The sequence below is a fragment of the Argopecten irradians genome, chromosome 16, assembly GCF_041381155.1.
Source record: "Argopecten irradians isolate NY chromosome 16, Ai_NY, whole genome shotgun sequence".
In the NCBI taxonomy this organism is placed as follows: Eukaryota; Metazoa; Mollusca; class Bivalvia; order Pectinida; family Pectinidae; genus Argopecten; species Argopecten irradians.
Window position 1 is genome coordinate 16,570,046 of NC_091149.1, and position 72,089 is coordinate 16,642,134.

The 72,089-nt window shown below is 35.3% G+C and overlaps 3 protein-coding genes across 3 annotated transcripts; 2 read left to right on the forward strand and 1 right to left on the reverse strand.

Moving 5' to 3' along the window:
• Window positions 1–16,178: 16,178 nt before the first annotated feature.
• LOC138310040 (uncharacterized) lies at window positions 16,179–19,742 on the reverse strand. Its single transcript, XM_069251190.1, has 4 exons — window positions 19,565–19,742; window positions 18,412–18,569; window positions 17,546–17,674; window positions 16,179–16,331 (listed from the first exon to the last, which is right to left on the reverse strand). Exons 1-4 carry the CDS (start codon window positions 19,740–19,742, stop codon window positions 16,179–16,181), a joined length of 618 nt encoding a protein of 205 aa, XP_069107291.1.
• Window positions 19,743–24,522: 4,780 nt separating this feature from the next.
• Window positions 24,523–52,181, forward strand: LOC138310041 (CAP-Gly domain-containing linker protein 1-like). Its single transcript, XM_069251191.1, has 8 exons — window positions 24,523–24,727; window positions 26,426–26,542; window positions 32,301–32,358; window positions 32,583–32,666; window positions 33,323–33,390; window positions 37,722–37,810; window positions 51,218–51,383; window positions 51,741–52,181. Exons 1-8 carry the CDS (start codon window positions 24,548–24,550, stop codon window positions 52,179–52,181), a joined length of 1,203 nt encoding a protein of 400 aa, XP_069107292.1. The 5' UTR covers window positions 24,523–24,547.
• Window positions 52,182–60,730: 8,549 nt separating this feature from the next.
• On the forward strand, window positions 60,731–65,606 carry LOC138310970 (beta-1,3-galactosyltransferase brn-like). Its single transcript, XM_069252346.1, has 2 exons — window positions 60,731–60,784; window positions 64,463–65,606. The coding sequence occupies exons 1-2, from the start codon at window positions 60,771–60,773 to the stop codon at window positions 65,604–65,606; spliced, it is 1,158 nt and encodes a 385-aa protein (XP_069108447.1). The 5' UTR covers window positions 60,731–60,770.
• The last annotated feature ends 6,483 nt before the right edge of the window (window positions 65,607–72,089 follow it).

Genomic DNA, 72,089 nt, shown 5'->3' on the forward strand with positions numbered 1-72,089 from the left:
CAGGGAGACGTGACTGGAATCTGCAACCCATCCCCAAACTGACCTTCCGCCAGCTCCACCGGAGGGGATTCTGCAGTTATGTCGGTGCAAGTACAAAAGTGCAACGAACAGATGCAGAACTAATGCTGATTTGAATAGCCCCAACAATAGGAACTCGCGTCAAGCTGTATGTAAGTGTCACAATTGTATGATAAATAGGAGTACTTTGCGTGAAATCACGATCTTAATACAAGGTAGGATATCTAATTAACACTTGGGCTAAATATCGGTCTGCAACACCATGCGCAATGTATTTAAACTCTTCAAGTTGGAACCTACCTGCTCGGTACTCGTATATCGAAGCGATACCGGAAACGGATCAAAACATCGTTGCCGTACTAGTTGCACTACAGTGATGATGGTGGGCTAAAAATATGAAAGATAATTATTTGTATCCCGAAAAAATAATCCGTGGCATTATATCCTATTTGGAATGAAGAACTGATTGCGAATGCACCAAAGGCGAAACAATTGATTTTATATTATTTTTTGTATAAATTATACATATGCTCGATTAAACACAATTAATTGTTCAAATGATGAATATCATTTATGCTGTGTCGGCGGTCAACTGTGGAGCATCTTTAAGTGAGGCATTAAAAATATAAGCAAGTCTTCAAATGGCTTGTTTTGAGCCATCGCTATCCTGCTACATGTACCTATCGTATAATTATGTCCCTTGAGATTGAATTTTAGGACATACTGCTCCAGGATTGGAAAATAAACTGACCATGTCACCTACCGCAAACTGTGATAAAGAACATTGTCTGTGTCTGTGCTTTCATAAGTAGTTTAGCTTTATATACTGTTCCTGTCTGCATATGTTAAGAACTGAATCTGCAACTTGTCAGGGGACATAACTCGAGCCTTGTTCACTCTGGCAAAGTATGGAAATATGGTCAGATAATCAATTAAGTAATGTCTTAGTTGGTTGTGTGTTGTTGGTAATCATCCAACACAAGTTCTGAGATATTTTATTTCTTCATGGATATTAGAAATAAAACAATATGATCAAATGTATTTCTATTCTATGATCTGTATTGACAATACATTTTTATTAATATGAAATTTTAGGTCACCTGACCATAAGTCATGGTGACCTATTGCGATAGTCTTTTGTTCATCGTCATCCGTCGTGCGACGTCCGTTAACATTTCCTAGTGAATGCAATAATTTGAGTAAATATTCATCGAGCTTAATTTTAATGAAACTTTCAATGTAGACTATATATAACATTAGAAAGATCTTGGACAATTGGAAAATCGGTTGATAAGATGATAATATGAGAAAATGTTCAAATTTTGTTAAAAATGCCAATCTCTTTAAAGTGAATAGTCGGGCAAAGAAAACCAGTCTAAATGCGTTCATTAGCCTTCCAAAAGTTCTCACATATTAATACGACGGCCAAGTTCTGCTTATGTTTCCCAGTTCTGACCATTAAAGTAAAAGAAAGTTGAAAGCATTGAAAGCGAGGCTGCGTGTAAATGTAACCACGGACATAGTCAGCCGGGAGGACGTTTTAGGATTCCTATACTTTAAATTGATTTCTTCGTACGCAGACAGATTTTGGCGAGAGATTTTATTTTTCTATTTCATAAGAAATTATACTGGATACATTCACACCATTTTTACCGACTTTAGCCATCCTTGCCCGACTATTCACTTTAAGATAGTTGAAAATACGATTATGTCTCACGGCATCTTATCCTGATCTATATAGAGTCCTTGTTTATATCCTAATACTAATACTTGCCTTGTAGTCTGGCCCTAAATGACCTTAGTTGTCGATGGGCCGTAAAACTTAAACATACAAACAAATGAGTCAACAGTAATTTATGGAGTAATTGATGTCCTTTGCACTAATAATTATTATCGGACCTTGTGAACGCGATAAGTTTTAGTAAATATAAATCGAGCCTAACAAAACTTTGTATTTAGACTAACACTGAAAAGATCTCTGACGAGTTCGAAAATCAGCTTGATTCCAAAGTCATTTAAAGAGTTAATGCCCTTTCCACTAAAAATTATTATTGGACCTTGTGAACACGATAAGTAAAAAAAAATATATGTATTTTTCAGATACCCCTACCGACCCTAGTTTTTACCTCCGACCCTACCTATTTTACGACACTTTTTCAAAACAAAAATGTAGTGTATGAAGTTTTCAGCTTAGATTTTTACATTTGCTTAACGGTATATTCAGATATAGTTTAAATTACAGCATTGAAAAATAAAAGACTTCTAGCCAGCCTTAAGCTTGAAAGACAAATTACTTCATGATATAGTAATAAAACAACTGAACCCCTCCTTAAAAAAAAAATAAAATAAAATAAAAAAAGTCCCGACCGACCTACCCTATTTTTCAGTCATGTAACCTGAAACACGCATATAATTTTTTTGGCCTAACTAAGTAAATATAAACCGAGCTTAATGAAACTTTGGGTGTAGGCTAAAATTGGAACGATCTTGGACAAGTTCGAAAATCAGCATGATTCAACGGTAATTTACGGAGTTATTGCTCTTTGCACTAGTATTTACTATTGGACCTTGTGAACGCAAAAACTTAAATAAATATGAACCAAGCTTCACAAAACTTTGTATTTTGACTAAAATTGGAATGATCTCTGATGAGTGAGAAAATCAGATTAATTCGATAGTAATTCACAGAGTTATTGCCCTTTGCACGAATAATTATTGCACCTGGTGAACGTGATAACTTTAGTAAATATAATCCGAGCTTAATAAAACTTTGTGTGTAGGCTAACATTGGAACGATCTTGGACAAGTTCGAATATCAGCATAATTCAATTTTAATTTATGGAGTTTTTTCCCTTTGCACTAATAATTACTATTGGACCTTGTGAACTCGATAACTTGAGTAAATATAAATCGAGCTTGATGAAACTTTGGGTGTAGACCAACACTGGAACGATCTCGGACGAAATGTGACCTGATTAGATCGTACCTTACAAAGTTATTGCCCTTTGCAATTATAATTATTGAATCTTGAGACATGATAACTTGTAAAGAGTAAATATACAAAGAGCTTAATGAAACTTTTTATGTAGACTAACATTGGAAAGATCTTTGGACAAGTTCCAAAATTGACCTAATTAGATCGTAACTTACGGAGTTATTGCCCTTTGCAATTATAATTATTGAATCTTGTGAACATGAGTAAATATGCACCATGCTTAATGAAACTTTGTATGTAGACCTATTATATGTACATGTATGTTCCTATTTCGTGAACAAAATACATCAGTTGGCTAGTAAATTACATAATTAATTTGTATCCATAAGAGCCCATTGGCCTCTTGTAAATTCTGAATCTTTCCTTTTTCAGATCTTTTTCTGATTTTTTTGTCATAATTTCATGATATGTCTTATTTGTATTTATGCCAATGTTAACTTTTCAATGAGCAGAACTCCTATCTTATACATGCTCAAGTTCTGTTCTTTCTTTAATTTTTTTAATAAACCAAATATTACAGGAATTGATGTTATTTATCATCATTTAGGTATACAAATTTTAATATAAATGAATTTTTATATAGGATAACTTTTTTAAATGATGCTGCATTAGAGACTGGATGCCAATTTGCTATTGTGCTTTGTCTGTTGCCATCAAAGAGTTCCGTTACATTTCCATATATAACATTTTCTCTTTGTTAGTTTTTCCTAATCTTCGAATGGAATTCAATTGACGGATCGCCAGCTGACAATCAAACCGCACGTGACTTTGTATTTTGTACTGTGTGTGCTACGATGTTTGCTCCGATATTGAATAGAAACACGTGCGTTTGTGAGCACGAGGCGTGGCTATATTACACCTGGCGAACGGTCAATTCAAACTTACATACATGTATGGGAAATATTCATTAACAATATTTGTTATTTATTACTAGCTTCTATTATATATATTTCTATGCGGAATTCTTATGGTATTTAAGTTGTATTTAGTTTAAATTTCTTTTAACAGCCAGGGGTTTGTTTGTTTGTTTGATTAATTAACGTCCTATTGACAGCTATGGTCATGTAAGGACCGCCTCCCACGTACGCGGTGTGTTGTGGGTATGTTGTGCGAGGTGCGTGTTTTGGGAGACTGCGGTATGTTCGTGTTGTGTCTTCTTGTATAGTGGAACTTTTGCCCTTTTTATAGTGCTATATCACTGAAGCATGCCGCCGAAGGCACCAAGCAACACACCCCACCCGATCACTGTATTTTGGTTCTTTGATGTACAACAAAAGAATTGAACGTTATACTGTGGTTGACTGTGTTGCTTTGGAGTTGAGATTTGCTGTCTCTGTAACCTTTTAATGAATTCTCTGCATGCCTGTCAGTATTTTTCTCCTGAAATGCCTTCAATTTTGCTATGAAATATTCAATGGATGAATGTAACGATAGTGAAAATAAACCCTGGAGTAAGCCAGATAGATGTTTGTTGTATTAAATAATATGGGGTTTTCTTAACACATTTACTGATTTTTTGATAATTATCTTTTTATTCATGATTTTCATTCAGTACAATTAAATATATAAATAAACTCAATAGACTCTAAAACACATACACTCTTACTTAAAAACCATACACTCATTTAATTAACACATGCATATACATCCACATACATACAAATACGAAGCTTAAATTTCTAGTACATACGTAGAAAAAATGATACAAATTAGGAGTTTGGAGATGAGGGGAAAAATTATATTGTACTGAATATTAAGGAAAGGAATCAAAGACAGGATTAGAAGAAAACAAAAGAGTGATAGAGTTATAAAGAAAGAAAAGGGAAAATGAAAAAAAAGTTAAAAGAGTCAAGGTAGGATGGAGACGGAGGAACAATTATAACTGTATAAAAAAAAATCTTTAAAAAAAAATACAATTTCGGCTTTGTGCAGGGAAAGGGGAAGGGGTGAGGAATAAAATGAAATAAAATAAATAAATTTAATAAAGTAAATGTGTGACAAAGTGCAATTATAACTTTATGAGTTTTTCCCGTTTTCTCCATTCATCTACTGAATTAACCAGGTGAACAATAAAGCCTTTCGGGGTTCTTGTTTTAAAATCACAAGAGATCCAAGAGGGATCTTGTCGCTCATCCTTTAATTATCTATGTTGGCCAAAGGAAAGAGTGACATTTTCTTTACTTTTCTCCTGTTTCCCTAAACTGTCCCTTGTCGGCAATGTTGTCTTCAAAATCGATCATAAACAAGAGATCCAAGAAGGATCTTGGCGCCCACCAAAGAATGATCTATGTCGGACAATGGAAAGATGGATCTTTTCTCTACTTTTTAAAGTTTTTCGAACATATACTACACATAAAATTTGAGACAGATCGCTTCATTACTTTCTGAGAAATAGCAGTAACAAACTTCAACTATAAAAATCCAAGATGGCTCCTTGGCGGTCATCTTGTTGATCAATCGGTCCCAAATCGCAATATGCACATCTAGGGCCCTAGGGGAACCTACAATGTACATGTGAAATTTGAGAGTGATCCATTCAATACTCTCTGAGAAATAGCGATAACAAACTTTAAATATCAAAATCCAAGATGGCTGCCTGGTGGCCATCTTGTTGACCGATCGGTCCCAAAATGCAATATGCACAACCAGGTTTCTAGAGGAACGTACATGTGAAATTTGAGACAAATCCCCTAGTACTTTCTGAGCAATAGCGATAACAAACTTTAACTATCAAAATCCAAGATGGCTCCTTGGCGGTCATCTTGTTGATCAATCGGTCCCAAATCGCAATATGCACATCTAGGGCCCTAGGGGAACCTACAATGTACATGTGAAATTTGAGAGTGATCCATTCAATACTTTCTGAGAAATAGCGATAACAAACTTTAAATATCAAAATCCAAGATGGCCGTCTGGCGGCCATTTTGTTGACCGATCGGACTCAAAACGCAATATGCATAATAAGGTGCCTAGGGGAACTTACATATGATATTTGAGACATATCCCTTCAATACTTTCTGAGAAATAGCGATAAAAAATCTTTAACTATCAAAATCCAAGATGGCTGCCTGGAGGCCATCTTGTTGACTGATCGGTCCCAAAACGCAACATTCACAACCACGTTCCTAGAGGAACGTACATATGGAATTTGACGCATATCCCTTTAGTACTTTCTGAGAAATAGCGATAACAAACTTTAACTATCAAAATCCAAGATGGCTGCCTGGCGGCCATCTTGTTCACCGATCGGTCCGAAAATGCAATATGCACAACAAGGGCCCTAGAAAAACCTACATATAAAATTTGAGACATATCCCTTCAGTACTTTCTGAGAAACAGCGATAACAAACTTTAATTATCAAAATCCAAGATGGCTGCCTGGTGGCCATCTTGTTGACTGATCCGTCCCACGGACGACGGACCACGGACAAAAAGCGATTTGAATAGCCCACTATCTGATGATGGTGGGCTAAAATTGCAATTTATATAACAGGCAGCCAGACAGATCAGTCTCAAAATATAATATGCACAACTAGGATCCAAGGGGAACCTATATGTTATATTTTACAGGAAAGATCGGACGGACAGACCACGGAAGGAAGGTGATTTTATAGCCCACCATGAGATGATAGTGGGCTAAAATGTAATTTTCATTTCCCATCTCGGTACCCTTCACCATAATTGTTTTTACTTTGACCAGTGATCATGAAGAAGTTGTTATTTGATTGACAGATCAGACACTTTGGTTTCGAATATGCTCTCCTGAATTGGTCCTTTGGACCATGTGAGATATAAATGGTTATTTCTTTTTATTCATGAAATTATGAACCTGTTTTCAGGTTAATACAGTGATTTATTTACCCAAGTAAGCAATATGATTCAAGACAGAAGGTCTTGGGGGATTCACTTTTGAGGATTGATTAATTGCCATATGTGATCATCTAAAACAAGTTGATCACTGTTTTGTTTACTCTTCATTTTCTCTTCTTTTTATCGTACAATTCGCATGATATCCTGTGATTTCGCCCTTGTAATATTATTTTTTAAATGTCACTAGTATAATATGACATGGAGCGATTTTCATGTGATAAGGAAAAATGACGTGATGTCATGATTTCAAAGACGGCAGGACAAAATGGTGGCGTTCACTGTTGTTTTTTTTTTTTTTTTTTGCAAAAAAATTTTTTTTGCAATACATTTTAATGCGAGGTTCTTCAAAATGCAGCTTGTAATTACGTGATAAAAAGTATCTTAAATTTCAGTATTGGGGCGATTGTCTCATAAAATGGATATCTGTCGATCAAGTGGCATCTCCTATAGACATTAAAACATCAAGTAAACAAGCAAATACAAACACCATTTACACGTTATAATGCATAGTTTGTAAATTGTTGCTTTAGTCAACCAGGAACGAGGAAAAAAACCAATCGCAACTATATAATAACACCTGGTGTATCTATTTGTTTATTTTTTTATAGAGAAAGAGAACAAAAATCTCTGACAGTAAGAAGCTAATATTGGAAGAATACTATGCTAGTGGTATGACAAGCAAAGGGAGTACGGCTATGCAGATAATGGAGGATGTACCTGGAAGGACTGCACTTCCAATAAATGTTATCAAAGTATGTTGCTATTTACAAGTGAGGCATACATGCTGTTTGTTAAATATAGAGATTACATTACAAATTGTTGTTGGATACAAAATCTATTCAACACGAGTGAGGTATATTTTAAGACACTAGATTTAGCGAGGTTTTTTTTTGTTATATCAAAAATACGATTTGCCGACATATGCAAATAAGATGCAATAAAATATATTTTCATAAGCTAGCCCTGCAGGTAGGGCGTTAGAATTGTACCTGCTGCCCCTATTGCATGATCGTAAGAGGCGACTAAATTTAGGATCTTATCTTTTCTTTCTTCCTAAATTACTTTATTCTTCCTAACGTCTCCCTTGACACCACCTCACTTTTGGCCTTGAGTTGAGCGCTCGCCCCTGTGAGGAAGGCTCTGGGTTCTGTCCCCTGACCGAGACACACCAAAGTCTATAAAAGTGGTAGTTTCTTCTCCTGCTTAACGCTCAGCATAACGGGAGTGGGACGACTGGTTCGCCCGTTGTCAGTATAATGTGACCGGGTGGGGTGTGTTGCTTGGTGTCTTCGGTGGCATGCTTCAGTGATATAGCACTATAAAAAGGGCAACAGTTCCACTATACAAGAAGACACAACATGTATATACCGCAGTCTCCCAAAACATGCACCTCGCACAACATACACGCAAGCACTGCATACATGGGAGGCCGTCCTTACATGACCATAGCTGTTAATAGGACGTTAATTAATCAAACAAACATAAAAATACAAACAATTTTAAACATACACAACTCATTGAATCTAGAATTATATATTTACCTAAGCATTTTACGTCTTTCAGTTGGCATCCATAGCCAATATGAATGCCAACTGAACAGAGGCGAATTCCATGAAGCATGCGCGCTAGCGCGCTTCATGTTGAAAAAAAATTCCCACACCAAGCCAATTTATGCATTGGCACGAGATTGGAAAAACACAAATATCAATATTTATATAATGCTATAACCAACAAACTCGGACTTATACATTGGACAAAAATGATATAGCATAGCAACTGTGAATCTGAGCATTCTAAGATCGTCTAAGTAATCATAGGTTAAGCTTTTAGCCAAGCCACTGTGGTGTTTAGGATCTAATCATATCTTGTGTAAATACATGTTACGTGTGGAGGGAGGCCATTTCACCTTTCTACTTCTTTATCTGATAACTTTTCACGAGTGGATTGGAAACAGAAGGTGAGAACTCAAGAAGAAAGACGGGGATTCGATTAGATCGGTATACAAGAAAGGGGTTTTAGCGTTCAATACCTTCGTGCATGAGAACAAAGGTAGCAATCAGTTTAAAAATCCCTGCTGTGTTATTTTGAGAGACTTATACACGTGGAGGGGTATAAAATGATGAATTTGGAACCAAAATGAATGTGTTGGCATGTTTATAAAGGTTTATTATTTTTGAACCAATGTTTTTCTGAGCTCAATGAACTATTTGATTTTTGGTCAATCAAACAAATCATTATTACATATGAAAAGTGCAATGTGGACAAGGAAAATACAGCACATTTAAGCATTAAACTATTTCCTATGACATCTATATGGCCTAAATAGATGCCAGAGCTTTGAAGACAATCTTCATAATGCGCGCTAGTGCATTATGAGATGATTGTCTGCAAAGCTCTGGCATCTATATAGACCCCCACCCCCTCCCCAATTCCAAAACCACCACCAACCACTCCTGGGACAGGAGCGGCAGGGCCCAATAGGGGAAATTAAGATAAAGCATTAAACTCGCTACTAGACAAAGAGTTCTGCATGGACTGTAACCAATATGGACCAGAAATATCTTTTTGGGAAGGTGAACAGAGGTTGTAAAAAATGGCTCTGAGCTCTGAACCCCACCATCTGAGACAGGAGGAGCGGGGCCTAATAAGGAAAATAGAAAATAATCATTGGAATTATTGCTAGTTATAGAGTCTTCCATGGATTGTAACCAAATTTGGAATTAAAAAGGTAAAATGGGTTTGTTTGTGTAAATGTCGGCTCTAAGCCTCTAGAGCATGAGGCACTGAGCACAACATGGAAATTGGAGGTAAATCACTTATCACTTAAGTATGCCACAAAAGACACCAAGCAACAAACTCCACCAGGTCACATTATACTGACGACGAGCAAACCAGTTGCTGAGCACAAACCAGGAGCAGCAAATACCATTATTTTAGACTTTGGTGTGTCTAGCCCGGGGGAAAGAACCCAGATCCTTCCTCACAGGGACGAACGCTCAACTCAATGCCAAAAGTGAGGCGGTGCCAAGGGAGGCATTAGGAAACATAAAGTCAGTTAGGAGGAAGAGAAAAGATCCTAAATTTAGTCGCCTTTTTACGATCTTGCGGGGCAGCAGGTAAAATTTTTACGCCCTACCTGCAGTGCCATGAAAGGTGCCATAAGATGGGACCAGAACACCATTCAGACATGACTGGTGAATACGAAAACTTGAAAGGCAGTAATCGGTTTGATTTGCCTTGTGGGCGTAGCTTATGGAAATACAAGAATATTCCTCCTCAAAATGTAGGAATAAACCGAGAAACACAGCCAAGAAGGCCAGTCTCCCAGGCTATCATGGTGGGATAATTAATAACGATTTTGTTGTTTGTTTGATTAATTAACGTCCTATAAACAGCTATGGTCATGTTAGGACGGCCTCTCAAGTATGCGATGTGTTGCGTGTATGTTAGGCGAGGTGCGTGTTTTGGGAGACTGCGGTATATTCATGTTGTGTCTTCTTGTATAGTGGAACTGTTGCCCTTTTTATAGTACTATATCACTGAAGCATGCCATCGAAGACACCAAGCAACACACCCCACCCGATCACATTATACTGACAACGGGCGAACCAGTCGTCCCACTCCCTGTATGCTGAGCGCTAAGCAGGAGCAGAAACTACCACTTTTATAGACTTTGGTTTGTCTCGGCCCGGGGAGAGAACCCAGAGCCTTCCTCACAGGGGCGAACGTTCAACTCAAGCCAAACGTGAGGCGGTGCCAAGAGAATCATTAGGAAATATAAAGTCAGTTAGGAAGAAGAGAAAAGATAAGATCCTAAATTTAGTCGCCTTTTATGATCATGCAATAGGGGCAGCAGGTACAATTCTAACGCCCTACCTGCAGGAAATGTTGGCACATTCGTCTTGAAATCATGGGTGAAATTTAAGTGAAGTTAAAACCACTAATCATGACTTTATTTGTTTGAAATAGTGAGTTTGAGACACTTTATAATGTCTGCAAGATATAAAATGGTATTCTTTTAAATGTGATTATTAGTGGGGCGAAATTGAGCATGTGAAACAGCAGTCAGAATTGAAAGTTGATAAGCGCCTCAATATTTCATTTTGATAGATCTGTCTTACACTGAATTCTGATTTCTCTCAGCTAATTATAGTATCTTACAGTTGCTCGAGATAAAAAGTTGATGGAATCTTATTGTTACTTTATATTTTACAAACGATTTAACGAAATAATTCCTTCTTTTTCTCAATGTTTGGCACCAATGAAGCCTACAAGGCTGTGGCACATGAACTTATATTAGTTCGGTAGGCTTAAATACTTCGAACATGAGTGGTAAAATTGGGTTTTACCGTTTCGTCTAACAAAAGGAAGACAGATAAAACATCTCATCATGTAGATCCAGAAAACACTTCCTCTGTCAAAAAATGTCTATGACCAAACAAAAGAAAGAGGAAGTTCAACCCAAGCTGTACCAAAACATGGCCTGGGGTAAAATTTGATAAGGAGGCAAATTTCATGTCTTGTGTGTGGTGTCGTAAATATCCAGCAACTGCAGATGAAAACAGTTCGCTATACAAAGGCTTTTCAAATTTTAGAACAGATTCATTACAGTCTCACCAAAGTTCTACCGATCATCAACGGGGCATGGTCATACATCTAAGAGAAAAACAACAGACAGAGACTGTCGGATTAAGGCACTACAGTCTACTTATAAGATTTTAGAAAATGCACCCATTGCTAAAGCATTGGTGAAACTTACTGATGACCAAATGAGTCGCATGAAGCGGCTCTTCAACACAGCTTACGGTTTCATCAAGGCAGGTAAGCCATTGAGTGATTATGAATTAATTTGTACAATACAGATGAAGTATGGTGTAGGTTTAGGCTAGAACTACCTCAGTAGAAAGTCCTGTACAGAGTTTTTGTCAAAACTATACATCTATATATCTGTACATGAAGTCTGTACTGTCTTCTCTATTTATCAGTGTTATGTCTGATAGTAGCACTGATATATCTGTACATGTGCTAGAACAGGAATTGGTCTACATCAGGTATGTTGACCAACTTGTATCCCAGTAACCAGAATGCTCCAGATGGTGCCACTGGCTTCTGGTACATCAGAGTCAATATATAAAGCCATCATGGAGGCATTGTCAGGTATTTACCTAAACAGTGAAAAGCTGGATCCAGCAAGAGATTTTGAATGTCTCAAACTTGTTGGTTCCAGCTTTGATCACGCATCTGTCAATTTTGGATAAAAAGGGGGTACCAACAAATATCCAAAAAGAACTTCCAAACAGTGTTGCCATCCACTGCATAGCCCATAAATTAGAACTTGCAGTTCTTGACGCAACAAGAGTTTGAATCTGTCTCGTTGGAGTCCACAATTAAGGGAATATATAACTTCTACCATTCTTCCCCAAAGAGAAGACAGGAGTTGAAGGAAATTACTTCTCTTCTTAAAAACGATCTATGTCGTTTGAGTAGTGTAAAGCAGGTCCGATGGCTAGCAAGCAAATCAAGAGTCCTGCATGCTGTGGAAAAGAACTTATTTAGTATTGCTGCTCACTTGGAGCATAATGCCACGGTAGGAAATAGAGCAAATGATGCAATCAAGGCAAAGGAGTACCTTAACTAGATCAAATACCTCACATCCATTCGTTTACTATATTTCCTGCTGGACGACCTGTCTATAATATCTGAGCTGTAAAAGTCTTTTCAGAATGCAGACCTCTTGGTGGTAGAACTTTAATACCTCATCGAAAAGGCAGTTATAAAGTTGACAGCTCTGAAATCTTTGCCAGGAAAGAACATCAGGGTTTTTGAGCAACGGTACTAAAGCAGAACAGGAACCTTTTGCATACAAATATGTCGGGTGACTTTTCTCTCTTGGTTGACCACACAATCAAATACACCCAAAATCGATTTTTCTGATTTGAAAAAGTCACCAATCAGTCTCCTTCAAATCCTCAACTTTCACAAGTGGCCAATTGGCAATGATGAACTCTTTTGGAAATGAGGATATGAGGGAGCTGATGTACTCATCTAAGAAATCAGCTTTCTTTTCTGATGAGGAGAAAGAGTATATAGTAGATAATGACTGGAGTTCTCTTAAACTCCATGTCAGGCCCTTTCGTGCAAACAGCCTGCTGGATGTGTATTCCATGGTGATAATGGACTCAAATTTCAAAGATTCTTATATCACCAAGTTCTTGAAATATATGTTCACCATATCACCAAGTACAGCTGCTTGTGAGAAAGGCTTCTCCAAAATGAATATCATTAAGACAAGCCTAAGGAGCACTCTCACAAACGAGCACATGCGGCAACTGCTGTTTACTATGTCTGAAGGCCTTGACATAGACCAATTTACTCCTAGACCATCCATCTTGACCTGGTTGTCTTCTGGTCACACAAATCGTGTTGCTGGTGATAAAATCCAATCGAAAAAGACTGGAAGTGCATCAGGTCAAATGGAAATATCTGGCAAATAGTTTTATATCTACCGCTATTAAAGCCTGAATTTTGTTAGCTGAAAATGCAGGGGATCAACTATACTAGGCTTGCTGGATACTGTTTAAGCTGTGAATAGAAAAGAAGAAGAAAAAATCTGCATATAATGTAAATAATTAATATTGTATGTACTATAGTTTGGGTTTAACATCCTCTTATCAGCAATGATGATTTATTAAATGTTATGATGTATACATTATTTAGTATATCATTTGATTTTAACATCTAATCTTTGGCAATTAGTTTAATTGATTTTTGTGTGTAAGTATATGGTATGTATTGTATGAACCTTTTAATTTCTAACTATGGGTATTGACTTCTAAATGCGTGAAAGATCTAAACAGTTAAATTGGTGTTATTTTGTTAAATTTAGAGGCTAGTAAAATTTTGGTCAAGGCTAGTAGGAAAAACTGCCAACTAACCCCGTGACAGGAGCGAGCGCTCAGCAGAAGGCCAAAAGTGCTGCAGTGTCAAGGGAGAAGTTAGCTAGAATACAGTCAGTTAGGAAGAAGGAAAAAGATAATATCTTAAATTGCCTTTCCCGATCCTGCGACAGGGGCAGTAAGCACAATTCTTTCAGTTTCTCCCTTGACACCGCTCCAACTTTTGGCCTGATGATGAGCGCACATCCCCGTGAGGTAGGACCCGGTGTGTCTCGTCGTTCTATCCCATGGCCGATACAAACCAAAGTGAAAATAAATGAAAATCTGTTCTCCTGTCTCGGCATAATTGAGTAGGACGACTGGTTCGCCCGTTGGTAGTATAATGTGACTTTGAATTTATTTAACAAACAAACTGGACAGGGACGAACGCTCAAGAGAGACGTTAGGTTACGGGGATGGCATGTCCAGTTTTGTGCCCAGACTGCAGGCAGTGTTCTCCCTGAAGGATTTTTTCCTGCTGGTCCTAAGGACCGGCTGACCCAAAAAGTTACTGGTCCTGACTGAAAGTTACTGGTTCTTACAAAATTACCATTCCTCCTTGTAGTTCTTAATATTACTAGTTAACTTAGCTTAGTAACAGTTTTACTAACAAACGATTAACAAAGCAATACACATTAAATCACTTTATTCAGTAATTTGCCGCTTAGATCTCCATTTCGGAACCCAAATCAGAAAGTAATGATGGTATGTCCGAGTCCAACTCTGAAAACTCCGAATCGGAAGCATTTATGTCATCTTCCTCCTTCCCCTGTGGAAGTGGCAACTCTAATAAGGTGTCATCTGCTTCGGTTTGAGTCGAATGAGTAATATGGGAATCTGGCCTTCTAGCTCTAGAGCCATCAGCATTCCACTTATAGATGGCTGGACTTGAGGGAAATTGTTCAATTCCTGGGGATAACAGTTGGACTGCCATAAGATCTGAAAAACACATTTCATAACCTTAAAAATACATAACTCATACAGGTGTAAGGGATAATGATTTCTGGTTAACATACCAATTATACAAAACACACTTTAAACTTGGCTATGCCTTTCCATCATTCATTGGCACCGCCTCACTTTTGGCCTTGCGTTGAGCGTTCGCCCCTGTGGTGAAGGCTCTGGGTTCTGTCCCCTGGCCGAGACACACCAAAGTCTATAAAAGTGGTAGTTTCTGCTCCTGCTTAGCGCTCAGCAAACGGGGAGTGGGACGACTGGTTCGCCCGTTGTCAGTATAATGTGACCGGGTGGGGTGTGTTGCTAGGTGTCTTCGGCGGCATGCTTCAGTGATATAGCACTATTAAAAGGGCAATAGTTCCACTATACAAGAAGACATAACATGAATTTACCGCAGTCTCCCAAAACACTCACCTCGCACAACATACACGCAACACACCGCATACATGGGAGGCCGTCCTAACATGACCATAGCTGTTAATAGGACGTTAATTAATCAAACAAACAAATCCATCATTTACATAGATATACATGTAACAGAATTTCTAAATATATTTCAATATAATACATCGTTCTTGCAAAGTTATTTAGGATGTTATTTCTCTACAATAGTTGTATTATGTGGTATCCATGAAGTATTTGTTTGTTTGTTTGATTTATTAACGTCCTATTAACAGCTATGGTCATGTAAGGACGGCCTCCCATGTATGCGGTGTGTTGCGTGTATGTTGTGCGAGGTGAGTGTACTGGGAGACTGTGGTATGTTCGTGTTGTGTCTTCTTGTATAGTGGAACTGTTGCCCTTTTTATAGTGCTATATCACTGAAGCATGCCGCCGAAGACACCAAGCAACACATCCCACCCGGTCACATTATACTGACAACGGGCGAACCAGTCGTCCCACTCCCTGTATGCTGAACGCTAAGCAGGAGCAGAAACTACCATTTTTTATAGACTTTGGTGTGTCTCGGCCAGGGGACAGAACCCAGAGCCTTCCTCACAGGGGCGAACGCTCAACTCAAGGCCAAAAGTGAGGCGGTGCCAAGGGAGGCATTAGGAAAGATAAAGTCAGTTAGGAAGAAGAGAAAAGATAAGATCCTAAATTTAGTCGCCTTTTACGATCATGCAATACAAGGTGTTGGGTGTATATCTGGTTGTATCTGTTGTGGTTTAGTAAATGACAACAGATAGGACCAGAATACAAGGTGTAGAGTGTATATCTGGTTGTATCTGTTGTGGTTTAGTGATTGACAACAGATAGGACCAGAATACAAGGTGTTGGGTGTATATCTGGTTGTATCTGTTGTGGTTTAGTAAATGACAACAGATAGGACCAGAATACAAGGTGTTGGGTGTATATCTAGTTGTACAGTGTATCTGTTGTGGTTTAGTATGTGATACTTACTATTCCCAATATATGGTTCTGGTGATCCGTTTCTTGAGGCAGATCAATGTAAATGATCTTTCTCTTCTGAATTTCCTCATAGCAGGGAGAAAAAAATCGTTCCTCAGCTCTGCTGATTTTACTTCCTTCGAGTATGGTGTGTCACAAGGAATCTACCAATAGAAATACCAAATACTAAACTCATGATCCTACATGAAAAATCTGCAGAGATTGAAATGCAAATATAAATGAGTTTTGAACTACCTGTTGCAATAATAGGGATAGGTATTCTTTCAAGATATTTACACAAAATAAAATGTGTTTCAGGGATCAATCTAGCTCTGATTTATTACCATTTATTGGTAAATTTCCCCTCAATGAATGAATTCCCCTCTGGTCTAAAATTCCCCATTTAAAGCTAAAAAATGACCGTTTTTGTAACACAATTTCCCCTGTGACTTATTTTTCATTAATTTTTTAAGACTTTTGTTTGCAAATTTTCTTCATATTTATCATACAGCTACTGCATATTTAATGATAAATTCAAATTTTACATTATTGAGCTTAAAATCTTGCTTTACTAAATCTAAAAATAAATTGAGTTGTTTTACAATTCTTTTTTACGTCAAAATGAATATATAATTTTGAACCAAAATAAGAAGATTGACAAATTCCCCTATATTTCGCCAAACTTTTCCCCTATTTTGAAAAAGGGTAGTTTCCCCAAAAACCTAGATTGATCCCTGTGTTTATTAGATATGTACCATGAACCAACAATTTGAAAATTGGGAATGGTTGCTTATATGGTAACAAGTATCTCCTAGGTTCTAGATATCTTGTATTTTATGCATCAATGGTCCACCACTATTAAATTGGAAGCTTATCAATAATTACCAATATCATTTTTGATATCTACAATACAATTATTCTCTAAGTTTCTGAATTAAAGTTATTCAATAATCTGCATTTAAGTGTGAGATATAAGGATAAAAGATCCCAGACATCACGCCACCCTTATTTCTTACTACAGGACCATATCTCTTCACAGATTAATCAATCATTCATTCATCATTGGTATTCTTGTAAACATGTTGGAATGAGCACAATATTATTTCAGCAAAGATGACTGATAAGTGTTAAAATTAAAAGGTAAAAAAAATAACATAATATATATACAATTGTACATAAATAATGTATTGCTATAATTATTAAGTCCCTGCACAGTGCTCTTCATCCATGTGGAACTCACAAGGTGACTTGCATTTTTATAGTGTTTACTTTTATGAGTGTTACAATATTTAAAATTCACAGGTATTAATTTTAAAGAGATAGAATAATTGCTTGTAATTGATTGTGACAGTATTTCCATAAATGTCCTTTTCCTTACCATGTATTCATCAAAGTGTATGACTTCCCTCATTACAATTGCGGCGGGACAACCTTTTTTCTTCGTACCAGTCAGCCTTTTTCTACTGGACATCAGGCTATATCCGTGTTCTGTAGATTGACTGGTATCCTATATATATATATATACATAACACAATATCTGCATATATGTGTATTTCAATAATAAATTATCAAAAAATTTGATTTCAAATAAATGTACATCCAAAATAACTAAAATTAATCTACTCACATTATTCATTTTACAATTTTTTTGTGTGTGTGAATTTTTTTGCAATATATGTACAGTGTTTTTCCTGCCTATACATTTGGGGCCGAAATAAGGCCCCATTCCCAATTGTATTTCTTGTTATTTTTTCCCAAATCTATGTCTAAATTTCCCAAATCAGTGAGTTGACGCCTATTTTGTGTGACGAAACAAAAAAAAATCCGGAAATCCCAAGTCTGAACGTCGTATTTTAGTATCCATCCTTACACTTGATTCTTAAAGAAGAAGAATTGTTTATTTCTACCTTTTCCAAAATTTGCATAAACACCGTTAAAATTTTTCATTTCATACTTTTATCGCACAAAATTTCCCAACTTTTATCGCACAAAATTTCCCAATTTTCACCAGGTGGCAATTTCCCAAAATGCCCAGGAAAAACACTGATGTATTCACGCAATATATTAAGTTATATTGTTAAGTTATTATTAAGTTAAGTTAGATAATACATTTTATAGTTGATTATGATATATAGAAATACATGGTTAGTATCTCACAATACAAAATTATTTTGGTGCAAGACTTAGGAAAGTCAAGATGGCGAGGCAATTTATGTCAGTTGCAGAATAAATAGTGATTCCTACCTTTGATACTTTGGTCCTATGCTGGGGTCCTTGGTGACACTCCATGAGCTTCAGCCCAACAATCATGAACGGTGCACCATTTGAGGGAATGGTGCACCTATGCCCAACCTTCCCTTCATCCTTAAACCGGACGGAGTGTTCTCCAGCAAAACTTTGTTCTGGAAGTTAAAAAATCCTTTCAATATTTTTTTCTTAAAAGGACAATTCATAAAATCATTTCATGGAATTTGCTTCTGTCCAGTTTACATTCATATTGGCTATGAATGCCAACTGAATACTTTCAATGCTTAAGTACATACATTGATAATGTACCTGCTTTAAATTGTATTGATGTGGATTTCCAGTTTCAATTTGTCATTGAATTTTTCAAAATAATTTGTTATGTGCTTCATAAGGAATGTAGAACAACACATTTATGGCACATTCTAATTTCGTGGTTAGTCCCTTTAAATTTAAATAATTCTTAATAAGAACTTATAGGCCACAGTGATCATGATCATGAGCACTCGCAAATTACAGCTACTTTACTATGTGTACTGCACGACAGGTACATGAATTTGTGTATAGGCCTATGGCGCATCATTTCAACAATTGATAAAACTTTTAAGTAATTTTGTTGATAGTTATGTACCGATGATCATAATTTTCTGCAATCGTGGATACTAAGTGGGAAGTATATCTAGTATATATTGTTTGTCTGATTCTGAAAAATATATATGATCCGTGAAACGTAGAAATGGTAAATAGGCTAGCATTAACACACCTAACTTCAGGCATCTGCATTCTGGTTTGTAGTACTAGTAGAGATGCTGACCCTACCTTTTGTCGTGAAGGAACAGCTATTCGTGATTTTGGAAAAAAAATGTTAACATCTCATGAAGCACAGCTTTTCCACATGTGACATAAACAAAACAACACTAGTCCTATATAGGTCCTATATCACAAAGATAAGGAATATTGTAAGAATGGAGTTTCCAATCTCTACTGTGATATATGTGTTTCTGCTGCATGACGTACAGTAGATAAGCTGCTCAAATTGAAATACCGAATACACGATATTCGATAAAAATAAACTAGTTTAGTAAAACTATAGTACATATCACATGTATTCCGATCATAATTGTTGATATTTATCGCATTACTCTTTACTCACCAAGACTAAAGTGTCCAAAATTCTTGGTACACCTTGTAACGGTGTACGTTGTTGAGGTATGATAAGAGAATTCCCTCACAACATCATTAATATCATCAATATCGGAAACGATGCCTCTGTAGGGGTTGGTCTTGTCAACATCGTCAAAATACGACAGCCAAGGATGGTCGTCAGCCATTACGACATCTCCGTAGCGGGTAGTGAATGTTAAAAAAAGAGCGGGAACTCGGATTCACATTGTGCATGCTTATTATCTCGGTTTCCGGTTTCTGGTGCTATCTGTTTCTCCAACCCGATCATAATAAGCGTCCCAGTCTCCAAAACGTTTCAATAGGCTATACTAAAATGGGGCGGTTTATGTATCATATCCGGATTCGTGTCGCGCGCTCTCAACATAGTTTACTGGTAAGTCGATAACCAGAATATTACGAAAATTTGTTTCGTTCAGTTTGATTTTGAACCTTTCTACAATTCTACTGAGATATTTTTTTGTTTTGTATATATCTAACTGGACGAAAAATTGCCGGTCAAAGGACCAGATGCATGGAAAAAATTGTCTGCCCGACTATAAAATTGCCGGTCACGGGCAGACGGACAGGCGTTAATTTGGAACGCTGACTGCAAGGCAGGAATTTAAACAAAATTCAGTAATATACTGTACATTTTGAACAGAGTTCGGCGTGTAGGGGCCAGGGAGAGAGAGAAGGCGTGTACAGCACAGAAAAACGGTCGTAACGTCACAGACGATTAATCTTAGTATTACCGCAAAGTTCTTTCCAATTGATGGATTAATTAACGTCCTAGTGATAGCCAGGTCATGTTAGTTGCGATGACGTGGCCGTGGACGATGGACAGAAGATTTCTGACAGATGGTCGTCGTCAGAGCTACGATTCCATACGCGTCCCATGGACCGTAGGGTTGCAACACAACATGTTTGTTTAATTAATTAACGTCCTATTAACAGCTATGGTCATGTAAGGACGGCCTCCCGTGTATGCGATGTGTTGCGTGTATGTTGTGAGAGGTGTGTTTTGGGAGACTGCGGTATGTTCATGTTGTGTATTCTTGTATAGTGAACTGTTGCCCTTTTTTATTTCTAAAATCACTGAAATATGCCGCCAAAGACACCAAGCAACACACCATCCGGTCACTATATACTGACAACGGGCGAACCAGTCGTCCCACTGCCTGTATGCTGAGCGTTAAGCAGGATCAGAAACTACCACTTTTATAGACTTTGGTATGTCTCGGCCAGGGAATAGAACCCAGAGCCTTCCTCACAGCATCCTCGATACTCCAGGGTTTCCGATCACTTACGATCTCTACACCCCTGGACTATCTCATAGTAAAACTGGAGGCAACATAATAGAACAGGTAATTTAGTCATTTGATGTACATCAAAAGAGCCGTATAACGGTACACTGTGGTTGACTGTGTGGCTTTGATGTTTGGCGTCGCTCTCTCTGTAGTATTCAAAGGAAATCTTTGCTAGCCTGTGATTGGTCAAATGTTTTCAGCTGAGCTGCCTTCAATTTCACTTTGAGATAGTCCAGGGGTGTAGAGATCGTAAGTGATCGGAACCTCTGGAATATCGAGGATGTCCTCATAGGGGCGAACGCTCAACCCAAGCCAAAAGTGAGGCGGTGCCAAGGGAGGCATTAGGAAAGATAGTCAGCTAGGAAGAGAAAAGATAAGATCCTAAATTTAGTCGCCTTTTACGATCATGCAATAGGGGCAGCAGGTACATTTCTACCGTCCTACCTGCAGGGTGTACAAAATGTTTCAATTATCATTTGTCATGCAAATTTGTATTTCAATTCAACAAAATAAAAAAAATTAACACAACATTATTCATTTACCCACCTCCATGTCTAAATTATATTTGTAGGCACATTTCACTTGACCGCCAAGATGTTTCTCGTTAGAAAGTCTCGCGCTCCAAAATATGACAACTAGATATTATAGTACCATATATGGAATGACCTACACATTTTCACTACGAAAGAAATATGTCAAGATATTTTTAACTTTAATTTCAAAAATAGTTATTTTTGGTAAATTCCAAAAAGTACTTATATTAGCTACTGTTGTAGCGGCAAAGATATCACCTTCTGAATGTTTTTTTTTGCTACTGCAAGGTCCCTCTATAATGGTGTGGGAAACCAAATCAGGCACGATCGACCATCGATTACCTATGTCTTTTCAAAAATTATTCCGATCAAACACGGCTTCCTGTGAACTCATTTACATAGGCAGTGAGGCCCATTACTGAATGCAATTATATGAAAATAAAGAATAAGTATACATTATAAAATATAAACAACACTCTTTCAACATTCATTCTGTTCATATATTTCCAATAACACACACATTACACAATTTTCATCGTAATATAGTGGGAAAAAAATTAAGATGATATTGTATAACACCTTTAACTGAATATACCTATTATAATATAATACATGATTAACGATATTAATTAAACCTCAATCAAATCAATTTCAGTATATAAAGGTTGTAAAAAATCTCTTCCTCCTACCTACTCAATCTCTTGAAGAAGAGCTACAATCTTTATGTTAAAAATTAAAAAAAAATTAATTTCAAGATACTTTTAATACTGATTGAAGTGTGACTTTCAAATTCCTTTAAATGGAAATCCTTATTGCTAGTTCTCTCCAGCTTTTCTGGTGCATGCGCATTTGGAAAAACAAACAGCACAACACAGACACATAGAAAATTTGCATACAGACTTGCACCTCCCAGAACAAAAAATGTTTCTGTTCCATTCTGTCAATGCCTTTAGTGTCCATCCCATCGACAGATAATTGTCGGAAAATACGAACTTTTACACAATTTGACATATTGACAATGTCCTTCATACCCCGGTCTGTCCTTCTCATGTCAAGGCTTCTTCCATATGCATAGCACACGGCAAGAGCCTGTTTTCCATCCCTCCCTGTCCGGCCAACATCTTGCCAATAGAAGAGAACACTTTTCGGAGCACTCCAGTGGACGATAATTCTGATATCTGGGACTTGTATCCCCATCCCGAAAGCATTTGTGGTAATAAGGCATCTAAGATTGGAAGCTGGTTTGCTGAATTCCTCCATAATTCTACTGGAGCTGTCTTTGTCAATGTTCCTATGGAACATTACCACTATCCTTGTTTGAACAGACGTATCGATGTGTTGATTCTGCAGACGTTTCCATTAACTGGCAGGGCAGTTCTGAAACCACTGATATTCACCTGTTAAAATGAAACACTGTAATTAAACAGTGGCATATATATCAATTATGGACCCGTGTTGAGGTCTATATGGTGTTACATCGACAGAGTAATATTAAAATTCTACAATTCTACAAATAACACCATATGGGCCGAAACAAAGGTCCTTAATTTGTATATCAGATATATTGTTTATTCAACAAATGTTAAAAAAAACAAAAAAAACTGTAATTTACGCATATTGATAAAAAAGTGTTGGTTACAGAATGGCATCCAGAAGAATGCAGCCTTTGAGAAATAAAGTTCACAATGGAATATTGACTTGATGTTTCTAGAAATAAATATTAGAAAATCAGAGCATATATAATATATGGGAAATACTGAAAATCTAACTCAAAGTGAAAAAATACATAATGGTTTTCTTTTAATATAAATCCTCAAAACAAATATTAAGCTTTTCAGTAATAACATATTCTACCATATTAGATATGACAATTTTTACCTGCAGTACACTATTTTCTTAAGAGCGTCTGTTTTCTCATGAATAGGTACTTGATGAACTATTCAAGAAGTTCCAAATCATCTTTTGTCTTCCTTAAATCAATGGCAATGCTGGATCTGAAAGCAACATAAGAATTTTTAATCATAATATGTTACGGATTATATATCTAAATATACTAGTAGTGTTCAAAGGTTTAAAATTTCTGGAACTTCTGCAATTTTTTTAGACATCTTCCTTATAGATGGACATGATTCTGAAGATGTCTATCTGTATTTTTTCATTGCTAGTTGCAGTCAACATAAGAAATGGCACATCGAAAATGCTTCTGAGCATGGCCGCGATTTTATATGCAGGTCTGAAGTCTTCACCCCTGAAATTTATAAGAATAAAATGGTTGACAAAGAAGAATACCATGACATAGTTTAAAATTATGTATATAATTATAAAGCTATATATATATAAATGTAATACACACTGAAGAAAGAAGTAATTTAAATGATGTGAACAAAACGGATTATCCGTTAGTTTTTTAATACAAATACACCATAGAAATAAATAAAGAACAGTATTTATACATATATACACTATACATGTACATTGTATATATACCAATTACAGAATTACAAACTCTACCAAGTATCAACTATAACTTTAAACATGATGGACGGGTTAATTGTGAAAACTAAATCACGTCTTTTCCATTAAAAAAATATGCTTGGTATACATGTAAGAATTTGAACAAGTAATGGGACATACCATTCAGATATGCAGTGAGCTTCATCAAATCATAGCAGGCATAGCTTGTCCTGGGGGGTGACATCATTCACGTGATACCTGATAACATTTGTGGGGGGTGACTCATTCACGTGATACCTGATACCATTTGTGGGGGGTGACTCATTCACGTGATACCTGATAACATTTGTGGGGGGTGACTCATTCACGTGCTACCTGATAACATTTGTGGGGGGTGACTTATTCACGTGATACCTGATAACATTTGTGGGGGGTGACTCATTCACGTGATACCTGATAACATTTGTGGGGGGTGACTTATTCACGTGATACCTGATAACATTTGTGGGGGGTGACTCATTCACGTGATACCTGATAACATTTGTGGGGGACTATTGTTCCTATTGGTGATGAAATAACGTCAAAAGATCCTATTCGAGATATTAGTCCCTCAAAAACGTTATTGGGTATCATATGGTAACCTCCCATTAAGATGCTGCAGACTATTTAGTTTGCAGTATGTATTTCACCCTTTTTTCTTTCCAGGCCTTGCTGAAGGATAAAGCAGAAAGGCTGACAGAAACTGAGGATCAGAACATTGTCTTCCTGGACCAGATTGAGGAACTCACTCACAAATTATCACAAGCTGAGAACAAGGTTAAAGGCTTCGAGTCATCTCGATTAGAAGAAGGGGCGAAGGTAAAGATTGTATCTTTCAGTATTCCCGGTCATTTTTTTCGAATGGGGGTTTTTGTACCCCCATAGCTCACGAAATGGGGGTACAGTGCCATATTTAAGGGGTACACTATATTTGCGTATTATCCCCATGTGTATTCTTAGGTAGAAAATAAAGACAAAGTGTTACGTAAATTTGACCAAAGGAAAAAAAACCACAATTGAAAATAGCTTTAGATATATATCTGTTTGTTTGATTGATTTTAAACAACATTTTTGCTTCTTTAATTTGTCTGCAAGTTATTCAATCAGAATTAAGATATAAACAGACGTACGGTACATGTTTGTTGTGTTGTGTCAATTTCTTCACTCAAAAATCATGTTCTCAATATGCATAAAATTACAAATTCATTTTGAAAAGCAACTTTCAAAATATTTTGTATAGATCTCTTCAGATTTTTCACCCTCCCGATCCAGGAATGTGCCAATCCTAAAAGGGATGTAAAATGTATCGCTGTCTTATAGCCGATTTCTGTAATGATTGGTATCACAAACAATTTTCTTGCTCAGAGAACCATGTGGATTTGAAGATCGTTTTCATACTCTATGATAGTGCTGGACAGACACAACTCTTGTCTCTAGTTTTTTTCGTGCAATTAAAATCTGCATCGTAAATTGCTTCCAGTAACAAATGCTCTTTGAGCGATATAACGATAAGTCCCAAGACTACCGATGGTCATGGGTATGGTCTTGTATTTTATCATAGGACAATGCAGATAAGAAGTTAACACATCTGCCGCTTGTTGCGCTGCATTTAATGTTTACTGAAAGGAATACTTCCGGTATCGCAAAACACGTTTTGACACACTTATGATTTCTTCAATCAAAATCAGAGATAATAGAAACAATTATCACCAAATAATGGAAATTATTTAAGTGTGCATGCACGTACAGGTTGTCAAATTCATGTGTGCATGACACATTTTGTACGTAATTCACGCACGTTTCTGCATGATTGGGAACACTGAACTCAGTGTGTAAAATCTGTAAGCATATAGTATCCTGTATGCCTAGAATTTCAAAAGAATCAATAGAATTTTGTTAGGAAAAGTGAAATTAATGTTACAATATCTGTTGTTTTGGTAATAAATCAAAATAGGACCCTTTTGAAAATTACAGATCAATCAGTGCAGTACAATGTATATGAAGAAGACTTATGTGTCAATAATTAGTTAAACCATTATTCTTACGTTGCTTTTTGCAATTTATTACTGTTGCAAAAGTTTTAAAAAGTGTGAGGTACAAGAAACATGTTGTGATTTGGAAATAACACAAACCTATGATTTAAAGTTTTTACAATAATTATACCACAACAAATTTGGGGGGAGGTGGTATACTGGAATTGGGTTGTCCGTTGGTCTGTCTGTAGACACAACATGGTGGATCAACTCCTCCTAAACTACCAGACAGATTCTGATAACATTTGATACACAGAACCCTGACGTAAAGGGGAGTTGAGTAAGCTATTAAGGGTTCTGTAATGTCTCCTATTAATGGAGTTATTACTATATAGCTAAATTTGTGCCGCAGGGGGTAATAGCCGTCACTGGCGACAGTTCAAGTTATATGTAGAATAAAATGTCCTGCGTAGGGTAATGAAAGAATATTTTTATTTGGAAATAGAAAAGAATGAATGATTTAAGTTTGGAGTATTTCTTACAGACCAGTCAAGTTAGCATTGAATTAGAAGAAAAATCAACAAAAGTCAACGAGCTTGAAGACACACTATCGTTACGAAACCGAGAAGTTAAAGAACTGCAGAACAAGCTTAGTGAACTGGTGAGTTTTTGGCTATCTTTTGTTTACAGCTACATACAGAATATTGTGTGTTATATATATGATTACAGGTCGATTCAGTGCTGTTATACATTAGCTTTAACTGTTGTAATTTATTGTTTATGCTTGATATTACAGTTGTATAATAGAAACAGAGATATACAGTAGCAGTGATTAAAAATATTGAGTAAAGGGAACGTGGATCTATTCAAGAATATTTAATTTCCCTGATTTGCATGTATAAACATTATGCGAGATTGTTACTTTTGGTTGTTTTTTTTATTCTGTTTTTTTTTTTTTTTTTTTTTACAAAATAAAGACTTTCATTGAATATTATTAGCTCCTTTGAATAATTGATCCAAAATTGAAAAAAAAAAATGTTTGGTTGATTGCTTATAAAAGATTAGCTAATAAAAGTATGTCATTATTTATTTGTATTATTGATGTTTTATTTGATTGGTTGACTGAGTTTGACTCAAAGGTCAAGTTTTGACAGTATCAAGGTCAGGCTTGGTGTTTGTGTCTTGTTTTGTTATAAAGTTCTGCATTGCACATCCTGCTTATAATTTTGTTTTTCTATTCTTGAATGATATTCATGGTAAGGGATAAGATTTATAGGGTACAATATATAATAGGGTGATATTTCTTTACAAATTATGACCTGTTTTGCATGATGGACAAGTCTTATTTGGTTCAATTGCATTATTAGATAACTTTCTAGACCTACTTTTCAAATAAAATATTGCATATTAGTCTTAACTAGAAGCAAATTAAAACAACTGATTTAGTATCATTTATTGTTGATGTAAACTTTCTGACAGGTGTTTAAATATTTTCAGATGAAATATAAGTATTTCTCACAGGTATCTATGCTGGAGACCTAGCTAAATCACTTGTCCTAGGGTGTTCTCTTAGACACAATTGTGATAACATGTTTGTCAGGGTGTTTGTAAAAACAGTGAATCATCTCCCTTTGGAGTTGTCTGCCCTTCCTCTGCTGCTCTGCATTTCTTCCTCTCATTTCCTTGATGTTTGATTTTTCCCAAGCTCATCAAAAAGGATATATTTGCTTTGCTTTTGTAATGTACAGATTATGTCTAGGTATTGTTTATTGAATAATTATTAAATGTAGATTTTAACTTATAATTTTCTAGTTTAGTTTTGCCTAACTTTGTGTTGATTTTAGCTTTAGGATTTTCAGGATTCGTAGGAAAATGATTGTAAATTCATATGCGATGTTGCTTTGTAGTGTTCAATTTTTTGTTTCAAGCAATGATTTTAACTCAAATGCATGTTTAAAGTTTATTGTGATCCCATTAACATATTGATAGGTAAACTTATTATTATATAAGTAAATACAAAATTATAGTTGTTTATAGAATAATTTTATTTCTTCAAACCAAAGTTTTATAACCTTTTATCAGACATCCAAATCTGTTCAGTGTTGATTGTTTCTTATTTTAAATTCATTGGTCCAGATTGTGTATTAGTGTTCTGATGTATTGCTTGATGAAATGATTGTTATTCCATGTTCCTTAATTATGTAAAAAAACATTGGTCAATAACACTGTCATTGATATAAGAATCTTGAGAAAAAAAAAGAGTATTTTGTTAGGATATTTTTCTGGTCTTGTTGATGTGATAAATGAATATTAAATCAGCTAGAAATCATTATGAAATTTTAAATGTGTCAAACTATTTTATTATTGATACATTTCAAATTGTCAAAACTTGTCATTTTGGTAACAACTTTTAAGCAAAAAACATTCCAATGACATATGATGATGGCGGTTTTGAGCTGATTTATACGTAATTGTATTGGTTTGATGGGATCACCTTTTTATTTTGCCATCATTCCTTACACAACCTATTGTACATGTTTGTTATGATCTCTGTCAAATCAAAGCTTCTTCTTAAAGTGAAATGTTTTCCTTCAAATTATACCATAAATGGTCTCATTAAATGCAAAATTTAGTTCGATATTTACATTTTTGTGAAATATTTAAAAAAAAAATGAAAGAAATGTAACACGCACACAAAAAAAATATTGATCAGTTTAAAAAAAGAAGCACTTTGTGTCAAAAAAATTCTATGACAGATAATATGGTAAAATGACAATGAAATGACCAGCATGGTATAATGAAATGTCAACATTTTAATAAATCCACAAGAAAGAATAATACATTCATAATAAGTATTTTTTACTGTTCAAAATTCAATGTCGACTGATCATATCAATGCTTTTGAAAGAGGATGATCATAATTATATCTTGGTGTTTTTTTCCTGTCTCCATAGCGATATGGTCTGTGTCGACTGGAGGCTTTACTTGACTGGGATCATGTTAGCCCCTAAGTGTGTATATACTAATACTTTGTCAGCACAAAGGGAAGGTAAGGGAAAGAACACTACACTTTCCCTGCACGGCACAGCACTCAAACAGATCCCCTTCTGGCTTGGAGTAACTTCCCCTTACATTTAATTTTTGGTGGATGCTGATTTTATTTTAATATTAAGTTAATTTATGTATTTTCTTACAGCCAAACTTTTTTTTCTTCAGAAGACTGATAGATTTTAAAGATGAATAAGATTTCCAAATGATAATGTATCCATGTATTCATCACACATACTGAATCAAAAGTTAACAGACAAATTTTGAGTTATTTACTTCTGAATTTGAAGAAAACTCAAGAAAGAAGTTTGGTTGTGTTGTAATCTTGCTTTCTTCTGCCAATTAGTCAAGCAATGACAATATGTATGGCTTGCATAAATAATGACAAAGAATATGCTGTTCTAGGATCATAACTTATCAAAGGGACAATTATTCCCCAACCTTGGATTTTTTAGTTGATTTTAGAGCTTAGAGGTAGATTTAGTTATAGGAATAAAATAGAGTATTTATAGGTTTGATTGTTCAAATATTGTATTTGTTACATTAGTGGGGTGGTGGATATAGTAATGTTTAGGGCTATTTGAAAAATTCATATGACGGTAGCGATGGAAGTGTATAAGTTTAAATGACAGTAGAGGTGATAGTGTGAACAAGTAAAGTAAATTAAAGTTATTGAAAAGAATTTCTAGCAAAAGGTCAACAAAGTAACAGAAGAAGAATGCATTGTATTCCAGTTACATTATCTGGTATTCACTGCCATGTTTTTCAAATAATCCATTTTCAGCTGCTGTTGCTGTCATTGTACATTGCCTACTTGGCGGTTGATCGTTAAATTATATCTTTTGATTTACATTTATTTATTACTGTATTATTTGTAATTATATCTATACAATTTCAGGATTTAGTACACTTATCCTGAAATACCATGCATGTAATGCTATTCTAGAGCAGACTATGTACTGTTTTTAGTTGACCTTTGCTCTTGTCAAATTCAGATGTTTCCATTTTAATTTTAAATTTGAAAACCTCTTTGTTTAGTTAATGATCTCTGGACACAATAATTAAATGACTAACTTTAAAAAGCAAAAAAATAGTGTTTGTTCAAATTTTCTCAATTTTTCAATAATTTTTTCTTCATTTATATCAATCAGTTGAAAAGTTCTTAAAATGTTGTGAGCAAAGAATGCATATGTTTCATTAAAAGTTAGTTAATGTGTATTCCTATTTCTTGACCCATAAATCTTCAGCACACTTTGAACTTCAGTGTGAAAGAGTAACAGTACTTTCAGTACTTTGATGATTCATATATTTGGGGAAAAATCATCGAAAACTGAGTATGATTCATTTATTAAAGAAAATATCATTAAAAACTAAGTATTTATTTTTTGGTAATTCTAACAGAGTTTGAACAATTACTATGCACACTTGGTACAACGGGATTTTTCAGTATTTATTTATGAAAACATTTATGTATTTGAAGTTTGATATTCAATGCAAACAGTAAATAGCCTTGCACTAAAACATGTTATCTACTCATGAAAGCATTTTTTTTTAAATTGAATTGCAAAACTGAAAATTACAAAGCCTTTATTTTTTAAAGATTCTTAAATTCTTATATGGAATATTCAAATTCTACATCCATGCAGGTTGAATTAACTAAAAGAATGCTTGTCGATAATATTTATATTTGTTATTGAATTAATCCGAAGTAAATTGTTGTGTGTATCAAGATTTTCCTGTTTTATTGATTTCAGAAAAGTTAAAAACTATGATAGTTTGATAATTTATTAGTTTAGCACTAAAGATGTGATTACCGTATGTAATACCTAGGTGTATATAGTCACCTGCTTTTGCCTTTAATTAAGACAATCTCACTGCTGTAATTCTGTATTTGTATATTACAAAGTTATCTGCCCTTGTGGGTAGGTCTTCTTTGTGGCGTCATGTATTGCGAGCGTAACGTCATAGTTTTCGAAGAATTGCACTCACAAAATAATGACGTAACAAATGATACCTACCCGCATTAGGGAGCTAAGACGGAATATGTATTATTGGTGTCGGTGATCAGGCCAAGTTATACAAATCAATGTTTATAGTGTATCGCAGAGAATACAAAACCATTGTGATTGATATTTGAAGAAGAAAAAAAATCTAAATTTTTAACTGCAGTTCAAGTTTTTTTCCCTTCTTCATATCTATACACATTTGTGTGTGTTTTAATTTGGCCAACATGTCCAGAGACCAATAACGATATGAAGATGTGTGTTCAGATAAAACTTTTAAATTCAGACATTCATCATTAATGTATTGAGTTAGCTTGTAACCTGAGCTTTCAATTGATCCCTTTTATTCAGTTTTGGGTGGATTTTATGGTAAAAAACAAACAAACAAATACAATGTAAGGTAATGTATAGAAATCAGATTTAAATAGACAAAATAAAAGTACTTTTTGTTAAAAAAAAAATATATTATCAAGAAACAAGATACAAAAATGTCATGAATTCTGTAGAAATATGCCATTAACTTCATAAAGTGTATGAAATGAGCTCAGTTGTTTTAGCTGGTTTGTATCATTTACTGTCTATTGATATGACTTGGTTCAATCTTTATATATGGTGAATTACCTAACAACTGTAAATCAAGAGAGTTTTGCATGTAATTAAATTTCGCATTTGTGGACAATTAACTTTATTTGATCGCAGGTAACTTGTGTGAATTAAATATTTAATTAAATATATGGAATTCAATGTTTATTTATATTGAACTTTAAAGTTAAATAGGTTTTAATGTTCTAGCATATAAAAATATATTTAAACTTATCAGGATGTAAACAATGTTTATTAATTATAAATTCACATAAAATTCTCCATGTGCAATTGTACATGAATTTTGTGTGAATGAAGGCTGCATGGATAGAGGGTAGTGGAATTAACAGAAAGTAGAAACCTGACATTATTAAAATATTTTTGAATATTTAACTGAAAAACTACTATTAATTTCAATAAAGAATATGAATTAGTTATCAAATGGAGTTGGAATCCTGACATTATTAAAATATTTTTTAACAACATTAAAGAACAAACAAGAACTTCAACACTTATATGAGAAGAATATGAATAAGTAAATGGAGTCACGATCTGAATCTGAATTTGATTTGTTTTAAGAATAAATCTTATTATAGCTGAAAAAACCAATAAAGAGGCAATGTTAGATTTGTTGCATGTTACTATATCTTTTGTACAATGTATCTACTAAAATCAAAATGTTTGGTAACAAAACAATAAAAAGAGGAAAGACAATATATTGTTTGCATGTTATTAATCTTTTATGATGTTCATTCTTACTGTAATTAATATTTTTTTTGTCTGCAGAATGAAGAAGTTAAAACCAGCGCAATACGCAGACAAAAGTTGCAGGAAACTATTGACAGTAAGTAATGAATGGTTCACTAATTGTTATGTTTGTTCCATAAATTGGATGTCATATATCATATGGCTGTGGAATTGTATTCAGCAAACATCAATTGTTCTGTATTTAAATTGAATTGTTTTATTAATTTGACATTATTGATTTTCGGTCAAATTTGAGATTTTTTTATTCTGTGAAGTATTATACTAGTTAATTGTGTTACTTAATTATCGTTTCTGTTACAGATTTATCAGCACAACTAGCAAACAGTGGAGATGCATCCAACAGTCTTAACACAGAGATACAAAAACTCAAATCTCAAATCTCAGGTATGTAATTAAAAAAAATCTCAGGTACATTTACTTCATTTTAAAAAAAAAGTATCAGGTATGTAATTTTCAAAAATCTCAGGTATGTAATTTAAAACAATCTAATCTCAGATAATGTACGTTAAAAAATTCAATCTTATGTCTTAAAAATTTGTAATAGAAACTATAATTTCAGGTAGATAGAACAAAAAAATCTACCTTTGTTTATACAAAGTTTGTCAATTTGAATCTTGAGTACAAAATCAAAAAATCCAAATGTCAAGTACATCATTCAAAATCTTGAAGTGAAAAGTTTTAATCCAAAAACTTGAATTTCTGAAATAGGTCACAGTGACCTGTATTTGCCCTTCAAAGTGCATTGAAGAAAAACCTGGTTCAGACTGTGTTTTACTTCATTGGTTGTCCTTTATATAGGTCAAAGGTACCATATGTATGGCAAGATGGTGTGTTGTGTATGGATTAGGAATATTATAGGTCACTGTGAATACCATATATAGGTCACTACAACCTATATTTTGATCTTGAACTGTAATGAACATAAAGCTTGTCGTGATTTTTTATCCCCTTAAAATTTGACACATGTCTTAGTCTGAACACTTGTATGATTGTCATTATTAAGCGATTCTTGAGTTTTATGTGCAAAATACTTTTTGCAGATTTACAACGAAAACTTGACTCAAGTAAGGACAAAGAGCAACAGCTGACGGACGAGAAGAATCAGTTGGTAAGTACTTTTGATATCCTCCTGTGTATCTATATATGGCTAGGGTCATACTAAGTAGGGCTATGGTCAAGCATACCACCACATATATATAGGCCAGAGGTCGATCTAATGTGCACTTCTTTAATAAGACTCTATAGTACTCCGTATTATACTTGCACTTTTTCATTTTTATCCGAATCATTTTATCAAAAAAAAATATTTTCGATCATTCTATAGATTTATTTTTTTCGGTAATAATTTTTTTCTTCTATTCTTTAGGGACATATTTGATATTCTGTATATTTCATATAATCAGTAGATTTTCCTTCCCTCCTTGCTGTTCCTATATCATTATTGTAAGATGGGATGCTTACTTGTGTTCTTTGAATGTGTTTGGAGATCAATATTATTGACATTGTACAACAAATATGGGACAGATACATCATTCATCATAATGCTGTACATCCAATACTTCTAGAAGTCATATTATCATCAAAGCATTTCACTATTTTCATAGATTGGTTTGAGATCAAAACCCTCATATGTTAACTTCAAAATCATATCAATCATTTGTGAATTGACCATCAAGTAAAAATTATGTGATAATTCCATTATTATAATTGATTCATAGTAATTTGAAGAACTTGCCAGTAAAAGTATGAATTAAATTAGCTTTCAATTATCTCAATTTAACCTTTGTTATTGCTATGCACTGTACTAAGAAAATACCAATGATTTAATGTTTAAAAATGAAATTTAGAGAGCAGAAGAATAAAGTTTATACAACAAAACAAAAAGAAAAATAACCTGTTGCAAATCATCATCCATAGATCATTGTCTGTTTTGTCTGCGGAGTTATCTACCCTTATCAGCAAGTATTAATATATCAATTGTTCAATCTTTACTCTTTCATCCCTGAAATTTCATAATGAACTGAACCATGTTTTAAACAGAAGAGTTCAAATGTGTTTTTAGGAGTGAGTGAGATAAAGAATTTATGATTAGACATAAATGCTAATAAAACATGATGATAAAGGTAGATAACTCTACATAATGACAGACGTTTTTTCATCAGTGAAGTTACGATCAACCTACACCTTCTTTTGCCTGTGATGTTGTCAGCAGTGTTGTGGACAATGCAAACCTGTATTACTTTTGTTCTATTGTATGGCCTTTTTTTGTATGATGTGGTCATATATATGTATTCTTATTTGTGGAGTCTGCTAGAATGATTGCCAAATTGAATGTTTTTTTCTCTCTCAATTAAATTTTGGTTTCCCATTTGGGTTATTCATAAATTTTATTAATTTTTTTAAGCATTGGCATTATTTTTGTCATTCTTTTTAAAAGCATTGACAAATTTTTCATTAAAATTGATAATTTAATATTTTATTACCAAAAAAAACCACATTTCTACTTCTGTAATAGGTGTATGTTTATACAGTCTATATCAAAGCTTGAAATTTCCTGTTGTGTTTGGAAGAGCTAGATGCTTTTGTGGGTGTCTGAAATGTACAAAACTGTTTTCAAAGTCGATAACTGTTTGATTACAGAAGCAGAAATGTGTTTTCCCTGTGTTCTTTTCAGCATATTATCAACAGTTATATTGCAGATATTTTCTACACCAATCCTCTGTTCTTTAGTTATTAGCTCACCTGGCCCGAAGGGCCGGTGAGCTTATGTCATGGCGCGGCGTCCGTCGTCCGTCGTCCGTCGTCCGTCCGTCCGTCGTCCGTCCGTCCGTCCGTCTGTCCGTCAACATTTCCTTTAAATCGCTACTAGTCATAGAGTTCTGCATGGATTGTAACCAAATTTGGCCACAAACATCCTTGGGGGAGGGGGAACAGAACTTGTATAAATTTTGGCTCTGACACCCCGGGGGCAGGAGGGGCGGGGCCCAATAGGGGAAATATAGGTAAATCCTTTAAATCGCTACTTGTCATAGAGTTCTACATGGATTGTAACCAAATTTGGCCACAAACATCCTTGGGGGAAGGGGAACAGAACTTGTATAAATTTTGGCTCTGACACCCCGGGGGCAGGAGGGGCGGGGCCCAATAGGGGAAATATAGGTAAATCATTTAAATCGCTACTTGTTATAGAGTTCTGAATGGAATGTAACAAAATTTGGCCACAAACATCCTTGGGGGAAGGGGAACAGAACTTGTATAAATTTTGGCTCTTGTCCCCCGGGGGCAGGAGGGGTGGGGCCCAATAGGGGAAATAGAGGTAAATCCTTTAAATCGCTACTAGTCATAGAGTTCTACATGGATTGTAACTAAATTTTGCCACAAACATCCTTATGTGAAGGGGAACAGAACTTGTATAAATATTTGCTCTGACCCCCCCGGGGGCAGGAGGGACGGGGCCCAATAGGGGAAATATAGGTAAATCCTTTAAATCGCTACTTGTCATAGAGTTCTGAATGGAATGTAACAAAATTTGGCCACAAACATCCTTGGGGGAAGGGGAACAGAACTTGTATAAATTTTGGCTCTGACCCCCCAGGGGCAGGAGGGGCGGGGCCCAATAGGGGAAATAGAGGTAAATCCTTTAAATCGCTACTAGTCATAGAGTTCTACATGGATTGTAACTAACTTTTGCCACAAACATCCTTGGGGGAAGGGGAACAGAACTTGTATAAATTTTGGCTCTGGCCCCCCGGAGGCTGGAGGGGTGGGGCCCAATAGGGGAAATAGAGGTAAATCCTTCAATTCGCTACTAGTCATAGAGTTCTGCATGGAATGTAACCAAATTTGGCCAGAAATATCCTTGGGAGAATAAGAACTGAGTTTGTATAAATTTTGGCTCTGGTCCCCGGGGCAGGAGGGGCGGGGCCCAATAGGGGAATTATAGGTAAATTCTATAAATTGCTACTTAATTGTCCTAGAGTTTTGTATGGATTGTAACTAAATTTGGCCACAAACATCCTTGGGGGTAGGAGAACAGAACTTGTATAAATTTTGGCTCTGACCCTCAGGGGGCAGGAGGGGCGGGGCCCAATAGGGGAAATAGAGGTAAATTCTATCAATCGCTACTTGTCCTAGAGTTCTGCATGGATTGTAACCAAATTTGGCCACAAACATCCTTGGGGGAAGAGGAACAGAACTTGTATACGTTTTGGCTCTGATCCCCTGGGGGTAGGAGAGGTGGGGCCCAATAGGGGAAATAGAGGTAAATCCTTTAAATCGCTACTTCTCATAGAGTTCTGCATGGATTGTAACCAAATTTGGCCAGAAACATCCTTTGTGGAAGGGGAACAGAACTTGTATAAATTTTGGCTCTGACCCCCAGGGGGCAGGAGGGGTGGGGCCCAATAGTGGATTTAGAGGTTAATATTAAAATTCCTTCAGAAAAGAAACAATGAACCTGTATTCAGAAAATTATTTGGCATTACAAACCAGGTGAGCGATACAGGCCCTCTGGGCCTCTTGTTATTTTTTTCTTCAAATTTAAGTTGAAAGTTTCCTGAGTGTTGGTGTTTTATTTTGCAAAGCTTTATTGAGCTCCTGTGCCCATGAATGGTTGTCCCCCTTTGACTGTTTCACCTCCTGCTATATCATGGCTTTCAGTGGTTTCACACACTTGTCAATGATTTACATTTAAATCGTTTTCATAAACTCATAGACATTTTAAATTGCTGTGGAAAAGCATAGATATAAATTATTGAAATTATTTAAAGTGTCAAGTTTCGTATTCAGCTCATTTTTATAGAAAACATGTTTCAAATGTAAAGTTTCGTATCAAATTCATTTTCATAGAGGAAGAAAAGAAAAAAAATTCCATTGAATTAGTTAAATCAGTTTATTTATATTTTAAACATTATTGATAACTGATAAGAAGTCATAAATAACCTTCTATAAATACTAATAAAGTTTAAAATTCTACAAATGCTGAACAGTAATCATTAAATGATAATCTTCAAACTATTGATTACATTCCCCCCCCCCCCTAGTATAATGAATAATATTTTGATAATATTTTTTTTAAATATATGTCATAGATCTAATTTTAGATTTTTATTCCTGAAATATCATAGTAGACTGTAGCGTAGATATTTACTATTCATCATATATACCTGATTCTTCACTTTATCAGCAGAAACCAAAGTCATATTACGATCCTTCCACGCGACATTTTATCAGGTAATTCGACAAATAGCGCTCTATTTCTCTCCTAGCTTCACTTTGTTGTCAGATCTCAGTAGTCATAAACAAATTAACCCATCATATTCACTAAACATCAGTCTGGGCACAAGATCTCATCTTCATAATTATTAATCCTATTTCTAATATATTTTTTTATATGATTTATCATTGTGTTTCTCCTCCAACAATCTTTGCCGTTGAAAGGAACAACAAATGAGCGATATGATGAGAAACTCTGGTGATAGCTCAAAACGTCTCACTCTGTTGAATGAGCAGCTCACCGAAAGGAATAGGTTAGTCTTGTTTTTGTGCATTATGTTTATATTTATAAATTACCTCTGTTGGTGTTTTGTTTCTTTTGTTTGCTGTGTTGATTACGTTTTTAAACCTTTGCAAAAGAACATGTACACCTTGTAATGTTCATGCCTCAAAATAAACCTAATTTGTAATGTGTCAAGATTTACATATTACAGGAAAATATTTAATAAATAGGATTGAGTGGTTAAAATATGCTACCCCTTCATCACTAATCTTTCTTTAGAGAAAAAAGTAAAATAGTAAAATGTATAATTGTCAAAAAAATCAATGAAATTTCTTTGGGAAATGTATAATTATTTAAAAAAAAAAAAAGTCTTGGTATTTGGACAAAGAGAACAAAAAATAGTTCTATGGCATTTAGTCCTCAAATTAACAAGTCAGGCATACAATTATATCTACTTAACTCTTTCTGTACCATTGTCGTATACAGAAGACAGAAAAGCATGACATTTTATCACCGTTGTCGAATGCAGTCGACAGAAAAACATGACATTTTATCCCTGTTGTCTAATGCAGGCGACAGAAAAACATGACATTTTATCCCCGTTGTTGTATGCAGGCGACAGAAAAAACATGACATTTTATCCCCGTTGTTGTATGCAGGCGACAGAAAAACATGACATTTTATTCCTGTTGTCTAATGCAGGCGACAGAAAAACATGACATTTTATCCCCATTGTCGTATGCAGGCGACAGAAAAAACATGACATTTTATCCCCGTTGTTGTATACAGAAGACAGAAAAACATGACATTTTATCCCCGTTGTCTAATGCAGGCGACAAAAAAAACATGACATTGTATCCCCTTGTCGTATGCAGGCGACAGGAAAACATGACATTTTATCCCCGTTGTTGTATACAAACGACAAGATATTTGGCTTTGCCTGATTGTGTTTAGCAGATGACATATGAGTAACACAAAAAAGTTTTAAGCAAAAATAACTTCCTTGGTTTATAACAACCATTTTGATAGGTGGAAAGTACACATTTTGTGTCATGCCATCCAAATTGTTTGAATATTTCCTGCGATGTGCTCCCATTGTTATCACCAATGTAAATAACATGGCAACAATCGCAATCATTCTACTGTCAGTAAAAAACAAACCTTGGAAAATAAAGATATCTATGTTATTGAACAAATTATGAATGCCACAAACATTGGTTCTCGTTTTTCTACGATGTTTAGGCCTAATTCAAACCTCATCAGAACACACAATAAACATGTCGCCATATTGCTCCGATGTCTGGGAGGAGTCCTAATAGTAAATTTTGGTTTGGAAGCCGGTCAGGAATTATGGTACAGAAAGAGTTAAGCTTCCCAGTTCTAAGACAGGGATTAGCTGGGAGATTCAATATTGTGTTCTTTTCCAAAGGTTGATATGGCTGTTGGCTTGTGATTTAGAAAAACACCTTCTGATTTGCCTGTTATACTGCATGGTAGTGTGCATTATATTACAGCTCAGTGCATGTGATGTCATTTGTTTATGTGTACCTTGTCATTGATTTTTTTTTGTGTACATTTTGTATGCTTCGCATCATTACACCATTCCAAGTCCTATAATTATATTAATAAAATTTTTCTTCAAAAATTTTGATCATTTAAACAAATGTAACTTGACAGTAATGTTGCAAAAGCAAGTTTTTAACTTGGAGAATTTTTCATTTTCAATGGATATTGAAAAACAGTAAATGCAAATTCTCATGTAGGAAAAAGAAATTTAGGCCCAAATATTTATATTTACAAATAGAGTAACAAATGCATTATTTCCTAGTAAACCCACCAATATTATCTTTAACAGATGACTTTCAGAAACAGCTGGTTTATATTGATACAGATTATAACCAATATGACTAATAATTAATGCAGTTGAAGATTATGCCTTACTACTTCCATTTGCTGCTATGAGATAGATAACAATGTATTAACAGCTATACCTAACTGTGACTTCCTAACATAACCACGTGTTCACTACAAATTCTACAAGTTTGATAAACTGTTTATCATGTTTGCCTGTGATGTATAAGTAAAGCTAGGGTAATGGATTGATTAACTTATCTAATTTAGTATTGGATTTATCATTATGACACATATGAAGAAATCTTGATAATTTTGATTTACAAGATATAAATGTATAAGAAATTGCTTTGGCCTTGCATAAATTTGCATGTTATTGGCAAATACCATGGCGTTCAAATTAAATTGCAACAAAAAATCAAATTTATTCTATATTTATTTGATTACAATTTGGTAATATAGATGTGTATTATAAAGCCTGTTGACAGAATAGTTTACATATGTACTTGGAATTTTGTATTTATATGTCAAGGCGAAAATTATACAATACTAATAGGCAATTAATGCACTGCTTGTGCCTCAACCTGGGTCTTGAAATATTAATATGCCTATGACATATACAGTTATAATTATTTGGTGAAGGTATATGTACGAAGAAATGGATTATTATAATTTCATCTAGTTAAAGTCTAAGAATGTAATGGTTTGTGTGCTGTATTTTGCATAATTACAGAGTTATCTGCCCTTGGCGGGTAGGTATTGATTGTGACATGGTAGTGTTTGCGAGCATAACCATCATCCTTTTCAGAGAAAACAATGTGAGTTTTGCTCAAAAAGCGAAGACAGTCACATTATGGATATCTACTCGAAAGGGAGGTAATTCTGTAATATGCAAAGATAATACCTGGTCATCAGACATAGAAAAATGTTGTTCCAAGATATTATTAAATCATTTGGAGACTGGTTCTCCCTGCACTTTATTATCTGTCCATATTACAGAGTTATCTGCCTTTGAGGGATAGTTCGTGATTGTTTGTGTACAAAATGATACCATTTTAAACTTCCGATCCTATCAAGTAATGAAAGCATTTTAAAACCACCTCAAAGAAGCAGACAACTTTGTTTATATGCTGAGATGAAATATGAATTACATCTGTTTAACTATAAAATTGTGTTGATGAAAATTTAGACTTTTCTGAAAGAAAAAATATAATAATAAAATGGAAATATTGGAGAATATTTTATTGTTTTTGGTGAAGTACAATTAACATGTTTAGAAGCTGGTTGTTGTAGTTATTTAGTTTTGACACTTATAAAGGATATTGGGAATCTGCTATTCTGTGGAATGTTTATAGCTGTATTATGTGTTCTTGTTGAAATTGAGATGTCAAGATCTTATTGAAATTTACATCAAGTTTTGTGATTTTGATGTTGAAGGTTAAGTATCATAGATTTTTTTGTGAGTCAGTCATTACCACTTTATTGTTAAAATTCAATTTGTTTGATGAATTTGGTTATAGGAATACATGTGAGCGATATGTACTGTTATGGACTGAGGGATGTTATACTATTGAGGAGACAGTGTATTGATTTTATAAACAAGAATCTCTGTATGTGATAACAGTTACTTGTGTCAAGCACTGTTTTGTCTCTATGTGACCTTCATTACATCAAAAATCACAGTGCAGTAGGCGTCTTAATTAATAGACAGTAATTGTTCCTGATCCATTATCTCAGTACTTGGTACATCCCTGATATTACGGTAGTTAAAACTGGTAGTCATATCACTGGCCAAGCTTTAGTAGAAACTACTGAGTGTTTCAAATGTGTCCAATATTGTATACCGTATATTCTCAAATGTCTAGAATGAAATCTAACGTTAGATGTGCCCCACCTGACTTAAAAACATAACCTGAGAGACTCCTGGTCTTTGGGATAGCTTTCGTATATAAAAAAACCACATCTGGGATGGGTTAGAATATATTAGATGGGATGGCAGTATTTTTACAATCAAATCATTATCTTGCTCGTAATAGTATTGGTGTGACAGTTTTTCTATATCATTTAATTCAATCACTATGTGTGGTACTTATCTAAACGGGGCTTTGATAACGTAGATGTCGTATCTTAAAGCGTGGGGGTATATATATAAAAGAAACAGCTTGTCTAGATTCTGTCTGTTGAATATAAAGAGTTTTCCACTCTTTGGTCATTTTCACTTGTAACTTGATGACAATGTTAGGAACCATTGTGCAGGTATGCATGCAAGTTTTTATCCTCCGCCCAAAACAATTGGAGGACGCAAATTGGTGTTTCCATGGTCAAAAACAATGGAGACACAATTGATTGTTTCCATGGTCAAATCAAATGGAGACAACACATTGGTGTTTCCATGGTCAAAAACAATGGAGACACAATCGGTGTTTCCATGGTCAAAAATGATGGCGACACAATTGGTGTTTCCATGGTCAAAAACAATGGAGACCAAAATTGATGTTTCTATGATAAAAACAATGGAGATTACAATTGGTGTTTCCATGGTCCAAAACAATGGAGACACATTGATGTTTCCATGGTCAAAATCAATGGAGACACAATTGGTGTTTCCATGGTCAAAAACAATGGAGACACAATCGGTGTTTCCATGGTCAAAAATGATGGCGACACAATTGGTGTTTCCATGGTCAAAAACAATGGAGACACAATCGGTGTTTCTATGATAAAAACAATGGAGATACAATTGGTGTTTCCATGGTCCAAAAACAATGGAGACACAATCGGTGTTTCCATGGTCCAAAAACAATGGAGACACAATTGGTGTTTCCATGGTCAAAAGCAATGGAGACACAATTGGTGTTTCCATGGTCAAAAATGATGGCGACACAATTGGTGTTTCCATGGTCAAAAACAATGGAGACACTATTGGTGTTTCTATGATAAAAAAAAGGGGAGACACAATTGGTGTTTCCATGGTCAAAAATAATGGAGACACAATTGGTGTTTCTATGATAAAAAAAAATGGAGACACAATTGGTGAGGGGGGGGGGGGTATATTGATCAGCCATTAGTTAAATTCTGTAGTGACATCACCATTCAAATAAAAGTTAACTTGATTTCTCTTGTAGTGGGGTAATATAGTATAATGTCATATATATAAAACATTGATGTCAAAACTTTGAAAAAAAATAGAGGCGTGTGTATTCTCATTTACTGTTGGAATTAGGTAAATTTAGTTTCATTAGACTGTTTTTCTGCTGTTTGATGCCTGTATGTGGTGAGAAATGTGAATGTTTCTGTGTTTATATACCAGAGGTATATCTCTAATGTCAGTTGTCAGCTAATCAGATGAATGCTACTTTTACAGTTAACGTTACCTTTGGGAGATAAAACACGCTAGCTATAGTAAGTATGTTAGTCGGGTTGGCATTAATGATGCTTGGAGAGAACTGAATCAAAGGAATGTGGAGATTGAGTTTTCATTGACAGACATTGAAAAATGGCACTCTCTCTACCTGCTTTTAGGACTGAGTTTGTAGAGTTACAGCATGTAGACAATTAGCTTATATAATACAGGCTGAAGTTTACAAAGGCATTGTATGTATATAGATAGAATAATTATGAATTGGGATTTGATATGAAGTGTATTGTCATTATATTTGAGCAATGAAATTGAATTTACCCTATAGATTTAGTGATTGCCGAAGATGGTTCAGTTTAGCCTGTTTGCAATTGGCATCGGATTTGTGTTACTTTCTTAATTGGAATTTAGATATTCATGATGTGTAGCTCTAGTCATTAGTTTAAAATTTGATTACACAAGTATTCTTATTTCAAAGAAGATAATGTAATTACACTGTTGTATTGAAGAGAAAATAGAAAATATTCTCAATGCCTTTTGTCATATTTATTTCTGTTTTCTGAACATGATCACTGGAGCTGGATATTTCTAACAAAAAAAGCATGCATCGTCTACAAATTTTACTAGCATGAGGCCTAGTGCTATATAATGGTAAAGTAGTTGCTATGAGGCAATACCAAAAAAGAGTTTTTAAATTGAGTGCACACAATTTAGCTGCAACGTTTTGAAATCAACTAGCAGTATAATTTTAGAAACCTGTAATTAGGTGACAATTGTCTACTCCTGATTCTTTTACATGTATTTCGATCAATGTTTGTAGAAAATAACATCCACTCCTGATTCTTTTATTTCGATCAATGAATAGCATATCACATTGTCAAGTTAATTGCATACAATGATGAGACGGTTATATAGTTTAGGGACGTGAATGTTTTTTCCAGGAGATAATATTTGATGTTTTAGATAGGTACATTTAACATTCCGTGCAAGGACCATGCAGAGAATAGAACTGGTTACCGTAATCAACCTAATAAGCGCCCCCCTCCCTATAAGTGCCGATCTTCTTTTTTTAAGCCTCAATTTCGCTTTATACCTTGAATTAAATGCAGACTATAAAGATAAGAAGAATTTGAAGTTTCTTTATTGAATTAATTGATTGATGGCTTATTATTTTGTGCAATAATTTTATGAAATGCTATTCCAAATTTGGTTAATTTTTTGTTATAAGTACCCTGGGTGCTTATTTGGTCAAATACAGTATGTGTTATTGGGTCAAATACAGTATGTGTTTATTGGGTCAAATACTGTATGTGTTATTGGGTCAAATACAGTATGTGTTATTGGGTCAAATACAGTATGTGTTTATTGGGTCAAATACAGTATGTGTTATTATGCTTGTATGGAAATGAAGGTCAATATCACAATGTAGACATATAGTATAGATAGGAAATCGTGTTACTCTATATTCATTATTTGTTTATGTAATATAGTATTTCATTTTGCTGATGTAGGACATTTGGCATGATACTATATTACTTGTAAATATATACAGACAATAATGCATCCTCCTGAAAGCAGAAATAATTTTATATTTGAAAATATGGCTCCAACATCAAAATGATCAACATAATGAACTCAAAATGCTTAATTAAGACTGAACTTGCTACAAAAAATACTCTAAACCTTTCATGGTTACTAAATTTTGCGATTTCCATTTCAAATACAGTTAACATAGATTAACATTCATGGATTTAAAAATGGAATGGAAATTGCTTTTTATATAAATGATGTATCATGAAGATTAACATTGGCTAATTACTTGATTTTGTAAAATTTGTTAAAGTAAATCGCACACAAAAAAGAGTTGACTTGGTTTATAACTGTAGGACGAGTCTTGTATGTTACCCTGTTTGAACACTTTTGGACCTACGCAGTTACTTCACATATTTGTAGGTGGTTTTAATTCACTAAAGATTCAAAGTTTTATTGATCAAATCAGGTCTGAATTAAATATGAATGTCCATATGAAATGACGGATGTTTCAAGCTCTAACGTTAGCTAACTCAGTCTCCAATTGTGTTGTTTAATTCCCAGTCAGGGGATTTAAGTTGATAAAGGTCCTTCCTTTAAGGACGGATGTTTGTCAGAACTTAGATTTCTCTGGAGTTATTCTGGTTTAACTTTATGTGATTATGAGGTATCTTTGAACGGGAATGTTTGATTTGGAGCTTTCAAAATTAATATAATACATACTTCTCTAGCTTGTCAATCAGATTTTTCAGAATTTCTAGAAAAGACCGGAATTAGAGTTTGTTACAACTGATTCATAATTTAAGTGAAATTAGCTGTACATACTGATTAATTAACTGTTCTGAATTTCTTTTGTTCATATGAACAATCGTGTTGAAAATTAACTTTAATTGCTTCAGTTGTTTATCAAATTTATATATTGATGGGGAATTTGTTATGTATGCTGTGAAATGAAATGTACTTCTTCCCTTTTCACATGTGATGTCAAACTGTATGAAAGATTAAATTTAACTTAGGTCCAGTCTACTTTAACAGTCATGTAAAAATGGTGTACACTGCACATTCAGGGAAAAAGGGTTGTTCATTTGAACAATCGTGTTGAAAATTAACTTTAATTACTTCAGTTGTTTATCAAATTTATATATTGATGGGGAATTTGTTATGTATGCTGTGAAATGAAATGTAATTCCTCCCGTTTCACATGTGATGTCAAACTGCATGAAAGATTAAATTTAACTTAGGTCCAGTCTACTATAACAGTCATGTAAAAATGGTGTACACTGCACATTCAGGGAAAAAGTGTTTTGGATGTCTAACCTTTAAATGATTTTCTAAAATTACATAATGATACATTACCAAATTGATTAAATTAAATAATGTCATATATATATTAAAGAAACACCAAAAAGGTTTGACAAGGGAAAAAATCAAAGAGCAACTGAAATTTTCTTTCAAAGGAAATATCACCATTCTCTTTGGTCTTGAAAAGTGACAATTTTGCATCTTCAACACAGTAAAAGTAAATTAACAAAGTAAAAGTAATATGCTGTGAATTTTTCTGCACACATTTTCCAGGTCAAGAATAAGCACAGCAGTTTCAGCAAGGGTAGGATGTCTTGATTTACGATATTATACTGTGCCATCTCCTTAAAACGGTGAAATTGTGATCAATAAGTCCCTTCCTTTCATATTTTGCTGTATAAACTAATTTTAATGATGACAATTTAATATTCTTTTAATCTTATTTGAAGATGTAATTTTCAGACTTTTGTGCACTTCTCATGAACAGAATTAGTCTATGAAGTGAATTTAAATATTCCCTGTTTTCTATTCCTTGTTTTCTTTCAAAATTTTGTAATTAATTTTCACGAATAGCTAATGTTTTTAATATAATTTCTTCTCATCTAATACAAATCCCTACATTCTACCATTATTAATGTGTGTTGAATTGTTTTACACAAAAATTTAACTTCACAAGAAAAAGAAAATCAATTTTCAAACCGGATATTTTTATGGCACACACTAAATCTCTTATGAATACTTTTCAAGGTTGAAAATTGTAAGCTGTGGTCATTCATAAATCATGTTGAGTATTCCAAATAAGCTGAAATAGAAAATTAAAAATTTATTTTATAACCACAATTTCAAATATAAAATTATGGAAATATATTTATTGAAACAAATTTAATTTTAAATTTCCTTTATGAATCTATTATAATACAAGATGATATCACGGTTTGGTTTGTAAATTTCACCAATAATCCTGATAAACATTTCACTTATTCATGAATTGAATGATGAGATATTAAGAGAAGGCAGCTCACTATATAATTGGACTGGTAAGAATCTGAAGTGGCTGTGGAGGTTTCTGACTGAAGATGGGGCTGATGAATCTATTGATCTCTTCAGATCATTGCTGGGTTTTATTTCGTACCTTATGTTAAAGTTTCAGTGATCTCTCGGGATTGACGTTTTCATTTCAGTTGAAATAGTCAGAATAAAGGATATTTTTTACTCTTGGTAGCATGCGATGAATGTTTACATTGAATGATTGATCAATCAACATTACATAATTACTGACGAAACTTGCGCAGTTTGGAGTGAAAAAACAACAGCAACGGAAAGCAAAGGTATTGGAAATAATGTGATGTAGTAGCATAAAACATGTCGCTATGGAATTTACCATCTGTTGGGAAAGAATTGGTTACCATGGTCGTAATTGTTCAATGCTGTTAAATTGAGTAAAAGATATGGCATTCTGCTGAATGTCTAATATGTGTAACTGTCATTCGTCAGTGCCTGTTGGACTGGCATTCATCAGTGTGAGGTGATAGAAGGATTATTAGTTTTATAATAACAATACTAAAGATTTCAGGAAGTTTAGTAACATTTAAATCAAATGCTGATTGATTTTCAACAAGTGGAGCTGCTGGATACAAATTCTTTCTTAATAACCAAGGTATACCAAGGATTAATTAATTAGTTTATTACTGTGTTCCTGCCTACATGACTTCAATTAGACTTTATCTCAAAAGTCAGTGTTCTCTCTACCAAGGATTATGTATTTTGAACTCATAAAGGATTCCTCAAGGATGTCTAGAACATATGGAAGAATATGGTGAATTCTTTATTTCTTAATAGTTTATAAATTGTGATATAAAGTAAAACCTGTCTAATGACCGCCCAAGGGACCAAGGAAATTCATGTCATTTCGGACCCTTATATAAACAGTGGTCTTGTTAAGCAGGTGGTACGGAGGTGGTCCCTAAAGAAGGTCTTGTTATATTACAGTTGAGCAGCAGTTTAAAAACTTGTACAGTGCCATCATATAGATGGATACCGTTATAAATCTAATGTCTGGATGCTGATTCAGTACAATGATGGACCTGGGATTTCATATGTCTGTTTAATTTAATTCACATTGATTTTCTCAACAGTTGTTGTGGTCTGTTGTTAGCTATAAGTGTTTGGGAGCCATTAAAGTGTTTGATAGCAGACAATAGACCTGAATGAATATATCTTTAATGCACACTTTCGTACTTCATATTTTGGTAAAACTGTTTGAAAAGTAATCTCATACGTAAAAAAAACCTTACTGTCTTAAAGATGTAAGAACTTTCCTGAATCTAAAGCTAAATATAACATAACAATGATTCAATAGAAAAGGCAGGATATGATTAGGAAAAGAGTGGTAAAACTGAACTGTCAATATGATGTTGTCACCTGATGCTGATGTATTGGTTTGGTTTTATTAGTTATTATCACTACATCATGTTAACATCAGGCTCATTTAAGGTTGGGGAGGTAGAGGAAAACTGGAGTACTCGGAATAAAGCTAGCAGTACCTGGCAACTACCCCACATTGGATTTGAACTTGCGACCCAGAGATTAAGGGCTTGTGGTAAAATGTAGGGAAATCTAACCTCTCCGCTACCATGGCCCCAACCTCAACTAGATATATCAATGTTGGAGTAGAATGTGTTTTAATGTTGATTGGTCACTATTGGTCAGTTATTGATTGTTGTTACCTGGACCAGGTAATATTTGATTACCTACTGATTATGTTATATATATGTATCAGGTTATGACACACTGTCAAAGTATATTTGGCCTTACCAGTTCCACAATGGACGGCATCTACCAGCGTGTATTGGTCCTACACCAGGGGCCGGGAATGTATGACTTTTTGGTTTTGTATACCTGGGATTTAGTTATGACTTATTGTGTAGTATTACGTGAACTGTTACATTCTGTCAAAGTTGTTTTTCTGTATGCCTTGATAGCAATTGTGTTGACTGGTTAGTTTAATCCATGTGGTGGACACGAGATCTACGGTAGTTTTTAGGTCATCTGACCCGAAGGGTCAGGATGACCTATAGTCGTCATGTTTCGTCCGTCGTCGTCCGCCGTCCGCCGTCCGCCGTCCGCCGTGCGCCGTGCGCCGTCCGCCGTGCGTTAACTTTTCACATTTTGAACTTCTTCTCAAGTTCTACCGGTGCGATTTAGCTGAAACTTGCATGAAATGATCGTGACATGGTCCCGACAAAGTGTTGTTATTTTTCGGGTCGATCTGAAATCCAAGATGGCCGCCACAGCCGCCATCTTGAAAACACATTTTGAACTTCTTCTCAAGTTCTACCGGTGCGATTTGGCTGAAACTTGCATGAAATGATCCTGACATGGTCCCGACAAAGTGTTGTTATTTTTCGGGTCGATCTGAAATCCAAGATGGCCGCCACAGCCGCCATCTTGAAAACACATTTTGAACTTCTTCTCAAGTTCTACCAGTGCAATTTGGCTGAAACTTGCATGAAATGATCCTGACATGGTCCCGACAAAGTGTTGTTATTTTTCGGGTCGATCTGAAATCCAAGATGGCCGCCACAGCCGCCATCTTGAAAACACATTTTGAACTTCTTCTCAAGTTCTACCGGTGCAATTTGGCTGAAACTTGCATGAAATGATCCTGACATGGTCCCGACAAAGTGTTGTTATTTTTCGGGTCGATCCAAAATCCAAGATGGCCGCCACAGCCACCATCTTGAAAACACATTTTGAACTTCTTCTCAAGTTCTACCGGTGCGATTTGGCTGAAACTTGCATTAAATGATCCTGACATGGTCCCGACAAAGTGTTGTTATTTTTCGGGTCGATCTGAAATCCAAGATGGCCGCCACAGCCGCCATCTTGAAAACACATTTTGAACTTCTTCTCAAGTTCTACCAGTGCGATTTGGCTGAAACTTGCATGAAATGATCCTGACATGGTCCCGACAAAGTGTTGTTATTTTTCGGGTCGATCCAAAATCCAAGATGGCCGCCACAGCCGCCATCTTGAAAACACATTTTGAACTTCTTCTCAAGTTCTATTAGTGCGATTTGGCTGAAACTTGCATGAAATGATCCTGACATGGTCCCGACAAAGTGTTGTTATTTTTCGGGTCGATCCAAAATCCAACATGGCCGCCACAGCCGCCATCTTGAAAACACATTTTGAACTTCTTCTCAAGTTCTACCTGTGCGATTTGGCTGAAACTTGCATGAAATGATCCTGACATGGTCCCAACAAAGTGTTGTTATTTTTCGGGTCGATCTGAAATCCAAGATGGCCGCCACAGCCGCCATCTTGAAAACACATTTTGAACTTCTTCTCAAGTTCTACCAGTGCGATTTGGCTGAAACTTGCATGAAATGATCCTGACATGGTCCCGACAAAGTGTTGTTATTTTTCGGGTCGATCTGAAATCCAAGATGGCCACCACAGCTGCCATCTTGAAAACACATTTTGAACTTCTTCTCAAGTTCTATTAGAGCGATTTGGCTGAAACTTGCATGAAATGATCCTGACATGGTCCCGACAAAGTGTTGTTATTTTTCGGGTCTATCCAAAATCCAAGATGGCCGCCACAGCTTCCATCTTGAAAACACATTTTGAACTTCTTCTCAAGTTCTACCTGTGCGATTTGGCTGAAACTTGCATGAAATGATCCTGACATGGTCCTGACAAAGTGTTGTTTTTCGGGTTGATCTGAAATCCAAGATGGCCGCCAAAGCCGCCATCTTGAAAACACATTTTCAACTTCTTCTCAAGTTCTACCAGTGCGATTTGGCTGAAACTTGCATGAAATGATCCTGACATGGTCCTGACAAAGTGACCCCATATGTAATTAATTTTACTATTGCCAAGGTAGTCAGATGACCGTTGTGGCCCTTTGGGCCTCTTGTTATTACGATGAGTTATGGCTAATCTGTGATTAAGTAATATTAATACAGATATTTGTTGAAAGCATGAAAAGTATTTAACTATACTCACAGGTAGAATAGCCAATAGATGAAATAAGTATGGGATGTACTTTCTTAATATAGAAATGTGTTTAGATATATATTGAAGCACTCTGGTGAAATTTTGCCCGAAAGATTAACTGATATCTTTTGATAATGCAGTCTAAGTGAACTTGTTGGTGCTATTCTATAGAAACTGAATGCTGTTTTAGAAACCATAGTGAGAAGGGGATTGTTAATTTCAAAAAGTGTTTCATATAATTCATTTGTAAAGGTAAGTTAAAATTGCATTATTTGATAAAAAAATTGTAACATATATATGTTTGTTTGTTTACTGTTGTGTAAATTATTGTATGAACAAGTATGTTGCATCATGAAAAGGAAGTTTAACTTGTCTTGTTTCTGCTGTTATTTTCAGAAAAATTCAGGAGCTACAAACAGACTTGTCGAATTCTACTCAAAAATGGGGAAGAATTAACGATGAGCTTACACAGCTTCAGTCAGAGAAAGAGAGGGAGAAAGAGATTTTAATTAGTAAACATGAAGACAATATTAACAAATTTAAAAGTCAAATTGAAGACATGGTAAGAAAACAGGTGTCCCTGAGGTTAATGGCTTAATCATGCAATTATATATAATCAATTATCATGCTTCCATCTTGGAAATTTGTTTCAAAATTATTGGACAAAAGTTCAGAGTAACACCATTCAAAGTCGTGACCGTGACAACCATATATATATCAGAAGTTTCTTTATTCACAGTATGGAAATCCTCCCTTCTTCTTATAAATGATCCTAACATAATGAATCTTTAAATTTATGTCCCACAAGATGATCACTGAGAAAACATAATCTTTAAAATCTTTAAAAATTTTCCATAGGAAAATGTTAATAGGATGCTCAGCTCAGATGTAATATGAAAATGAATGTTTCTCTTTGTAGCAAAGAGCCTTAGATAAAGCCAACAATAAAATGAAAACAAAGTCAGAAGATTTTGAAAAAGAAAAAGAGGAAGCCATAAATCGTAAACAAGGAGAAATCAACAGTCTTAAAAAACAACTGGAACAAAATAAGGAGGAACTCGACAAACAGGAAGTCCAAACACAGGCACACAAACGGGTGTTAGATACCATTACCATAGAAAAGGAAGCTCTACAGGTAGGGTCAAAGGTCAAAACTGTGTTAGATACAATTACCATAGAAAAGGAAGCTCTACAGGTAGGGTCAAAGGTCAAAACTGTGTTAGATACAATTACCATAGAAAAGGAAGCTCTACTGGTAGGGTCAAAGGTCAAAACTGTGTTAGATACCATTACCATAGAAAAGGAAGCTCTACAGGTAGGGTCAAAGGTCAAAACTGTGTTAGATACAATTACCATATAATACAGTCAGTGGTGAATTGATAGTATAAACCCCGTTGATTTCAACCAAAGGCTACTCAACTTTATTTCTCGATAAATTGAGCATGTCACGCGCAATTTGGAGCCTTGCGGATGAATTTATGATGCTCCAAATCAGAAACTTTTGATGTTTTCAGTACCGAACGTACGTTCGATGAGCATGTACATGTATCAAAATAGGTTTGAACACATATACATGTACGTGTGTAAATACAAATGTAGAAAAGTTACATTGTTTATGTTACTACCGTACCTCTTTGAGCAATGCTTCCGTGCGTATGATAAATAAACAATGTTGTACAATGTACAGTTTTGCACATTCCGCTGACGACGCAATGTTTACATGGTGTATGTCGGCGAGTCCGTGTTGTGGATCTACATCCTATTTGTATTTTTATTATCTTTGGTTGTACGCGAATGGGATAAGATATGTCAGGACAACATCAGTCTTTGAGTTGGATAAGTTTATCCAAAACGACCTAGCACGACAAAGCATTTTTGTTCACCTCGGGGGACAGACAAGTTCTTTACGTTATCTACTGTGAATCGGCGAGAGTAGGCCTTACATACACATTGTACGTTTGGATGTTTCGAAATATCAATGAAACGGAATCCTACAATTGTAGCTTTACAATACTTGTAATAGATATCTTTAATATTTATTGAGGTGTTTGAAACAACAATATAAATAAAAGCTAAACATTTTGAGAGCAGTAAACGATTACCGTAGTGGGCCTACCTGTGTTTGTACATGTTCCTCGAAACGACGTCCGATACATTTGAAAATCTCCAAAATCCGGAAATAATGAGATGGAACTATGTAAACATCCGTGTATTCAAGTAATTTCAAACGTGAACTGATTAAGTAGAATGTAAGTATCACAAAATTGAAGAAACTCTGTTTGCCACACCTCCTTGACACAGGTGGTTTGAATCGGACGCCGCGTCACAACTACGTTAAATATCCTGCCACGTTATGAATTGTGTACGCATATGTAATCATACGAAGCAAAAGATTAAAACCCAACTACTTTGCACCACAGTGTTTTTAACAACAGATAAATAAAAAGATTTACAGTTTCATACCGGGAAAACCCCAGATAAATGCTTCATCAGACGGAACTCATTTTATTTGTATGTTCATTGATAAATTGGCGGAAATTTCCGCCACTTCGAGTGGCTGTTCCAAATGCCTGTCGGAACCAAACGATATAATTCAATTTTAGTCTTATAAATGCCATAAACACTATTAAGGGTAAATTTTGAGCTATGAAAATAATAGTTAAGACTGTAAATATAAGGATTAAAGTCTCTTTCTGGTGATTCTATCGAAGGATAAAGTTGAGTAGGGTATCGATATTTGTTTCATGGACCGCTTGCGGTCCATTCCAAATATCGATACCCTACTCAACTTTATCCTTCGATAGAACCACCAGAAAGAGACTTTAATCCTTAAAGAAAAGGAAGCTCTACAGGTAGGGTCAAAGGTCAAAACTGTTAGATACCATAACTAGAGAAAAGGAAGCTATACAGGTAAGGTCAAAGGTCATTACAAAACTCTATTATAGAAAATATGCAGTGAGGGGCTTCATCAAATCATAGCAGGCATAGCTTGTCCAAGGTATACATTTTGTCTTAGCAGGAAACTGCATTTTATGTAAAAAACTTCGCCACTTGCTTACAATTGCAATTTCCGGGGAAGCGAACAGAACACTGTATTGTCCAATTTCTAGGTCAAAATATATAAAATATATACAGAAAGAAAGAATACAAATCATTCATTTACTGTGACATATTCTTATAACATGTGGATTTTACCTTTATAAATATATTTGTTTGGTCATAACAGTGCAATGCCTACATTTGTAAATAATAGAGCATCACAGGAACTTCCAAAGTAACAGTCAATACCTTCATGTGTCTATAAATATGTTGTTCGTTAAATTGTCATATTAATTCCCTTTGATCTGCAATGTGCCGCTTTATTCACACATACTATAATGCTTTAACAGTTTTTTTATTTATTTATTGATTACAATGTAAATTGGTTTATTGTTGCAATGTATTAACAACCAAATTTGTAATACAGTAGGAAACACGAGTTTTATTTTCTAAATATCTTTGATATCTACGTCCGTATCCCCACCAATAAATGCTGCGGAAACCCCGTATTTCTAACGATTGTAATTTGTCTTTCAATGGTGAAATGAACTGGACGGTGTGTTTTTTCCTGTTAAGCTGCAATAAAATGAGTAATTACGACAAGGAACTCGTCTACGATTTAAATACAAATAATATTACTTAAAATTCCATGACAAGATATGGGTTACTGTCTTGTTGCTTGTCTGTAATATTTTCCTGAATTTTGACACGAAATTTCAGCTAAATTATCACGTTCAGGCAACATACATGCAACACACAGCATACATGAGAAGTCGTCCTTACATGACCCTGGCTGTTAATAGGACGTTAATTAATCAATCAGACAACATACAAGCTCTAAAAAAGCGCAACAGTTCTACTATAGATTCAACACGAACATACCGCATAAATGGGAGGCCGTCCTTACATGACCCTGGCTGTTAATAGGACGTTAATTAATCAAACAGACAACATACAAGCTCTATAAAAAAGCGCAACAGTTCCACTATAGATTCAACACGAACATACCGCATAAATGGGAGGCCGTCCTTACATGACCCTGGCTGTTAATAGGACGTTGATTAATCAAACAGACAACATACAAGCTCTATAAAAAAGCGAAACAGTTCCACTATAGATTCAACACGAACATACCGCATACATGGGAGGCCGTCCTTACATGACCCTGGCTGTTAATAGGACGTTAATTAATCAAACAGACAACATACAAGCTCTATAAAAAAGCGCAACAGTTCCACTATAGATTCAACACGAACATACCGCATACATGGGAGGCCGTCCTTACATGACCCTGGCTGTTAATAGGACGTTAATTAATCAATCAGACAACATACAAGATCTATAAAAAAAAGCGCAACAGTTCCACTATAGATTCAACACGAACATACCGCATACATGGGAGGCCGTCCTTACATGACCCTGGCTGTTAATAGGACATTAATTAATCAAATCAGACAACATACAAGCTCTATAAAAAAGCGCAACAGTTTCACTATAGATTCAACACGAACATACCGCATACATGGGAGGCCGTCCTTACATGACCCTGGCTGTTAATAGGACGTTAATTAATCAAACAGACAACATACAAGCTCTATAAAAAAGCGCAACAGTTCCACTATAGATTCAACACGAACATACCGCATACATGGGAGGCCGTCCTTACATGACCCTGGCTGTTAATAGGACGTTAATTAATCAAACAGACAACATACAAGCTCTATAAAAAAGCGCAACAGTTCCACTATAGATTCAACACGAACATACCGCATACATGGGAGGCCGTCCTTACATGACCCTGGCTGTTAATAGGACGTTAAAATAATCAAACACCAAATGTTATTGTTAAGTCGGTTGTCCGTGACAACATACCGAAAAAGACGGGATTTGGATCTCGGACTCCGTTTCCGGCCATTACTTTAGTGTGAAAGACAATTAAAAATATCCCGACTTTGTTAGCTCACCTGGTCCGAAGGACCGAGGTGAGCTTATGGGATACCGCAGCGTCCGGCGTCCGTCAACAATCGACTTCTTCTCCATAACCGCTGGTCGGATTTCAACAAAATTTGACTGGTAGCATCCTTATGGGCTACTAACTGAAAATTGTACAAATGATGGGGCTGATCCCCCGGGGGCCTGAGGGGCGGGGCCAAAAGGGGTCAATTTGGCTATTTCCATATAAACGACTTCTTCTCTGAAACCAAGCATGGGATAGCACCCATAATGCAATGGTAGCATCCTTATAGGGTGGGGATTCAAAATTGTACAAATGATGGGGCTGACCCCCGGGGGGCCTGAGGGGCGGGGTCAAAGGGGCGGGGTCAAAAGGGGTCAATTTGGCTATTTCCATATAAACGACTTCTTCTCTGAAACCAAGCATGGGATATCACCCATAATGCAATGATAGCATCCTTATAGGGTGGGGATTCAAAATTGTACAAATGATGGGGCTGACCTCCCGAGGGGCGGGGTCAAAAGGGGCCAATTTGGCTATTTCCATATAAACGACTTCTTCTTTGAAACTAAGCATGGTATAGCACCCATAAGGCAATGGTAGCATCCTTATAGGGTGGGGATTCAAAATTGTACAAATGATGGGACTGACCTCCCAGGGGCCTGAGGGGCGGGGTCAAAATGGGTCAATTTGGCTATTTCCATATAAACGACTTCTACTCTGAAACTAAGCATGGTATAGCACCCATAATGCAATGGTAGCATCCTTATAGGGTGGGGATTCAAAATTGCGAAATGATAGGGCTGATCCCCCGGGGGCTTGAGGGGCGGGTCACAAGGGGTCAATTTGGCTTTTTCCATATAAATGACTTCTTCTCTGCAACTAAGCGTGGTATAGCACCCATAATGCCATGGTAGCATCCTGATAGGGTGGGGACTCAAATTGTGCAAATGATGGGGCTGGGCCCCCAGGGGCCTGAGGGGCGGGGTAAAAAGGGGCCAATTTGGCTATTTCCATATAAACGACTTCTCTGAAACTAAGCATGGTATAGCACCCATAATACAATGGTAGCATCCGTATAGTGTGGAGATTCAAAATTGTGCAAATGATAGGGCTGACCCCCCGGGGGCTTGAAGGGCGGGGTCAATTTGGTTATTTCCATATAAATGACTTCTTTTCTGCAACTAAGCATGGTATAGCACCCATAATGCAATGGTAACATCCTTATAGGGTTGGGATTCCAAATTGTGCAAATGATAGGGCTGACTCCCGGGGGCCTGAGGGGCGGGGTCAGAAGTGGTCAATTTCCATATAAATGATTTTTTCTCTGCAACTTAACATGGGATTACGCTCATGATGCAATGGACTTGTATCCCCATCCCGAAAGCATTTGTGGTAATAAGGCATCTAAGATTGGAAGCTGGTTTGCTGAATTCCTCCATAATTCTACTGGAGCTGTCTTTGTCAATTGTTCCTATGGAACATTACCACTATCCTTGTTTGAACAGACGTATCGATGTGTTGATTCTGCAGACGTTTCCATTAACTGGCAGGGCAGTTCTGAAACCACTGATATTCACCTGTTAAAATGAAACACTGTAATTAAACAGTGGCATATATATCAATTATGGACCCGTGTTGAGGTCTATATGGTGTTACATCGCCAGAGTAATATTAAAATTCTACAATTCTACAAATAACACCATATGGACCGAAACAAAGGTCCTTAATTTTTATATCAGATATATTGTTTATTCAACAAATGTAAAAAAAAACTGTAATTTACGCATATTGATAAAAAAGTGTTGGTTACAGAATGGCACCTAGAAGAATGCAGCCTTTGAGAAATAAAGTTCACAATGGAATATTGACTTGATGTAGAGCATATATAATATATGGGAAATACTGAAATCTAACTCAAAGTGAAAAAAGACATAATGGTTTTCTTTTAATATAAATCCTCAAAACAAATATTAAGCTTTTCAGTAATAACATATTCTACCATATTAGATATGACAATTTTTACCTGCAGTACACTATTTTCTTAAGAGCGTCTGTTTTCTCATGATTCAGGTACTTGATGAACTATTCAAGAAGTTCCAAATCACGTCTTCCTTAAATCAATGGCAATGCTGGATCTGAAAGCAACATAAGAATTTTTAATCATAATATGTTACGGATTGTATATCTAAATATACTAGTAGTGTTCAAAGGTTTAAAATTTCTGGAACTTCTGCAATTTTTTTAGACATCTTCCTTATAGATGGACATGATTCTGAAGCCCTGTGTGTGCTTTTTCGGTGCTGTTCTTAAGTGAGGTAGTCGGTATCAAATGACAGGAGTATCACAAGTACAAGTAGACATGCTTATGTGTAGCATTAATATTTTTTGATTAATTAGATTAATTTGTAAGGACGGCCTGCCATGAATGCGGTGTGCGGTGATTTTTAACACTCCATTTAAAGTCAATTTGGTGAAAATACAAGCCTTCATAATAATTGCAATAGAAAATGTTTTATGGTTTTGTCGATTAGTAGTCATCCGTACTATGACAGGGAAAAATATTAGAAAATCCTTTAGTCATGTTCACATACGCTTCGGTGTCTACACACTGTATACATGGGAGACCGTCCTAACATGACCCTAGCTGTTAACAGGACATTAAAATGAATTAAATAATCTAACAAATACACATATCCTTTAGTCGCTTTTTACTGTAATGCAATAGGGGCATCAGGTACTATTCTTATGCCCTACCTGTAGATACTTTAAGGCTCATTACCTTTGCGAAACAAAAATTAAAAGTTTCTTGAAAACAATAATGATATACAAAAATGTATAATAATGGTCTAAGAGGATGTTATAACACCAACCAAAAGCAGGATTCCCTGCATAAAGTATGATATTCAGTGAAGATTATTGTCGCTGTTGTGCCGTCTGGCACAGTGATAATCAACCGATTCACTGTAATTTAGACGACGGCGGGAAACATAAAAACACCCGCGTTATGAAAATTATGTAAATTAAATCGTGAAGAAGGTGATGTTAAGTGTAGTATTAACTGTAAATTAATGATTTTTGTGATTCTATAGAGTTTTCAATTTTGTTTTACCATTCCCATTTAAAAAAATAAAGTCGTTTCGGAAAGGTAGCGGCCATTCAACACACAAGGATAACTCAAAATCAATTAATGACGTCAATGACTCGATGAGGACGAACAGTGTATAAACAGCCTAAAACATATTTAAATTTTGTCTGCACGCTTCGATGACTTCCATGTCTAATATTTACTATTTGAAATAACAACAACTCGTCTCCTACAGATGTACTATTCTTGTTTTACCCAATATTTCTATAGAGTTTGTTAAAAAAATGCAAAGGGAAAAACCAAATCCTCATTAACAGTTTTTCTATGTAATTTTTTTTGTGAACGTGTCTAAATCGAGATCTGTCTCGAACACCCGACGCTCTCTACACCACACATGTGTGCGTTCATTCAGTTACACCGCGACCGTGTTTCTCTTCACCTGTAATAGTTATGCATAAAACGACAGGGGCCTGACCAGGGCAGACACAGAACCAACCATCCGTGCTACAACACAATTTGTGCTACTGTAACAGCAGAATGGACATGGAGACATAGATCTATTTACCATTAATATATATTTACACTTGCTAGGCATGGTCACTATACGCTAATACTAGCCGATTTTGTTTACCATAACTGCATGGTAACATTGAACTTTGAACTTGCGTAAGGAAATGTTCTGTGCAACGTAAAAGGACTACTTTTTTTTAAAAAGAAACACATGGCTTTGTTTACATTTTGACGCAACATTACGTGTATATTGTTGTTTTTCATAGAATTTTGGAAAAATGTAAACAATATATACATGTTTTATATTTATATATGATTCAAACAATTTTTAAATTAACAATTGTATAAAGAAACGGAAAAATATCCCGACCGGGGCGACGTGCTTTCATTTTTGTTAAAAATGATGGGTGTCAAATGTAAACATTACCTCTGTGCCTATGTTCGTCCTACGATCGAGCCTTTGGGGTGGACGGGTGTGAGACCCTCTGATAGAGGTCAGTTATAAACATATCCTCTTGTCTTTGTTCTTTGAGTATTTAATCATGTGTATTATAAAACATGCACCGCTAATAATCCACGTGTTGACAGTTCCGCGTCACCACAAATACATTGTATCCATCGAACACAAGTGAATTTGTTTCATCTATCGATGGCGATATGGATCTAAGCGTAGATTATATAATCACATGGCTCCCAAGGATGTAATACCGTCAAGTCAGACGACATCTTAAACACATTGAGCTACTTGAAAATCGGTGTTTTGCCAACTTCGGCAAACTGAAGTGTGTAAGCGTGCGTCAGCTTCGCCTCGCTGCACAATAACGGTCACCGAGTTCACACATGTGGCCGTGTACAAATTCTTTATGTTATTAAGCTATATATTAACTTTTAGCAAAATTGAATATATATTTAAAGTTCTGATCTGATTAAATCTCTGAAATTTACTTTGATTGTCATGTTTATTCAATTATTTTACACTAAAATATTGAACTTTTTTGTCGTCGCGGATGAATAATTCTACCTTACGTGAAGCGTCAACATTCGCTGTTTAAATGAGTAAGCTCCTCCCACTTTTGACCGACTTTTATTGAATAATTACGTCACTTTCAAATGACGATTTTATTGCATAAAATATAAATAAAAAGTCGTGTGAGTGTAAATATAGGGATTGGATTTCGCTTTTATGTTAACCATGCTTGTATGGAGCAATTCCTCTAAGAATATATTCAATATGGGGCGCTAACGCGCCCCATAGAATATATTCTTAGAGGAATTGCTCCATACAAGCATGGTTAACATAAAAACGAAATCCAATCCCTATTAACACGATGGGCACAGCTTGACTGAATGACGAATCTATGTATGCAAAAAGGTATGTTAAACACATGTTTGTATTCTCTTTCATCGTGATGATCCGACCGCAGCTTTTATCATTTATGGCGAGATGTAAATTAAACGGCATAATTAATTTCATTTTGTTATTGTTTGATACCAGTAATATAAACGTTGTTGAATTTGTTAGTTGTATTTTGTGAAACAAGTTATATAACTTATACAAATCACTTTCAATGGTCCGGATGAAAGCGCGCAAGGGGTTCTAGAGTGGGAGGAAACCGGAGTGCCCGAAGGAAAACCAATGTGATCGGGTAGGTGACCCCCGACCTTTTCACGTCCGTGTCGGGGATCGAACCCCAGCCTGCTAGATGAAAAGCGAGTGGCTGAACCACTACACCATCCGATCACCCTAAATGATGTTGATGCGGAGTATGTGCAGTGATTTATTTTGTAGTATTTGAGATTGGGGTGTTAAGCATGACGTTGTCTATGTAACATAAGTATCTTTATTATGGAGGATTGTATTCCATCTACATCTACATCGGAACATCTATGAGCAGTGATAGAGTGATATTTCTAATTTGTAACTATAAATATAATATATTCAGATAATATAGTATGTATGTAGGTAGTTAGAATTGAGGTGTTTAGCATTACATTGTGTATGAAATATGACTATATCTAGTGTGGAAGCTTTGTACTAAAGCCCATTGTATGATCGTGTAGCCGATTCTGATTATGTACAGTATGCATGTTTATAATGAACACGATTATAACGAATTCATGGCTATAATGTAGTGATCTTTATTCTCCGTCAAGGTTCATATAAGACACCTGTAATAATTGTATAACGAAGTGATTTTGTTGATCCCACGACATTCACTGTTACACAATAGTAGTGACCGATGAGAAGCTTAGCGCCGCTCAGCGTTAAGGGAGTGGGACGACTGGTTCGCCCGTTGTCAGTATTATGTGACCGGATGGGGTGTGTTGATTGGTGTCTTTGGCGGCATGCTTCAGTGATATAGCACTATAAAAAGGGCAAGATTTCCACTATACAAGAAAACACAACACGAATATATGCTGTCTCCCAAAACATGCACCGTGCACTTTATACACGCAACACACAACACACATGGGAGGCCGTCTTACACGACCCTGGCTGTTATTATGATGTTAACTAATTAAACAAACAAACAAACCATTCTTTAGCGGTCCTTCTGTAACTAAATTACAGCTACTAGAAAGCTTATTTCTTCACAAATTATCAAAATAGTATTCCTGGTAACGGTCCACACTTAACAACGAAATCCCAACCAAGAGAGAGGTAGCATTATCAATGGAACAGTCGTTCGACAGATATTTCCGTTTAAACAAGTATGTATAAAACTGCATGCTGCAATAATCGTAGATAGATCAACTATTTGAATGTGTATACTCTCAATGCTACCCATAATAAATAGTAACGTAAATTAAGTGTCATTTATTTCCGCTACACTTCACTGAACTCGGTGGGTAATATAATATCTAAATACATTTACAGGGGTAAGTCATGCATGTCCAACATAACGCTCACCTGTGTTTGGTGTGGTTTATTACATTGTCATCCTGTTAACAGTCAGGGTTATTTAAAGTGTTTTAATACAGACGTTTTTGAGTGATATTTACCGGGATCGTTACAAAGTCAACAGGGCGCCTTTGTGAGCAATATATTGCAGTGTTTGGCGGCCTCCCATTTATGTGTTTTGAGAGGCTACGGTATATTCCTGTTGTGTCTCCTTGCAATATTGGAACTCTCGCCTCGCTAAAGTATGCCGCCGAAGACATAACAACATCGTAATTGATATCATTTTTTATTTTTCCTGACCTTGCCTGGGGGCGTGATAAGGAAATCACAACCAAACTCTTGAATGCTATACATACATCAGTATATAAATATAAGGTTTCCCTTCATTCAATGTACATGTAATATGTTTATTTATTGATAATTCAAGTCGTTTAGAGTCGCTACACGACTGCTGTATGTTAGTGTTGTGCTATATCTCTTTGTTGAAATTGTTGTCCTTATATAGTGCTACCTCACTGAAAGATACCGCCAAAGAAGGACAATGCTTGGCTTAAGTTGGGCTAGCGTATTTGGTTAAGGGCAACAATAACTTGGTTTTGTTAGGGGATTATCAGCTGGGAAGTTAAGACTGGTCTTAAATATAATTCTATATGACGCTTAGTCTGATGATAGATGACTAGTGTTTTTCGTAGTGTGTCTGTGTGATCATTGTGGAATTTTTGCTAAAGGTTGTATTTCAACATCCGCCCACGCTCCGATTTTGTTTAAAGTTTGCAGTGTTAAAGGTCTAGTTATATTACTACTTTATATGTCCTTTTTATCTATTTAATAATTTTTAAAGGCATAAAGGGCCTAAAATGATGCTTTCTAAGAAGACTTTGGGTTTGTTGCAAGATGACCCCTTGTGTCCAGCTTTTGAACATATTTCTTTTTATTTATTTTGTTCATTCTTTATCTTATACCCATTTATAATGATATTTAGTAATCATTTTGACTACAGATTGATTTTTCAACAACATATATACTATAAAAAAATTATTCTTGCAATTTCCTTTAAAGTACAATATAACCTAACAACCTAACTTCTTGGGTGAAACAAATAGGTTTTTTAATATGAGAAATCAAAGAATTATTTGAAAGAAATGTATTTCCGTCAGCACTCAAACTCAAAATATAAAAATTAAGATTATCCTTCCCTATTATGTAGATAAAAAAACCTCTGAAATTGAATTAAAAATGATCAGAGCAAAACAGAATTACATTTGATTTTCAAATAAAATAGCCAATGTTTAGACTAACTTGGATACCAACACCACAAAGGCTACAATATCGATTTTTACCAATCAGGAAGCCTTTACTTCGTTACCAAGGCAACTAAGTATTTCAAAACTTCGGCAAACGACATAACCAATATATATATTAATTTTCAGTCATATGTAAACATATCTAAGTTTGCAACCAATCATAGTCGACAATTTTGTTCCCACGGCAATCAATCTCTTTGAAAGTGATAGCATATTATTCAGCATACCTCGTAGTCCCAATACACTAATTTTCACTTACTTGGGACATTATGTAAATTTATGACAATCAGATGCCTCCGTTTTGTTAACATAATATTTAGCTTATAAAATTATGGTGTGTCCACAATTTTACCCTGTATTAAAAATATTTTCATGACATTTTCTCTCTATATGTAAATTAGTTTCAAAATTAAAATCCGGTAAAAAAGTTTTCGGTGATTTAAAAATAGAGAGTGCATGTAGCAACATAGCATTTCTTTGTTAGCTATCCTTTGCTATACATTCCCAGTTTAAGATTCCAGAGTCTAATATAAGCGAAAATTAGTGTATTAAATATAATACATTAATTTTCACTAATATTAGACTCTGGAATCTACATGACCTTAGTTGTCGATGGGCCGTAAAATAAACATTGTAGGCCTTTTTAAAATCACAAAAGGAAAAAGCAGTGTCATTTTAAATGGAAAACTATGAATACTTTAGATATGCAAAGTTTAAAGAAAATTTGGTTGTGGGCAGCTTTTATGGGATTTTTAACATTAGCTTGAACACCACCTTAGTTTTCTTATCATTAACAATTTTAAGACTTAATAAACTCAAGTTAATAAACTTTTTTTTATTATAGGGTTGACACTCCCATATCGAGGCGTATCGATGACAGCGGAAAAGACCAATGTCATTCAACAAAGAACAACTTCCATACGACCAAAATGAATCTACACCGTTACACATATGTGATAAGAAGAAAATTGCTACTTGCGTTCATCTTGATTTGTTTGATTAAAACATTTGCTGTTTTGTTGTATGATGAACATGACACATCAAAAACGTATCTGCCATACTCGAAGTACACGTATCCTTTAGAAATGGATTTCACATCGAATTACGAAGCAATTGGACTGCAAGAACAACTTGCAATTGAAATTATAAATCCTCACCCGTTCTCATATATACATTTAAAACAGAAATGTCATTTTAAAGAAGAACGGAAAACGTCACTTCTTATTTTAGTGAAATCTAGTGCAAGTAATTACCATCTGCGTCAAGCTATTCGAGGAACATGGGGGAAGCTTTCAAAGATGGATAACATTGAAATTGTGTTTCTGCTTGCATATCACATTGACCTGCAGTTAGACATCGATAAGGAAGCATTATTACACGGTGACATTTTACAGGAAAGTTTTCTGGACACATACTTAAACAATACCTACAAAATCATTATGGGCTTCAATTGGGCCGTTGAACACTGTGACAGAGCAACTCATCTTGTTTTCGTGGACGATGATCATTATTTACATATTCCAAATCTACTGAGTTATATCGACAATGAGGGCATTTCTAGTACGGATAGCATTATGGTAGGGAATGTGATCATTAATGGTGTACCGTATAGGGATAAAACATCAAAATGGTATCTTTCATTTGATCAATATCCTTTTGACAGAACACCGCCATATTTGGCAGGAGCTGCCATCTTGTTGACTCGCGAAACTGCAAGGAAAATGGTATTTGTGTTTCCTTATATCACATACATGGGTATAGATGATGTTTGGTTGGGGATTGCAGCACTTAAAATGGATATAAAATTACGTCACGAACCAAGTTTAATTCTGCCGTTCTATCTCATGTACACTGCTCCATCACAAATTCTTTATGGTGAATTTAAACATTTAAAGGAATTCCAAATAGTTCATAACTGGCTTCAGCATGTATCTTCTGTAAAAATGTGCGCATTTAACTGGAAGTGTCAGTTTGCATTTTTAGTTTAATAAGTTTAATAATATCCGATTAATATACATATCCTTATACTATGAAAAGGACTGAGAATAAGGATATGCAGTTTAATCAGATTGCGTTGAAACATTAGCAGGGTCATACTCCATAATTTTGGTCCACAGGCACAATAAAATCATTGCTTTGACAATTTGTTGTTTTTTATATTTAAAAGGTTGTGAAAAACAGCTATATAGAAAGACAAAAACGAATTTACAATATGTGTAGTTATGTGTTTTATTTTCATCGGCATCAATATGATTAAAATATATATCCTTATTATTACTACGTTTAAAAACAGTGGGATTGTGGGATAGTTCGTTTGATAATATTAACGCCCTATTAACAGGGTCATGTAGGGACGGCCTCCTTCGGAGTTCGATTAATTAACTTCCTATTAAAAGGCACGGTCATATAAGGATGGCGTCCCATGTATGCGGTGTGTTGTGTGTATGACGTTATAAGGATCTTTATTTCAATCAAATTGCATTGGCATATTCTTCAAACATTGTTTTTAATCTACCCTTTATCACAACACAGTTGATGTCTTAGAAAAATAATACAACAGTATAAAAAGATAATAAGCTTCCGCGTATTAACGCTAAATTTTGTCAATCTGGTTACAGAATAATATAGGATTTAACAACATCACGTAAGGGGTCATGAATTAGGATGCACCTTATTACAGCAATTGAAAACGTCATTTCATCCCAGAATACATATACAACTACCATTAAAGGACGAGATGACTACGTTCATGAAAAATTCTTTGACGATTTTGCATTGGCCATTTTAAAAGGTCACCTAGACTCGACCCCTCATGGGATGTTGTTAGATCCTCTTATCAAATTTAGTGATAATAAGGGTCTGTCAGATTAAATATAGTCACTCCCTGACAACATCTAACAAGGGATCACGTTCTTGTGACCTTTATAACACCTGTACTAGTTGGATGTTGTCTGATGCCCTTTCAAAATGAATGATTATAAGGATCTGAATTTTAATCAGATTGAAATATGTTTTGTGTTTGTATGTGTGTTTTTCCTTTATTGATAACTTATTTTTTCCGTAATACTTACACCCAGAAAATAACCTTTTTTTCAAAAAAAGGTATTATTTCAGGAAGGGGAACAGAGTTTGTATAGATTTTGGCTCTGACCTCCAGGAGGCAGGAGGGGATTGGCCAAATAGGGGATATAGAGGTAAATCTTTTAAATCGCTACTTGTCATAGAGGTATGCATGGATTGTAACCTTTGATCAGAAAGATCCTTGGGGGAAGGGGAATACAGTTTGTATAAATTTTGGCTCTGACCTCCAACCCCCGGGGACAGGAGGGCTGGGGCCCTATAAGGGAAATAGAGGTAGATTATTTAAATCGCTACTAGTGTTCGACTTCTGCATACATTGAAACCGAATATGGTCAGAAACATTCTTAAGGAAAGGGGATACAGTTTATATAATTGTTGGTTCTGATCCCCAAGGGCAGGAGGGGTGAGGCCAAATAGGGGAGATAAATTCTGTAAATCGACACTGGTCATAGAGTTCTGCATGGATTATAACCAGATTTGGTTAGAAACATTCTTGGGGGAAGGGAATTCCGTTTGTATAAATCCTGGCTCTGATTGTTTATTATATAGTATTTTACCAGGGCGGTGTAGCACCATATAAACCTTATATTTTATTTTTGATATGATACTGTCTTTGTTTTCTCGGCGTTGATTGGTAAATTAATTTTAGAGAGCCAATCAAAACGTCGAGAAAACAAATGTATTACACATATCCTAACATGGCAGCTTGATTTTTTTTCAATCGGAATTTTTAAAAGGCTATGTTGAGTAAAACTGAGCGCATTCAGATATAAACCGGTGAATTTGTTTTCTAAATAACATTCATTCGTTTGCTGAAGTGTTTACATGTCGTGCATTTTGTGTTTCACATTAGAGCCTTGGCGTTTTTATCGAAGGACGTCACCGTGTCCGAGGTGTTGAAATATGACTATTTCCCGATGTTTCCTAGTGACATTGATATGGCATGATATACATTGTATCATATGATTTAAACCACCTCACGTTTGGCCTTCGTTTAGCGCTCACTTATTAGAGGAAAACACATTATAGTCTATACATTTTTTGTAGTGTTTGCTCCTTCTTAGCGTTTCGTATAAAGGGAGTAAGACGAGTGGCTGACCCATTATCAGTATAATATGACAGGTTGGGGTGCGTTTCTTGGTGTCTTCGGTGGCATGCTTCAGCGATATAGCACCATAAAAAGGGCAAGAGTTCCACAATACAAGAAGACACAACATGTAGTCTCCCGAAACACACACCACCCACTACACACACCACATACATAGGAGACTGTCATTACATGACCTTGGTTGTAAATAGGATGTTAATTTAATCAAACAAACTAATCTTTTTTATATATTCTATTGTGAAGCATGCTACCGAAGGAGTTGATATTGGTTGACCTAAGTAACAAATTACAAATTGCATCATGTCCCGTTTCCGATCCAACATATTTGAGGGAGATTTTTACAAAGTAAATGATAATTTGGAAGCTTACAAGGTACATATAGCTATTTAATATATAAAATTAATTACGGTGATTGAAGGAGACGGACAATTTATTCACCAAGCATTGGCGTATTATCTCCATATGATTAATAAAAACAGTCTACCAATAGGCCTCATAACACTTGTCTGTCGACTAAAAGTCACTAAAAGCATGAAGAGTACGTGTGATTTTAATAAAATGTTTTAAGTGAGGAGGTCGATTCAATAATACCGGTGTTAGCTATGAAGGTTAATCAGGACGAATAGTCATTTTCTATTGCAAGATCCATCTTTTGAAAGAGCGGTGGTTATATTGAAATTGATTGATAATTTTTTTTTAAATATATATATAAGCTTAAGTTATATGTGCCTTGTTTTTAATACTCACGAATCAAGAAGAGCTGTTAATATCTTATTTATCACCAAAAATTACCAAAATTTTTAGTAATACAGTATTTTCAAATACCCATTGTGTTAACATCTATATTGAAGTGAGATAAGTACATACGGTCAGACCATGAAGCCAAATGGCGGTCTACAATTTCATTTCACAATTTTAATGTTATTATTCATTGTAATGTAATTTATGCAGGTATGTTGTCATCTAAACATACATAAACATAAAAGGCAACAATTTTACGGTACATACTTTCTGTGCTTATAAGGGATCTGAAGCCATATTTAAACGATTTTCACACTTGAATTATTACTGAAGAAAAAATACAAAAAAAAAAAAATACAAAAAAAAAAAAATTACACTATATAATTTCTGTTTTAAAGTTATATTGCACTGTACCGATATGTCACTTAAACATTTTATATTTAAAAATTGACATATAACTTGATGATTAAGCTCCCCAAAAACTTATGTCGGCCTGTAAGAGAGCCAAGGGATCATATATTCCTGGTTTTGAATAAAGCTCCTGCAATCTCCGCCATGTTCAGTGAATTCTGGTGTCGTCGGATTCAGAATCGTTTCACGTGACTGGCATTCGACACGACCTGCACGTGGTGAGCAAGGTACAATTTTAACTAGCGTAAGCGCACATGTGTTTGTTTACGTTTTGCTTCTAGCTTATATGAGCAAATCATGCTGGTATATGTCCACAGAATGAGTATTTGAAACATCCAATTCACCCATTGCTGTAAAACATTGTGTGTATCAAATATTGCAATGTGTGAGCATTATTGTCTTTGTAGATCCAGTCTGCTGAGGTCGACCACATGTTTTTATTTATGAAAATTTGTTGACATTTTCTCTCGTGTTACCTGTCGTGAGATTGTCGCGACGATGTTCGGAAGAGTTTGGAATGGTTCGGCATCTTTCGAGCCTATTTTTCACGTGTACTCGTTAATTTGTTTTTACTTTTATGATTAAAAATACTCCAGTGCTGCAAATTTATATAAAATGGTAAAGTTTTCACTATGACAAAAAGAGCAAAAGTTATAGACCATAGAGCAATGGTGGGTATTATCGTCACGGGGTAGTTTACGCCAGTTTTTTTCTTTATTTAATATTATTTTGATAAATGTTAGATCTACAACTTTAACTAACGGTTATAAAACATCTGAAGCCATTTGAATGATTATCACTGCTTGATTATCGAACTTTATGAATTTCAATGGAATACTGAAGAAAAATGACATGTCAAAATTTTCGCTCATTTACAGTACATTTTAATCATATATCCTGGGTCATTAAAGGGTGAATGTAGTGTCTTCGTGTGTGATGTGCGAGTAATTCCTCATGCTTATATAGGTATACTCGACATTTCGTTAATACCAATACAGTATATATTCTAAGAGTGTTTTAGACAGACGTTTTGAACGATATTTACATTATTTTGCATATTACTTTTTACATTCCAACAAAAATCGGTTTTGAAAAAATTGATATTACCTTTTTTTTGTTACTATATGGTAAGACCATGCTCTTAAAGTGAATAGTAGGGCAAAGAAAACCAATCTAAATGCGTTCATTGGCCTTCCAAAAGTTCTCACATATTAATACGACGGTCAAGTTCTGCTTAGTTTCCCAGTTCTAACCATTAAAGTAAAGAAAAGTTGAAAGCATTGAAAACGAGGCTGCGTGGAAATGTAACCACGGACATAGTGAGCCGGGAGGACGTTTTAGAATTCCCATTCTTTAAATTAATTTCTTCGTACGCAGACAGATTTTGACGAGAGATTTTATTTTTCCATTTCATAAGAAATTATACTGGATACATTCACACCATTTTTACCGACTTTAGCCATCCTTGCCCGACTGTTCACTTTAACATATCAACATCAATACAAGGAATAACTTCGTTCCGAGTCTTAGTTGGGAGTATCACAAAAAGCTCACCTAACTTCAGTCATTACTCGATATATTTAGATTAGGATTTTAAAACTGACATAAAGGCGGGTGGCGAACGGTAGAATATCAATTCATCTTTATAAGTCGACCATAGTACTTCCTAAAAAGCTCAATGCATTATAAATGTTTTTACAATTTAATTTTAACTAATACATTAGAAGATGTGTTTTTGGTTTTGAATGATAAATCGAAATGAAAGAAAATCGACAAAGGACATTCAAGGGCATACAAGATAACCTTCAGGTTAACTTTTAACATAATTTCATGAAGGCCTTTTGTTTGGCTTTGTGTGCTGATAGTTACCCATTGTGTTCGTCACGGATCATTAATAAGTGAAACATGAATTTTATAGTCAAGTGTTGTACTGAAATTCTATACTATTCTGATACGGCTCTCTGCGTCTTTTGTGAAGCTGGGTCAGACAGTAAGTTAACACGATTAACCAAGTATTGACTGGACAGCATGGTAAAATCAAATTTTAAAAAAATGTATATATCATTGTCTAAGTTGGTGTAATAGAAATTTTGAACATACCCTTTACTTGACTACTACAAAATGAACTCGGCCATGTTTATACCGTAGGTGTTTAGTTTTTATATAAAGACATATATCTATATGTGCTAGGCAAAGGTCTATAACTCTTTCTTCCTTCCTCGCGATTCCCATATTTCAGAGGAAAAAAAGTATTTTTGTCGAGTCTCTCAAAACACGCACCAAACACTTCATACACACAACACACTGCATACATGTAAGGCCGTCCTTACATGATCCTTGCTGTTAATAGGACGTTAATATAAATAAATAAACAAATTGTCGAGATTTTAATATATCATAGCCGGATAATCAATGCCGATACTTTAAACTATGGTGCAACATATAATGTTCCGTAGAAATCTCAAAATGTGTCCTGGAGTATTGCTTACAGTACCTCAGGTACTATGACATCCAGAAACAAGAAGCCCAAGGGCCTTACGGTCATCTGACTACATTGGCAATAGCCGTATAGGAAATTAATTACATATGGTGTCATGGCAGCCATCTTCGATTTGGGATCAATCAGGTATGTAACAACCCTTTGTCTGGACCATGTCTGGGTCATTTCAGGCAAGTTTCAGCAATATTGCACCGGTAAAATTTGAGAAGTTTAAAATTTGTTTTCAAAATAGCGGCTGTGGTGGCCATTTTGGATTTCGGATCGACCTGAAAAATAACAACACATTGTCCGGACCATGTCAGGAATATTTCAGGCAAGTTTCAGCTAAATTGCACTTGTAAAACTGGAGAAGATTTCACAAATGTGAAAAGTTAACGCGCAGCGCACGACGACGGACGAATCATGATGAAAACGAAGCATGATGAAAACATAACACTTGGACTAATAATGTTTAGCTTACATATTTATTTTACTAACGTCCTATTATCAACTAGGATCATTTAAGGACGGCATATCCTGTATACAATGTTTATATAGATTGGCTGCGGTATATTCGTGTTGGGTCTCCTTATAGAGGCCTACCGCATATCCCACTGAATAATATTATACTGACAACGGGCAAACCAGTCG

What these genes read in the sequence shown, in the direction of transcription:
- LOC138310040 (XM_069251190.1), bottom strand. Translation starts at nt 19,742, where the DNA reads ATGGCTGACGACCATCCTTGGCTGTCGTATTTTGACGATGTTGACAAG. An exon ending in TTTTGGACACTTTAGTCTTG is followed by an intron (nt 18,570 to 19,564) that starts GTGAGTAAAGAG and finishes TTTAACTTCCAG; the next exon opens with AACAAAGTTTTGCTGGAGAA. An exon ending in TACACTTTGATGAATACATG is followed by an intron (nt 16,332 to 17,545) that starts GTAAGGAAAAGG and finishes TTCTATTGGTAG; the next exon opens with ATTCCTTGTGACACACCATA.
- LOC138310041 (XM_069251191.1), top strand. Translation starts at nt 24,548, where the DNA reads ATGTATTTCACCCTTTTTTCTTTCCAGGCCTTGCTGAAGGATAAAGCA. An exon ending in CAGCTCACCGAAAGGAATAG is followed by an intron (nt 37,811 to 51,217) that starts GTTAGTCTTGTT and finishes TGTTATTTTCAG; the next exon opens with AAAAATTCAGGAGCTACAAA. An exon ending in AAAGTCAAATTGAAGACATG is followed by an intron (nt 51,384 to 51,740) that starts GTAAGAAAACAG and finishes TTCTCTTTGTAG; the next exon opens with CAAAGAGCCTTAGATAAAGC.